Source organism: Xyrauchen texanus, chromosome 20 (genome assembly GCF_025860055.1).
Source record: "Xyrauchen texanus isolate HMW12.3.18 chromosome 20, RBS_HiC_50CHRs, whole genome shotgun sequence".
NCBI lineage: Eukaryota > Metazoa > Chordata > Actinopteri > Cypriniformes > Catostomidae > Xyrauchen > Xyrauchen texanus.
Window position 1 is genome coordinate 32,689,956 of NC_068295.1, and position 56,318 is coordinate 32,746,273.

Consider the following 56,318-nt stretch of genomic DNA (forward strand, 5'->3'; position numbering starts at 1 on the left):
ACAACAAAATCAACAGCTTTCCAGCATTTAGCTCTAGTCAGGTTGTGAGTGTGTGACTCGGACTCTCTCTCCGGATTCCGCTGGCCTTTTAATGCCCGTCTCCGGAGTCACTGAAATGAGACACAGGTATTTAGAGTCAGCAATCACAAGGTGATGGCTCTTACCACTTCCTCTCTCCCCACTGACAGATGACCACGTTCCCATCTTCACAACCAGCAATCCAGCTTATATTGGTTTATGCTGTTTTTCAGCAGGGAAAATGGAGTGACGCTGCTGGTTTTAATGTTTTTGTGCACGCTGACCTAAGCCTCACCCCCAATACTCACCGAAAGGCTTATAATGGAGTTCTCATGAAAGCTCTTTTCACAAACAATCACTGACTGACAGACACGTGACAAGCTCTTCATGATCCATATGTCACCTGAGCCAGACCTGCCATAATAGGTGACACAGTGAGCACATTAAGCACACAAATACACACACACACACACACACACACACACAAACAAACACACACACAGGGAAAAAACACAGAGAGGTGTGAAATAATCAGGGATGTGTAGGTTGTGAGGTCAGCAAATGGATGACATTAAGGAAATAGGTTGTACTGTAAAATTGTATATTAATATTAAAACACAATAAAGGTGTAATAATGGAAATCTTTGAATGTTTGTGGTGTGTGTGTGTGTGTGTGTGTGTGTGTGCATGCGTTTGTGTGTGTGTGTAGTTTCCCTTACTCTCAAATTACTTCACCCAATACTTATAATACATCATTAAGATTCGTACATGCAGATACATGCTGGGAAATGAAGAATTTCCCATAGTGTAAAAACATGGCAATTAGTCATTTGATTAGGTAACTGTACATTCTTGAATTAGAATTACTTAGAATAACACGACTGTTTTGGTTTATTAATTTTCTGACTGATTGAATGTATTTTCTGGTAAAGACCATATGCACTCTTTTTGTTTATCTTTTAAAAGAATGAATAAACCTATTTCTGAGCTATGTGTCTTTTAATTCTACAGATGTACTTATTATACACAAAAACTATAAACACATTTATACTCAATTAAAGAATTATGCACGTACATACACTGGTGGCCAAAAGTTTGGAATAATGTACAAATTTTGCTGGTTCAGAAGGAAATTGGTACTTTAATTCTCCAAAATGGCATTCAACTGATCACAAAGTATAGTCAGGACATTACTGATGTAAAAAACAGCACCATCACTATTTGAATAAAGATATTTTTGATCAGATCTAGACAGGACCAATTTCCAGCAGCCATCACTCCAACACCTTATCCTTGAGTAATCATGCTAAATTGATCCTTTTATACTAGAAAATCACTTGCCATTATATCAAACACAGTCGAAAACTATTTTGTTCCTTAAATGAAACTTAACATTGTCTTTGTGTTTGTGTTTGAGTTGCCACACTATGCAATAGACTGGCATGTCTTAAGGTCAATATTTGGTCAAAAATGGCAAAAAAGAAACATCTTTCTTTAGACGTTTAGATTTTTCTTCATCAGTCAATCATTGTTTTGAGGAGTGAAGGCTATTCAATGCTTGAAAGAGATTTCATACAAAGGTGTACATTATAGTCTTCAAAGACAAAGGACAACTGACTCTAACAAGGACAGAAAGAGATGTGTAAGGCCAGATGTACAACTAAACAAGAGTACAAGTACATCAGTCTCTAGTTTGAGAAATAGACATCTCACATGTCCTCGGCTGACAGCTTCATTGAATTCTACCCGCTCAACACCAGTTTCATGTACAAAAGTAAAGAGATGACTCAGGGGTGCAGGCCTTATGGGAAACATTGCAAAGAAAAAGCCTTTTGAAACATAAAACAAAAAGAAAAGGTTAGAATGGGCAAAGAAACACAGACATTGGACAACAGATAATTGGAAAAGAGTGTTATGATCTTAACCCTAATGAGCTTTTTTGGGAACAGCTAGACTGTAAGGTGCGTAAGAAGCACCTGACAAAACAGTCACATCTATGGCAAGTGCTACAGGAAGTGTGGGGTGAAATGTCACCTGAGTTTCTGGACAAACTGACAGCTAGAATGCCAAGAATCTGCAAAGATATCATTGTCTTTGAAGTAGTTTAAGAAGTTTTGAAAAATACATTCAAATTGTAATAGTAATTTTTCACGTTATTAATGTCCTGATTATACATTGTGATCAGTTGAATGCGTGGACACAGCATGTGTCTTCAATTAACGGATGGCTTTGTGGGAATGACATTGAACCAAGGACATAACCGTATTCAGGATTTTTGGGGGTGTCGTTTAAAAATCAAACATGGGAAAAATACATATCAGTTTTACCAGTTGCCACAGTTCAAAGCAATTTTAGCAAGCCTAGGTATTGTATAAATCGTGGACTTAAATGCATTGTGTACATTTGAGAAGGTTAAATCGGTAAAGTACTGTGACTTTGTGTAGAATGTTGTTGAATTAAGATGAAATGTGTTAGTATTTCAGTCGTGCAAATCTGATGGTCTTTTGGAAACCTTTCAAGGAAAAGTCTGCATTAACTCTGTGTGGAAGTTCAGAAGGTCATGCTGAGGGGCATTTCTGACCAATGACTCCTTTTGCTTTAAATTAGGTTGTTTAGAGTGTCTTGACTATTTTATTGTCCAAAGACAGGCCTTCAGTAGGAAGTTGATGCTTGATCCATTAATTTATGATGTTGAGGAATTCCAGGATTAAAAAGGTTGGGGTTTTCCTAGATTCAAATCATGTTGTTTTAATTCTTCTGCATGTATAATACTACACCCTTGTGAAAGATGGTAAGAACACAGTCTTGTACCTTTGTCTTTTTGTTTGATTTTCAAATAATTTTTAGCCTCAAAATGAAGTTTGTAATGTTGTGATTTAACTCTGAGCTGTTTGCTTAGGTTCATGTCTTACAACTCTTTTATGGAGGATTTTATTAAAAGTCCATGCAAGAAATGAATGGGACAAATACTTCCAGAACCCAGTAGGCTAAAAAAGTTGACGGGCACTGTTGCCAATGTTGCTATGTAAGGCCACTCAAACAAACGGAGCAAAAAAGCAACTTAGTGCTTATTTATAGTTGCCTCTACACGTTAAGGGGATAGTTCACCCCAAAATGAAAATTCTCTCATCATTTACTCACCCTCATGCCATCCCAGATGTGTGACTTTCTTTCTTCTGCTGAACACAACAAATATTTTTTTCATACAATGCAAGTGAATGGTGACCAAAATGTTGAAGCTCAAAATCAAATGAAGACAGCATAAAAATAATCAATAAGTCTCAAGTGGTTTAATTAATGTCTTTCAGAAGTGACTTTCTTTCACTTTCAGATGTGAAAGAATGTGAAAGTAAAAGTGATATTGGAGATTTGTAGTAAAGAAAGGACTTAAATATTGACCTGTTTCTCACCCACACTTACCGCATATCACTCTGAAGATATAGATTTAACTACCGGAGTCGTTTGGATTACTTTTATGTGGCCCTTATTTGCTTTTTGGAGCTTCCAAGTTCTGGTTACCATTCATTTGCATTGTATGGACCTACAGAGCTGAAATTTTCAGAACTGAGATATATAAAAATCTTTGCTTGTTTCAGCAGAATAAAGAAAGTCACACACATCTGGGATGGCATGAGGGTGAACTATCCCATTTAAGCTTTGACATTTACCTACTTCTACTACTTAATTACCTAATTCTCCTTTAAATAAAATCACAATACAGTAATGTGCATTGAAATTAACAGTGCTATTAAACACTCGTGTGAGGTATTAAACATAAACTGAACAAAGAGATAATAATGGTGCTTGTTGTAGAGTGACACCAAAAATGAAAAAATGCTAGATCTGACTGGTTTTATTTTTAGTGCTAAAAGCATCACATTGACCTATTAAATGTTTGCATCAATGCTGTTAGCAGAGGATATCATTGTGTGTGTAGATGGAGGTGTTTAAGCTTCACCATCTCACCTTGCTGTATTTGAAACTAGACGTTTGAAGCCATCAGAAGGCAGGAGAAGATACAAGCCATGACTGAAAAGAAAATATCTTTCTTTAAATAAAGAGAGAGACTTTACCAGAGCACTTTTCTGTATGGCAGACTGTTCAATGGGAGGCACACCTCCAAGCAGAGATTTGATGCATTTTTGCCCTTGATATATTACAAAAGAGTAAAATAGACTAAATCTCACCAAATGTCACGAGCAAACAAAGATGTAAGATTGGGACATTGCCTCTGATGATAATGACAATGGTAATGATGATGGTGATGAGCATTATGCAGCAGATAGCTGTGTTACTAATCAGGCTCCTGCTGAACTGGGTCAAGTGCCACTATCCATGTCTGATGTAACCAAACCCCTATATTGAACCATCACCATAGTTACCCAGCATGGAGGGGTTTCGACTGAAGTAGAATGAGATAAAAGGAAAACAATGACATTAACTGAGGATGGCCAATGTGAATCTGGAAATGTTCGACTTTTGTGTCAGTTAGAGTGTAGGCTTATATATTTTAAAGGAATAGTTCACTCAAAATAATTCCATGTCTTCTGAAAGCAAACGGTGGGTTTTGTTGTGAAACATTCTGAAGTGTACAGAGGGTAATTTTTCAGTGAAAATGTGTATGTCTGTTGTGCGTTTATGAGCGCTGTGGGAGAAGTTTTTTCACAGTGGCCTGCGTGTTCACGAGGGAACTTCAGATATTTAAAATGGCATAAGAGTTGCTTACATTTTGGACAGGGACATTAAAACTAGAGAGCCAGGTCAAATCAATCTAAGTATGATGTCATGGTAGTCAGGGGGTTTCTGGATCAGTGGGTAGGCAAATGCCCTGTCAAATGCTGCAGACAGAACTGGAGTCATCATGGTCATGATAATCACAGAGAGGTCATCGAGCTCCACGGAACACTTAATCTCTTCATGCCCCCTTCCTCTTAAGGTCCCAGTGCTCTTCAAACACAAGGGCACTCAAGGCATTTTAAACTCATCTTATTCATAATAATCTCAGTTTCTTGAATGACTGTGATTGAACTCAAAATGCTTGTGTTGTCTTAAGTGCACCACTTTTTCACACCTTGTCTGTCTTTTGCATTTTGTACAAGCCATATTCGGAACTCTTATCCCATTAAACCTGTTTTTTTTTCTTCTTCTGTTTCTTTCCTTTCGTTTGCAATTATCTCAGTGTCTGTCAACATAAACGCCAGGGGTACTAAACCTCTTGAGTCCGAGCAATTGATTTTTGTCCTCTGTGGAGGACTTTTTTTTACATGCCACAGTTAAGTGCCTGGTATATCTTAAAAAGGACATCCTGTGATTTTTAGAGATAGCAAATGTTTAAGGGATTTGACCAATGACAGCTTCTTGGTTTTAAAATGGTCTTATATCACAAATTGACGCATCACTGACAATCACAATTAATGCACTATTTTCTTTTTCTAACTTATTAGACCCTTGAAATTTACTTTTTTTTTATGGAACTTAAGGTTGATTCAGTCTTATCAAAAAATATTTTTGTATCAAAAAATAATTTTGACTTAAATCAGTTAATTTAGATGTCACCACATGAATTGCATCTTTTAGGTTACTAACAAAATTATTTAGCCTGATCTCATGAACATTATGTGCCTGTGGCAAAATGTTTGCAAAACGATATTGCACGGTTCATTACATGTATCGCAGCAGTTCTGAAGTTAAATATCCATTGTGTGGAGCTAAACGTGGGTTTAATGTTCTCACAAAGAGATGAGAATTTTAAAACTATATTGAGTTTTAAATCATCAAAACAATGATCTGCACCTGGGTAGTGCTGCATGAACTGCGCTCTGCCTCCAACCTCGCTCTCAGACCTACGAAGGTCACAGCGTAGGCACTCGGGCGGGCGATGGCCACCCTCGTGGTCCAGGAGTGCAACCTCTGGCTGAACATGGTCGAGATGCGCAATGTTGACAAGTCACGGTTTCTCAACGCTCCCGGGGGCTGCGCAAGTACGCATTTCCCCCAGTGAGCCTCCTTGCACTGGTGCTGTGCAAGATCAGGGAGGACTAGAAACAGGTCATCCTGGTGGCCCCTTACTGGCCCACCCGGACCTGGTTCTCGGATCTTATGCTCCTCGCAACAGCACCTCCCTGGAAAATTCCCCTGAGGAAGGACCTTCAGGGATGGGGCACCCTCCACCAGGCAACTTTACGCCCTAAAGTGGCGCTTGTTCGCGAATTGGTGTTCTTCCCGAGCCGAAGAACAGCAGAGGTGAAGGTTTTCTTCCCTTGCTCCCTATTTAGTGAATGACTTAACTTCCAGTGTGCTGTCTGTATGCACTGGTCTCAGAAAAGTTTGAAATGCAACTTATTTTCATCCTAACTCCATATAAATCCTCTGAAAGCAAAACTTTTCAGCTTTTGGATGAACCCATTTATTCTCAATGTGAAAATGCACAGTAAATATAGGAATGCGTTTACTAATGTTAATGAACAGAATCGTATTGCACATTGATAACAAAATTAATCATAATCATCATTATGATTCATTTTAAAATGAAGCAAAAGGACACACAGATGTGTTAGAGTTGAAAGTTATTCAAAATAACTAGCATTTTTTTGGTGATTGACAGTATTAGATGCTCCTCAAGAACTTTGAAATTGTTTCCCAGTTTGGGAATGCCAGAAAAAGTCACCGGAAAACATCATAACATCTGACAGGGTTGGGAAGTATATGAATACATGTAACTGTAACATGTAACATTAATTACATGTAATGTAATTTAAAATACAAAATGTAAGTAATTGTATTCCACTACAGTTACATGTTTAAATCATTGGTAATTAGAATACAGTTACATTCAAAATGTATTTTGATTACTGAAGAGATTACTTTGCATTTTATTATCATTTGTTTAATTTAATATTTAGTCCTTTCAGATGGAAAACATTTATACATATAAATGATGCGATCCAACGTGCATTTGAACAGCGGTGATGCGGTGAATGTATTTTTAACATGTGTATTTTGTCTTACAGTACTGGCAGAGTTTTTATAGTCAAAACAAGTGAAAAAATCTACTAGTGCTGAAGAAGTAATCCAAAGTATTTAGAATACATTACTGACCTTGAGTAATCTAACAGAATACGTTATAAATTATATTTTAGAGCATGTATTCTGTAATCTGTAGTGGAATACATTTCAAAAGTAAACCTCCCAACCCTGACATCTGACAAGATGACATCTTGTTGTATGAGCTTAAAAATACTTAACAGTGCACATAATCCAAACCCAATAACATTTTCAAAGAAAAAAAGCTAAATGCTGTAAATATAATACGCTATTGCATGATGCAGATCAGTTCTTAATCTTAATGGATGAAGAACACAAACACAAACTCAGCTGTTATCTAATATTAATCTTTATTAACTAAACTGAAGAAAAAAATCTGATCAACAACATATACATATTAGGAACAACTGTCCTGTTTAAAAACTTCAATTATTATTATTATTATATTTTTTTAACTGAAAGAGGGCAATAAAATGAAATAAAAGAAACATTTGTACATGGTCTGATCAGGATTAACCTAAAAGCTTTCCAGAAGATGCATCTGCTGGTTAATTTTATAAATTAAAAACAAGGACCAAGAGACATTTTCAATGCATGCAAACCAGAACAATAATAAAAGGAGATGGCGTCTCCTCTGATAGTGATGATGTGTGTTAAAGCAAACACAAGCCTCTAGTTACAGTAGTATAACAATGTTACAGTAAACAAAATGATTTTAAAATATAGACTCTATACAATATACACACACATCAAGCCAGTTTCACCATGGGGATTTATATATTAAAGGTGCACTCAGTATTCTTTTCCTCATTAAAATGTTTTTACCCCTAAAGAAATGAAGAATACTTTTGAAATATGTTTAAAATCATGTATAGGATGAAGACTCCAGTCATAACCTAATAAAAGCTTTTTTATTCTACATGAAGCATGTTGAGATGACAAGCTGAATACTACTCTCTTTCTTATCATATAATTTAGCTTTTAATAAATAGATCAAAGCTGACTGTAAATAGCACATTTGTAGAATGGCAAAAGTAAGCTCACCTACTGTCTGTCTGTATAGGTTTATAAGTAAGAAAGAGTTTAAAAATAACTATCAATGGGGTAAATTAAACACATTATATTTAACTTTTTTATTCCAGAACCAGACCGTTGCACTCTGTAGTGATAGTGATGGTTGCCTTAATAAACAACACTAATTAATGGCAGATATTTAAGCTGAACCCAGCATATAAAAAAGGCAGTCTCTGTCCAGTGGGGGATTCCAGCTCCAGCTATAGTGCATGTTTAGCACAGCTTTGAAAGACTCTAATATTTGTAATCTGCAGAGAGTCATACAGAGCTTGGAGAGATATTTAAGTCCTTGTCCTCGTAATGATTGACATGTCTGAAGTTCTGTTGCAACTCTTCCTCACAAGCTTCAGCCAGATGGTGCAGAGAATGTTTTCAACCATTGAGAGTGTAATGAATAATGTTCACATGAATGTGAGATTCAAAGTGGTCACTGCAATAGTCTGATTATAGAGAGTGAACAGGGTTTTTGGGATACATCAAATTGAAAGGCATAATAGACCTTTTTCACAGTCCTGGTTTGGAACGCGAAAGTAAAACTTTGCAGGGTAAACTTCGACAGCAGTGAATGGGAGATCACAGCAAATATTATTTTCACTTACCCATTTGCTCCGAAACAACTATTACATTTGAATGATTTTCCAGAAGATGAAAAATAGAGAGTGGTGGGTTAAGACAGTCAGATGGGAGATGATGCCTAATTTACTGTCACGCTTTCTCAGCAGCTGTAATGGAAACCCCCTCACAGCTGTAGTAATTCAGTTTTTAAAACTAGTTCCAGGATAATGTAACAATAAGCATAATGTTATAAATTTACACTCAATATTTAAAACATTTATAATATAATTTTTGAGAGATTTACGCTGCTAAATAAGCACGTCATCACAGTCTGTGAAAAAGATCTATACCAAATCAATACATCTATTTAGATGTAAAGCTTCCCAAACCAGAAGTGGTTATAGAGAGGTCAAACAACGCATTTGATTTAGAATTAATAATGTAATATCTTACACTTGGTTAAGTCATGTTTAAGGCCATGCTATCTTGTTTGTTTAAAGACCCCATTTTGTGGCTTCTAGTCCATGTCAGTTTGCTTCAAGGCAATATATACAGTATGCTAGTGTACTCCTAAGCTTTGGCAAAATTCACTATTAGCATACATAAAAAAAGTTAACATTTATAGGTTTTCTCTTTCTGGAGTACAGAGAAAGACATATTGATGACTCCCACTGCACTATCCCACTTTGGTTGTGTCCAATCAAATGCTTTTTAGAATGTGAATGTCCCGCCCCTAATACCACCGACTTATGACTAGCAATAGCATAGCTATTAGCAATAGCAAGCAGAGAATCATTGCTGTGATGTAAACTAAACTGTATTTTTTTGTTTTGTTTTTGTAAAGCCAGTACTGTCCTATTACAAACTCAGTAGTCCTTATTAAATTAGTTTGATCTTGAAAACCAGAAAAGATTTTTAAAAAGTGTTGAAAAGGAGTCTCTTTAAAGCCATGAATGTGTTGTAAAAGGTGCTCAGATATGGCATTGTGATCTTATTTACACCTGCCTGCCAAACTGGCTGCTCATGTCGTTGTAAGTGTGTATGTGTTTCTAAGTGTGAATTTTCAGAGTGTGAACTGAGACTTGTGATAAGAAAAGACTTGCGATAACGTCTTTATTACATTTCAGTTACGCTCGGCAGCTGCTGAATTTTCCACACTGCTGCACATGGCTTCATCTGAGAGGAGAAATAAAATGCATACATATTTATGAAATGCATGCGTAATAATAACATTGCACAATTCCAACTTCTTGGGAACATCCTTACAACAGGACACATTTTCTTGAGAAGCAAAATTGCCAAAGATGTAGAGACTTGTTTTTTGAATGACAATATTTTGAATTAAGTTAATTCAAAATTACATTTAGTGTGGCTTGTGGTTAAAACAAGAACAATTTGACAATGGGATATACAAATGTACAAATAAAGATATGTTCTCTAAAGAAAAGTCTTAATATAAGTAAATGTATCATGTTTTAAGGATGTTTAGATATTTTTACTGGAAAACAAGACAAAATGATTAATTGCAATGATTCATTGTGAATGAGAGATAAATGTGGCTTATTCTCTCAGTACTCTCACACACCTGCACTCTTGCTGTTAGTTATCTGGGTCGGTGAATCCGACATCTGTGTGATCTCTTGGGAGGGTGTGTGCTTATGGCTGGAAGAGTTTGTACTTCTCAGGTCATCTGGGGGCCACCGTAACTCTCCGCTCTCCACCTCTCCCTCTGTGGGCTCCACCACGATGGAGGGCAGCCGTTTGGATAACTTGGGGTTGCGCTCCTGTGTGTCTGGGAAAATCTAAACAGAGATATTTTATCTGTGTGATTGATCAGTTGTTTAAAATTTTGCTTAAATGTGCACTCAACGATTCCAGAGAAACACTGTTGATTTTCGAACTCAACTGCCAAAACAAACACACCCCTTCCTTCAGTGCTCCTTTGGAAGCTCTGCCCCCCCCCAAATTCATGCACGCTGAAAAGCCTTGCCAAGGTTAACGCTCCTAGCCCTCGACTTATCATAATCCTTCTTTTTTAGTTTATATTTGTCTGACCTTTTTCTCAGCCATTTGTCCTCCTTGGCGTTTAGAAAGTTCACATCAGCCAGATTTGTCGTCGCTCTTCTAATGAATTTCCCTCTTGCTCTGCCCCCACCCCCCATCCTGTGCACGTGCAAGAACCTCTCCCTGTTGCTGACTGGCTGGAGTAGTGTTGTGTGGATCGGTCTGATCCACTTTGTTTTTATCCCATTTACAGAGCCAGGGCTGGATACAAATACTAGATTTTTTTTCAGCCCACCCACAGAACTGAGAGCTAGCAGACAGTGAGGAGATATTTGCAGAATTTGACAAAAAGTGTATTGGATTAGAATTACTGAGTGCACCTTTAAAGTTACTGACACAAAAATTCTGTCTCATTTACTCACCCAGATGTTGTTCAAAACCGTATGTCCGATAAAAAAAACACTAATGGTTCATTTCTTAAGAATGATCTTTGCAACTAATGAAAATAAGTGGACTGCAGATGTCAAGGTCCAAAATGGCAAAAAAAAAAAAAAAAAAAGGCAGCATAATTATCCTAATATATTGATCGGTGAAGAACAGACTGAAATTTAAGTCATTATTCAATGGAAATCTTGTCTTGTGCCGTAGCTCTCAAACCAAACATGGCGGCATTAGACGCATTGCATCAGGTTTGATGTCATGACACATGGAAGATCCAATAACATTTGATGTCACTGACATATTTGATGTGGATTAAGGGCTACAGCGAAGATATTCAGTGAATAATGAAAAATTACACAAAACTATTGTATAGCTTCAGAAGAATTGGAATGTAGTGCATGAGACTTCTTTAATTAAAATATTTTGTAATTTTTTGTCAATTTTGTCAAGCTTGAGAGCCCCAGTCCCTTTTTAATTTCATTATATTGAGAGAAAAAAAAAAAAAACAGACGATATTCTTCAAAAATTCACCATTTGTGTTCCATGGAGAAAGGAAGTTTTCAGTTTTGTAACAACATAATGGTGAGTTAATGTTGATTTTTGGGTTAATTTTTGATAAATTGACAGTTCCACTCATATGAGATATACATTTCTGTTATAAATAGGGCTTCTCTTTGCCGAATAATCTTTGCCTTTTCAAAGGTATTTCTCAACACAACTTTGGTAAACTGGATGATATATTGTGTATAAGTATTTTTCATTGAGCCTACACAATGTATTTTCAGTAACAAGTATGTCTTTTCATGGTTTCACAGCTTGACATACAGAGAAATTGGATAATAAATGTTGTCATTTCTAATCGCTCCATTTGCGCAGTTTCACTAACCTGCAAACTCATCAACGTCACTTTGTTCATTCTTGAAAAAGTACAAAAACCTTCATAACTTTGGACTGCCATCTGCGCCGCTTCAGCTCGACCTGTGTCTGTGTTAGTGTGTTTGATCCTGACCGCGACCGGCTTCAGTAAATGGTATATCGCCCTCTTGTGGTCTCCCAACACTATTACTCCAGACTGTTAAACAGAGGCCAACTGAGTGAATTGGAAAGCATGCAAATCGGGCTTCTAATTTAAATGTCGACTAATTTTAATATATCGATGCCTCAAAAATATATCGATAAAATAACGTGCTGATCAATAATCAAAATATTGATATTTTATGACATCCCTACTAAATATTTAAAAAGAGAAGGCAGGTGTCAGTGGATGAAATGACCAATGAATAGACTTGGATTATACACCAACCTGAAAGGAAACGCCTTGCTCTTCTGAATCACTCACAGTGAATTCTCCTCGACTGTGTTCTGGGTTGTTCATTATATCTGTCATTCTGTTAAGAAAATGAAATGTACATTAGCCTATAATTCACGCAAACCATACAATGTTCACCATAATTATTAAATCAGTTTCACTTCTGTTTTATTTGAACAAGTAAAGGTCTGCAGATGGATGTATCTACTGAATGAAATCAGGAAGTTTATGTATTTATAAAGTATCACATTTTTGTCATCATTTAACAAACATAAAGGAAATAGATAGATATGAAAGAGACATATGTAATTCTGAACTGTGTATATTGTAATGAGAACATCAATTTAGATTATAACGCTCCAATCCACAAATAAATTACCTTTGGTGACCTTTTATGAAAGAGTATTTCAATATTAAAAGAATAGCCCTCCCTAAAATGAAAATGTTGTCATCATTTCATAACCCCCTTTTAATTCCAACATTGTTTCATTTTCTTTCTTCCGTGAAACACAAAAGGAAATCTTGTAAAGAAAGTCTTCTGATTTTCATTCAAGGAAACTGGATTGTGATTTATACTGATAAACACCCATCAATATGTCATAAAATTACTTCATAGGACTTGTGCGCTACATTCAGAAGGTGCGCACTACTGCACTATTCTATGGCATTTTTTAGTGACACTGAAAATGCAACAAAAAGAAGTGTACTATGAGTACCCGGATGACACGTCATACATTTGTACATTATTTTAGATGTAAGTGTTGAACTGAGCGGCAACACATCACTTGCGTGTGAAACGTCACTTCCATCAGATGTTAAACGTTAATTGCTTCCGTGTAGTGAAAAAAATTAAATATTGCATCTGGGATGATACTACACTTTGAAAATGTGTACACTACATGGCTGAATGCATAGTGTACTCTGTAAGTGCATAGTGTATAGTGCATCATTTGGGCCAGAGTCTTCTAAAGCCATGCAATTGCATAGTTGGAGCATTGGAGGCCACATTTTTCAAACTTGCCGCATCGCAAACGGGTACGTGACACACAAGAACAAATTCTGTTTTGCATTAACCCCAATGGGCAGCCATCCACAATTTTTCACACTCAAATTTAAAAGATCACCATTCACACATACTGTGGACTAATTACAAAAAAAAATTCAGAGAACCACCCAAATAAATAAATAAATTAAAAAAGACTCAAATTATTCATAAATAATATTGTATGTGTTTATAATCTTATGATAAACAGAATATAAATAGTATAATTTGATTCTACTAGGTTGCAGAAAGCACTAAAAAAAAAATTGTATTCTCTTTCACAATCCATCACAATATACAGATCTGAAATGTAGGTGGCGCTCTAACGAATTTCAGCCCTCACAGATGTGCTCGTCCATAGACATTCAGTCTAATTTTCAGTTCAAGCACTACCCTTGTTGTTTCATTGATTATAATAGCCTCTGAGTGGACTAGAACTCAGTCTAGGTGTCATTAGAAAGCTGAGATCCACCCATTTGCGATGATCAATAGTTGAAAATATATTTTCTGATGAATTGTTTTGCAAGCTTTTCCTTCTGGATGGCATATTTTGTTCTTGACATATAAGATATAACATTGTATTATTCAGCCAAGCAAGCTCACGGACAAGTAAACAACAGCTAATTTTTAGAGAACTTCCTAAGGTAAAAGCAGATTTTCGCTATTGGGGGCATACAGCAGTAGTTATTAGAGCATAAAAGAAACTATTCTATTTTTCACTTTGTGATTCTTTTGAAAATCTTTCGAACTCTGGCATTAGTGTACAGTCACATTTCTGAGAGCGATACATTTCATTTGATATTTGACTTGTCCATATTTGTGCTATGTGAAGGACTTTTATTTTCATACTAATATTTCTACTCCATTAACTCTAGAGGGCATCAGTTTTCAATGCGAATATTTTGAGGCCTTGTTTTGTTGTTATTTTAAGTAACATAAATGCAGAAGTGATGGGTATATCTGAAAAGTTTAGAGTCTAAGCTTTCAAATGATACCTCATATGACTTGCTTATGTATATGGAGACTTTAAAGTTTTAAGCATAAACTTTTTAGTTTATGCTTTAAGCATAACCCTTTGGAACCGCCGGCGGGTCCTGGAATATCGCATAAAAACTGATGGATGGAAACACCAAGATATTAAAAAAGGCTATTAAAGAATAAGTGAGCTCTGCATGCTCTAAACTGCAAGTCTTTTAATAAATGTAACGGAAACTCGTCTTTGCGTGCAAAAAAACTGTTTTGCTATATTATTTTTCCCAAAATACTTACATAGCTACAGATGTCAAACCTGGTATTACACGTCTGAATCTGCCGTTTTTTAAGTTTCAGCCAAGGGGAAGATTATCAGTGAATAATAACTTAAGCTTAGGCCTGTTCCTCACACAAAGCAATTGTATAGCTTGTATAGAGTCATATGGACTACTTTTATTGTGCTTTTGGTTCTTTATTTAGACTTTTGTAGAAAAGAAGAAAGAAAATAGTAAAAGATGACAAAATCTAAATTTCTGGGTCAACTATTCCTTTAACATACTTTGATCTATATTAATGCTCCAACGTGTCTGTTGCTGCATTTGCATACTCGTTCCATCAGTGATCCCAAACAATCACTTCCTGCCTCTTTGTCTAACTGAAAATGTTTCTGCCTAAATCCGATTACCAGAAGTGTGCTTTTAACAAGTAACATGCACACAACCAAACACGCCACTAAAATTTTGCTTCGACCACATTGTGACATGGACAACACTGCTGTCCTGCTGAGGGTGGGTATGCAAATGCAGAAGCGTGCTTTAAAACAGGCCACTGTAATTCTCACTCAGGCTGATGTTGCTCCGCAGGACTCTTTCCTGTTTACAGCCTGTTCTAAATAGACAGAAGTCATAGTCGAATACTGAAGATAATAAAACTGTGAACACATATGCCAACAAACAAGCACTCCAATCTACACGCACACTCTCAAATCCTGTTCAATTATTCAGGAGATGAAATCTGGATAGCACAAAGACCTATAAAAACTATCCATGTTATATCGACATCAGCGACCCATATTAATCAAATACTGAATTCACATTTGGTATTTTTCCTGTTTGCAGTATTTTTCTTTTTCCACGGAAGGATTCACTGGCCACAGCCATTAACTATAAAGAAAAAGGGAAACTTTACTAGTGGTAATAATATAAGTTTATGGAAAAAGGAAGAGAATGAAAGGGCAAAAGTGTAAATTAAACAGACCTGTAGTTATTTCTCTATGTTGCCAGGGAACCAGTAGCTATAAGGAACATGCTGGATGTAATTGTTTAAGTGGTGCTCTTCATAGAATGGTGAGGCTGTTAAATTCAGTGCTTTTAAGTCCACATTATAGTGAACTTAGAATGACTTGTGGGTTTGCTCCAAGAAACACTGAGGTAACACAACTCATGGCCATTTACCACAAACAAACATCCCATAACATCCCAAAATGTTTATTACAATGTTGTTTGAACAGTTCAACTTTAGGTAGCCTACAATATCCAACAAGTCTATCTTTTACTTTATGCTGGACTGATAATTGATCAAAACTAACTAAATAAATTGCTCTCACTGAATTGAACTCACACCAAAGATCTAAACATGACTTTGCATGCGTGAAGTCTGTGCTTGAAATCCAAAAATCTTCTGGCAGCCAGAACCCTTTGGCAATGAGTTAAAATGATATTAAACTGATTTCTTTCAAATTCCACCCATGCTTATGGGCATTGGTGCACGCATACACACATATGCAGATGCACACATAAACACACTCATAGACCTCAAAGGAGGTGCATCAATGTAAGATAGACTAGACTGAAAATATAATGGCTGAAAAGTGTGGAGATTGTTGAGTTGAATATGAAATATTCTACTATTCTACTAGCTTTCCTAAGTTGAATGAACTTTGAACTATTCTTTTTTATTATTATTTTCTTTTGCAGTGACATGAATCTAATCACAGCAATGATCAACCACAGTTTAGTTTTTAACACACAAACCTTCAAATGTATTCTGATTTAACAGCCTTAAAGGGATAGTTTTACTCACCCTCATGCCATCCAAGATATATATGACTTTCTTTCTTCTGCAGAAAATAAAAACATACAAAACTGTATGTACAAAATTGTGAAGTTTTAAAAAGCACATAAATCAGCATAAATGTAGCTTAATCCATACTCCAGTGGTTTAATTCATGTCTTCTAAAGCTATCCATTTGGTTTTGGGGAGAACAGGCATGTAACTCCCTTTTCATTTGACGTCTTGTCATTGCAGTCTCTTGGTACAATCATGATTTCAAGCTCGATGACTTTACCTACTGCTTGATGCGTGCGCAAAGTGTTAGATTGCGCTAGGAAAAGTAATCGAGCTTGAAGTCTTTCATGATCGCCAAGGAGACAGATGTCAAGATATACTATGAAAATGGAGTCACATTTTGATCAGTTCTCACCCAAAACCAATTAAATCACTTCAGAAGACATGGATTAAACCACTGGAGTCGTATGGATTACTTTTATGCTGCCTTTATGTGCTTTTTGGTGCTTCAAAGTTTTGGACCACATTCACTTGGATTGTGTGGACCAACAGAGCTGAAATATTCTTCTAAAAATCTTTGTTTGTGTTCAGCAGAAGAAAGAAAGTTATACACATCTGGGAAGGCATGAGGGTGAGTAAATGATGAGAGACGTTTTAGTATTTTTGGGTGAACTATTCCTTTAACACAAATGTACAGTAAACATAATCAATATAAAACCCCATCTAGAGGCAATTACTGTCGTTCAAACACACACACACACACACACACACACACACACACACACACACACACACACACACACACACACACAATAACAACAACAACAAAAGGGACCGACTTAAGTTAGTCAAAGTTGTTATACATCAAACCAAGAGACATTTATAATCAACTCTAATACCAAAGAGACACGAAATACCTGAACTAAACTTACACAACTAATCAAACACTGCAAAATAGACACTGCAGTGAATCTAAATCTTTATTTTCCAGCAATATAGTTTGAACTGGTTCTCTGAGATTTACGCTGTTTAATAACATTTCCAATAGTTCTTTTTAAAGCTTTAAATGTGCAATGGACTAACATATCAAAACATTGTAGATGCCTACCTTTCTTTTCTCCCGTTTCTTTTCTTGAAGCTTGTTCTATGTTCTTCTATGTTATTATTCTCGGTATATTCTCCCGTTAAACCGCAAAACACCGAGTGAAACTCACACAACTTCCGTTTACATGAGTCCAACCACCTGACTTACAGTTCTGACCTGCAGCGGAAAGTTACTGTCGAGTGCTGTCAGTTTTTGTGGTGATCCAGCCAACGTCATTCATTTACATGTTGAGAGCTGAACGCTTGCAGCATGAATCGTCGTATGATTGGTTATGAGAAGCACGCACTGAGATCGTCATCGCAGCCTGTTTGTTCAAGTCAAGCATCTCTCTGCTGTCCTCTCTGATTTCAGAAGAGGATGATTACGCAAAGGTTCGGGTAAGTTCAGAAGTCTCTTGAATGGCCCTTTGAGTGGCAAACTTGTCAAAGTCTTTAAATATAGGGGGGAAAAAATAATAAAGAAAAAATAATATGCTGTACCAGAATATATAAGCAAGAAGGTACAGAGAAATGCATAAAAAAATTAATGAGAAATAGGAAGAAAAAAAGATTAAAGAATACCCTCAATTAGAAAGAGGGTTAAATATACATTATGTTACTGAAAAGTGTTTGAGTGAAGTTATAACGTGTTATAATGAATTGTGTGACTGTTGTCTGATTATTTAGACTAGACCACTGATTCCCCCTGCTGACATAAATTCACACAACAACAACAACAACAACATAACATTTTCATCCATGGTATTACAAGGGTCATTGTATATACATATATATATATAAAACATTTTTTTTTAATCATTTTATTTACGGGTTCACAAAGTAATCTGCACTGAAATATGCAGTGCACAAACTGTTGAGGTAAGACTGAAAACTAGACATATTCAGAAATTCAGAGTGGTAAACTGCACACAGCCAAAAACAGAAGTTCATCCAAAAATGAAAATTCTCTCATCACTTTCTCACCCTCATGTCATCCCAGATGTGTATGACTTTCTTTCATCTGCAGAACACAAGCTAAGATATTTAGAAGAATAACTCAGATCTGTAGGTCCATACAATGCAAGTGAATGATGACCAAAAATGTAAAGCTCCAAAAAGCACATAAAGGGAGCTTAAAAGTAATCCATGAGACCCCAGTGGTTAAAGCTATGTCTTCTGAAGAGATCCAAGTGGTTTTTGGTGAGAACTTAAAAAAAAAATATAACTCCTTTTTCTCTGTACATCTTGCAGTTGCATTATTTATGCATGATTTCAAGCTCGATTACAATTCCTTGACATGTGCAGAGCAATAGATGCCACTAGGAAGTGTAATTAAAATTATGATCGCCAAGAAGACTGTTGACTGCTGAAGATTTAAGTTGAAAAGTTGTTATAATTTTCAAAACTTCTAGAGATTAAACTTCTAGAGTTGTATGGATTACTTTTATGCTGCTTTTATTTGCTTTTTGGAGCTTCAAAGCTCTAAAAATCTTTCTTTGTGTTCAGCTGAAGAAAGGAAGTCACTCACATCTGGAATAATAATGAGAGTATATTATTGAGTTATTTATTATTCATTTTTGAGTGAATTATTCATTTAAGTTCAATCGACAGCATTTGTGACAATGTTCATTACCACAAAAAAATATATATTTGACTTTTACCTCCAAATTACCATCTCTGAGATTAATCACAACATTACAAACTTTGACTAAAAGATAAAAATAGAATATATATATATATATATTACGAGGGAATTAACTAAAAAACATTTATGATAGACTATACAAAGATTGACTTAAAGTCATTATTAAGTATAAAACAATATACAGAATTTAAGGACATTGCAAAAATATTCAGATATATGGCATACAAATATATAAGTAGTTTAAGAGAGACTGATTATATCGACTGATTACTGATTATGCCATTCACAATGCTTCATGGGAATTGGAGATTATTGCTAAACTGTTTTGCTGCAATTCACGGTATGTATCCTGTAGTAACAGCGACTTATATGATTGCTGAATATTTCTTCATGTTTATGGGTATTGTAGATTTTTACTGGGAATTTGGCTATTTAACACAAATATTTAAAAATTTGGTCAAGCTGAGATCAAAAGGATACTGGAGTTCACCCCAAAAAATCTGTCTTCATTTACTCATCATCATTTTGTTCCTAACCCATGTGTCTTTCTGTGCTTGGCAACATGTAAGGAACTGCCAGCCTCAGTCACCATTGACTTTTGTTGATTTTTGCAAATAATGAAAGTGAAAGTTGTCCTGAGTTCTATGGAGGAAGGAAATTCATTAAGTCATAGTAGCCTGTCTTGAAATGTTTATTCATTCCTGTTTAAAAAAAAATTCTAAGGAGAAAATGTATGGAATTTACTTTCGGAATCCTGGCATTACTCTATGTATTATGTAAGCATTGTGCTGGATAGTTTTTAATTATTATTTTTTTTGCAGCAGAATTTCTCTTTTTTTTTATTATTTAATAATTTTTATGTAATTATGTAATTATTGTCAGTGACAGGTGTTCAATTACCAGTAAGAATGTCAACACATACTAAATATTTAGTAAATATGCATGTTTGATAAGGTTCAAGACAACAATGCAAAATATTTTCATGTGTTCTGTTATATTAACAAGGTAAAAATAATAAAAAAAAAAAAAATAAATAAAATAGAACTTCTTGTTCACAGAGTGAACAAAATCTTTACTCTTTTTGCAGTTATCGTTGCTATAAGAACTTTTGGTAATAATATTTCTGAGACTACATGTCATACTTTACACAAATGATCACAAATGGCATTTATTTACACAAACCTGGGCTCTCATAAACACAGATTCACTACATTATACTAGATTAGTCTAAAATAGGGTGAGAAAACACATTCTAATCCCCACCACATGGTGTCTCTATTTGTCAAAGAGAAAAAATACCCAAATTCCCTTCACACAATTTATAATTATCCTAGATAATCATCACAATAATAACATGTTCTCATCATAACTTTGAATTCAGTAGTATTTTTAAAGTTGTAGTTTTATTTAAATGCTAGTTCTTTTGTTACACTAAAGTACTAGTTCCTTCCACTTCCACTGGTCAAAGGTTCCTAAACTAAGTCAATTTAACCAAACATTCTTAGAAAATACACATACCTGTATATTCCAATCCATAAAAGTGACTTTGGGTATTTCAAAGTAGAATGTGATATTATGAACTGAAGCCACAGTGCCGTGACCAAGAAACAATCAAATATATACAGTAGATACAAACTGGAAGATTTCAGGAATTATTATTTTTGTTTTACATTTTTCTCTCCATCTGCTCAAATTGTGATTTGAATAAACATCCAGTAGTGAAGAATGTGTACTCAGTTGATGGACATTTCAAAAAGAACTTTATTGAGTGCACAAAATGCTACTGACTGTATTGTTTAACTTTTTTTGTGTAATTGTTCACAAACAAAGTCAGACACCGAGGATAATTTACAGTAATGTTTTACTTCATTTGCAGTGACCAGATGATGTGTTCTTACAACATTTAATTGATTTATTTGACTATATATGTTAAAAGATAAGTCATTGCTTATTAAGAAACTAAAAATATCCATTGAATACATACATTTAAAAAAAGACACACATAAATTCCATCAGGTGCAAATGCTTTGTTAATAGCAAACAGAGATGACAGAGAGAGACTTTTTAACTGAATAAAATATGTCGGCTACATGATTGTTTGCATTTAAAAAAAAAATCTAAGGCTGCTGAAACACAGATTTTATATGCATTTATATTTGTCAAAATAGATGAGCTCAAAGAAATAAATGCTTTAATATGTGATACTATCAACATCAAATATATAATGTTTGTGAATATATCTATTTATATGGTGTTTGCTTGAATATTACAGAGTTCCCACCGTAAACAATATTCCCATAATAGTTTTATTATTTAGCACACTGACAACCTTTTCCTATTTTTCCTTGCACATATATATATATATATATATATATATATATATATATAATCCAGTGGATTTCCTTTTTAAAAAATATCTCATTTAGCTAAACAAACATCTTTGCAATATATTAATAAATAAGTATCAGTGCTGGCCCAACTTTGCTTTTTAGCAATACAATTTAGCTGGCATATATGGTTATACAAGAGAACACTGAAACATACATTCAAAAGCATAAAATCAGCTGATTCGATTTACAACTGCTGTTCGGCATATCATGTTCAATTCCCCTCATTGTCATCGGTAGAGGAATCCATATATCGTATAGATATTTCAGCGCTCTTATCATTGACCTCTTCAGTTGTCCCTACACTGTCAAAAAACTTCATTTTCTCAGTGTGCACTGTATCACGCAGCCTACGAATAGAGGAAGCTGTCTCATCAGAAATGGGTTCTACAGATTCTCCTTCAAATACACGTGTTCTCTGGGTCACAAGTACAGTCTCTTCATTTAACGTCTCTTTCACAACATGCCTTTCCACTAAAGTGTGCTCCCCATGATGCATTCTGGTTTCCACCACTGTCAACACCGAGTCCGATCCGAGTTTTACTTGTAAAGGTGAGGTGTGAATTCCATGGACATCTAAATTAGTGAGGGTTGCTGCTTGCTGTGTGTCTGGTATAGCTTGTATGTTCGACGTGATAACATGAATTTCCCCTGACATCTGTTTAAGAGTGTCCACTGAGGGTGAGGACATATCTGATGAAAATGGGATATTCACTTTTTCTGGCTGGTGAGGCTCCATTGATATCAGTTCACATCTGGCTGTGGAAGTCACAACATCCCTATTTACTTCACTGATGCCAACAGTGGCAGTAGGGTCAGCATATTTTACTTTTACTTTAGTAGGCGAGGTCTGTGACAGGCCAATCTGCTCAGTGGTTTGTGTGGAACTTATATCAGCAAAGGCTTCAGATGACCTCAGTGACAATGTTGGGCTGATATTCTCCTCCACAATCTCACTCAGGGGGCTCTTCTCAGGTTCCTCATTTGCCTTGATGGATTCTTTCTCTACATCGTCTTTCACGGATATTTTCTCAGCCTCCTCGGGTGGTTGAATTACTTCTTTCTCATTGGTCTTTGCCGTTTTGGTAGGAGAAGAATGTTTGGAAAACTTGAACCAGCTCCCCTTCTCAGTTTTTGCTTGTTCTTTGTTAACCTCTGCTTTCTGATCTGCTGAAGCTTCATTATTCTTTTCAATTTCCTCAACCTTAGAGTCCACCAACTTATCACTTTCATCTGAGGACTGGCTGAATCCTAATTTTGGAAATTTAAATTTAAATTTGGATTTTTCTGGAGTTCCTTTGTCCTTATTTTCTGTTGATACCTCAACTTTGACTTCAGCCTCATTAACTTGCTTAGCAGAATGCGTGTCCTTTTTTGTTTCAATTTCTTCTAATGTTGGAACATTAAATTCTACATCAAAGCCCTTGATAACATCCCCAAGGGAAGGCATTGTAAATGTGTGGGATTTTTCAGGCCCTTGTATATCATCTTTGGGGTCTGTTTTAGCATCTGGAGCACTGGCCTTTATGGTTGTGTCATCTTGTCCATCTTGAGATTTTGTTCTTGAAATGCTCATCTTTGGCATTTTTATGGTAGGAAGTTTGAACTTACTCGGTGAGCCTTTGTCCCCATCCACTTTTTTAGCAGCAGCCTGTTCAGTGGTTCCTTTAATTTCACCCTCTCTGTGTATTGCTTTAGAATCTTGTACATGTATAGTCTTGTCTTCAATATTTAGGTCAGTGTTAGGGTCTGGTACACTGACCCCTGCCGCTTCTGCTTTTATGTCAGATGTCTTTTGAGCTGAAATTCCAAATTTGGGCATTTTGAAAGCAGGTAATTTGAATTTACTTGGAGAACCTGTAACAATTTTATCATCTTTTAGCTCTGTCTCTACCTCTATTTTCTGAATGCTGGCACTTTCCCCTGGTAAAGCTATGTCTACTGTTGGTAGACTTACTCCTGCTTGGATCTTCATTTCTGGTTCTGTGATCCCAACTTCAGGTACTCCTGTTTTTACCTCTACTGCCGCAACTTCCAGCTCAGGGCCTTTTACTTTGGGTAACGAAATCCCAAACTTTGGAAGTTTAAATTTATTGTCCTGTCCTTCTTTGTAAATTCCTTTTTCTTTTCTTTTAGTATGAACAGATGTGGCCTCCACCTCTGCAACATCTGACTGATCCACCTTGGATGTCTCTACCTCATTATCCACTAAACTAACTTTAGATTCCTTGATGTCAGCATCATCCTTTGGTGCTTCCCCAATGACCTTTGAAGTGGAAACTCCAAATGTGGGTAATTTTATTGATGGGAGTTTAAATTTCGTTGGTGAACCAAATTGTGGACTTGTTATTTCTATTTCGTCCTTAGGTGGCTTAATATCTTTCTCAATCCCCTGTATTTCTGTAGAGCCCTCTGGCAAGGATACATCTGCTGTTGTTTTACTGGCTTGAATATCTTGGGACTTGCCATCTGATTTTGAAAATCCGAATTTTGGTAGTTTGAATTTACTTTTGTCTACTTCAAGTTCAGTACCTTTAGCCTCCATATCCACTTCCACTGACACTTTGGATACATTTGGCTCTCTATTTTTTATGGATAGTACAACCCCTGGAATCTTCCCTTCTATTTCACGAAGGGTTTCCTCATTCCCCAGGTCATTGTCTGGGCATTTTATTTTAGGTAGAGCAATTCCAAATTTTGGAATCTCAAATTTGCCATCTTGTTGCTGTTTGTCGATTACTTCACCCTTGAATTTGACCTCAATGGAAGCATCATTAATATTTACTGTTGGCCCTTTCATGTCACAACATGATACTTCTCCTGACATTTTAAAGTCCTCTTTAGGAAGACTGACTTCAGGCCTTTGGGTGTCCACGTTTGCTGTTGGGATGTCCACTGTGCCCTTTGATGCTTTCATTCCAAATTTTGGGAAATTGATTGATGGAAGATTAAATCTTGTTGGAGAGTTAACAATTTCTTTTTTTGGAGATTTAATATCTGTAGATTGTTCTGAAACCTCAGTAATTCCCATTGATATGTCCAAATCTGTCTTGGGCAGACTCACATCAACTTCAGGAGCCTTAAGATCTGGTTTTGAAAATCCCAATTTTGGAAGTTTCACTTTCAGCCCTTTGAAATCATTGTCAGCTTTATCTACTTTTCCCTCAGTGGTAACATCTTCAATTGCAACAACAGGCTGCTGTACATTTACCTGTTCTTCAGATAGAAGGCCAGTCTCTGCTTTTGTTTCTTTGCCCTCCATTTCTGTCTCCTCTAACTTTGGCATGCCAATTCCAAATTTTGGTAGCTTGAACTTGCTATCCTGCCCATCAATGCCAGTCCCTTTGCCCTTAATGTCCACATCAGCAGAGTGCCCCTTAATGTCCACATATGTTTTCTCCTCTCCTGTTTCAGGAAAACTGATTTCAAGTTCTTCGATATCTACTGTTGGAATATCAGATTTTTCCTTTGGATATTTCATACCAAATCTTGGAAGGTTGATTGAGGGCATTTTATATTTTGTCTGAGATACAGTTGTTGGATCTTTTTGTTTGTTCATTTCATCTGGGAAGGTAATTTCTGCATCTTGTTCTTTAACAAGTATGTGGCCCTCTGTGATTGACATATCAGTCTTTGGTTGACTTGCAACAGCTTCTTGGACCTTAATATCTGGCTTTGAAAAACCAAATTTGGGAAAGGAAAAGCTTGGTTTCTTCAGTTTCTCATCCAGCCCTTTCGTGTCAACCACAGGTATGTCTACGTGGCCTTCAATGGATAAATCCTGTACGTCAACATCAGGTAAGGGTAGTATTAACTTCCCCTCTGCTAGATGAAAATCAGTTTCTCTTTTTGTGGGACTCAGATCAATCTCTTTTTTTATTTCTTCTGTGTCAATTTTTGGTATTTTTCCTGACACTTTGATATCTGGTACATGAACACAAATTTCTGTTCCTTTGATGTCTTCTTCTGCTGATGATAGATTTACTGTGCCTTTTGAGGTCTTGACTCCAAATTTTGGCAGGTTAAATGCTGGCAGTTTAAATTTAGTTGGGGAAACAACAATTGTTAGATCTTTCTGTTCAGCCTCTTCCTCTACCTCTGGAAGTGTAATTTCTGCTGTTTGTTCTATTACATGCACTGTGCCTTCAGTTATAGGTACAGACATCTTTTGTACACTGACATCAAGTTGTGGAGTTGTGGTGTCTGGTTTAGAAAACCCAAACTTGGGAAATGAAAAACTTGGTCTCTTCACTTTTACTTTTCCTTTGGAATCAACCTCAGGTATGTTTGCTCTCTTCTCAGTGTCATCATCTTGAACATCATTTTTTAGTGGTTGTACTTCTAATTTCACCACAGATTGAGAGATTTTTGTGTTTGTGGCCTCCAGTTCTGAATCTATAACATTAATGTCTAATGCTGTATTTTGTGATTTAACTCCAAATTTTGGGAAGTTTATTGACGGGAGTTTATGCTTTGTTGGAGAGCCAAACATTTTTGAATCCTTTTGGTCTGACTCCACCTTTGACACTTTGATATCTACATTTGTTTCTATGTCCACACTGCATTCTGGTATTGGGACATCCATTTTTTGAACACTTACATCAACCCCAGAGGTTTTTAATTCTGGTTTTGTAAACCCTAATTTGGGTAATACCATCTTCACATCTAGGCCTTTAGAATCGTGTTCTGATGTGTAAGCTTTCCCCTCAGTTTTTATCTTTGGTTCTTTGATATCAGTTTCCTGTACTTCAGCAGCTATATCCCCTGCCTTTGATGTACTTAAAACAGACCCATTTGCTTTATGAAGGTCAATACCAAACTTTGGCAGCTTAAACTTACCCCCTTGTCCTTCAAGTTCAACATCTTCAACCTTTAAGTTCACATTAACAAATTGACCCTCTGTGACCAGATGAGGTTCCTTTATTTCAGCAGATAGGGCTTCATCTGTTGTTTTTATTTGTGTATCTGGACCTCTTACAGCTATATCTAAAACTGGCATACTTTTCTCTTCCTTGGTACCTTTTCCTCCAACCTCTGGCAAGTTGATTGAGGGGAGTTTAAACTTGTTTTGGGCATTATCAATTGTTACTTCTTTTTGTTCAGCCTCAACCTTTGACACTGGGATATTTGTACTTTGTTCTATTATTTCCATGTCAACCTCTGGTTTAGAGGCATCAACTTGTCCAAGACTGACATCAGTCTCTGGGGCCTCTGAAGGTAACACATCACCTCTCAATTCTGTTATTTCAGGTTTGGTTTTTGAAGATGAACTCCCAAATTTGGGTAGTTTGAATGTGGGAAGTTTGAATTTGATCGGTGAACCTCCTTTGGTTGTACCATCTTTTAACATCTCAGTCGTTTGAATTTTCATGTCAGATTCAGGTTGTTTCACATCCACCTCTGCTGTTGCATATGTATCACCCATCTCAATGTTATTCTCTGGAGATTTAATGACTTGTATAGAAAATTCATGTTCTGAGCTCTGCACTTTTGGCGTCTTCATCTTGACCCCAGTTTCCTTAGCAGCCCCAGGCATGTCTTCTTTTCCCTCAACAGACATACTTTCCATTTTCATGTCATGTGTTAGTGTATACTCAGTTTTCTCTATATTATCCTCCATTCTTGATGTACCCTTTTTACCCTCTGGTCCTTTTAGCTTTGGAAATGAAAATTCAAATTTGGGCATCATAAATCTTCTTCCTTGACTTCCAGGATCAATATATTTGGTCTTTATTTCAGCATCCGTTGGTTGACTTTCAAAATGTAGTTTTGATGGTTCTGTATCATGAGTTGCTGTTTCTTTTGAGATATCAAATTTGGTTTTATTTTGTGACAAAGCTTCTGATTCGTCCTTTATTTCTGACTGTGTTACATCACCCGCATTTGCAGTAGATTCCTCAACAGTCTTTGAAATGGAAATTTCAAATTTAGGGAGAGAAATTGTTGGAAGCTTGAATTTAGATGGAGAACCAGTAGTAATTTTATCTTTTACCTGGACTTCAACCTCTGGAGCAAGGATTGTCACATCAATCTCTTTGATCTCAGTGTCTGGAACAGCTATTCCTTCTTTTTGGAGACTGGTGTCAGCATCAGGGGTCTTAGTCTCAGATTTGGAATATCCAAATTTTGGAAATGACATCTTCCGTTTCTTTAATTTAATATCACTCTCTTTTTCTGTAGCTTTTGGGATGACTGCATCTACTTTAAGTGAAGGAAGTTTGATTTCAGTGTAAGGTTTCTTGGCTTGAACATCCATACCTGATATTGAATCTTCTTTAGCTGGCTCCTCATCAAGACTATGGCCTATGAGACTCATCTTAACATCTGCTTTAGAAAATGCAAGTTCTGGAGATAATATAATTTCTTTTTTCATTTCACAATGAACATCCTCAAACATTTCTGCCTCTGGTGTAGAGACATCAATGTCAGGTTTAGATAGACTTTTCATTTCAGGTAATGATGGCAATTCCCTGCACACATCAGACTCTGGCAATTTAATGTCCATGGTAGGTTCGTCTTTGGTGACCCCAGGCATTTGCTTGTCAAGGTCAGAACCTGTAGCCTTTGGAAATGTGACTCCAAATTTTGAAAATTGAATTGTAGGAAATTTAAATTTTGATGGAGATCCTCTTGAAACTTTTTCAGTCTGGTCAGCCTCAGTGTTTGACTCTTTCATGTCTACAACTGATTCTTCTCTGTCTATACTACCTTCTAGTTTGGAGGCATCATCTTTTGGAAGGCTCAAATCTGCCTCAGAACACTTAATGTCTGGTTTTGAAAACCCGAATTTTGGAAGTGAAAAGCTTGGTCTTTTCATCTTTACAGGTACATCTGGTCCTTTAGAATCATCTTCTGGTTTGTCAAATGTTTCTGTGGGCACTTCATCATAAGATGACTGCACCTCAGTTTTTGCATCCACTGAAGTAAGATCTCTCCCTTTCTTTGATGTACTAAATTCAGTGTCTGTAGCTTTTACTTTTGGAAGGTTAATGACAAATTTGGGCAGATTAGCCATATCTTCTTGTCCTTTGGGCTTTGCATCTTCAACCTTTCGTCCTACACTAACACCTTTAACAATCACATAAGATTCCTTGATCTCACCTGATGGTGCATTACCTTTTAGTTTCATGCTTATTTGTTCTTCTGAAAGTCTTTCATCAGGTTCTTCAGCATCTATATCCACAGTTGGCAAATCTTTGTCTACCTTTGTTGCTTTACCTCCAAACTTTGGCAAGTTGATAGAGGGGAGTTTAAACTTTACTGGTGAACCAACAATTGTTAAGTCTTTTTGTTCAGCCTCACCCTTTGAAATGGTGAAATTCACATTGGGCTCTTTAATTTCCACATTGCCTCCTGGTATGGATAGATCAATCTGTGGAAGACTGACATCAACCTCTGCAGCTTTGATGTCTGGTTTTGAAAGCTTATCATATAGAAATTCTCCATCAACTTCATTGTCTGGTTTAGAAAATGAATGTTCTGGAGATGATATTATTTCTATTTTCTGTTCGCAATCTACTTTTGGAATGTTAATATCTGTCATTTGTAATCTTCTGTCTGGCACAGACAGTTCAACATTAGGCTTGGATACACTGAGAATAGTCTCTGGGTCTTTCATGTCAGGTAGTGCTGTAGGTTCTCCAGAAAGCTTAGCCTCAGGCATTTGAATATCACTCCCATCATCGGTTGCCTTTGGAAACGAGACACCAAATTTTGGAAGTTTAATTGTGGGAAGTTTAAATTTTGTTGGAGAATCTGTTGAATCCTTTAACTCAGCCTCTGCCTCGGTGGACTTACTTTGAACATCTAGTTCTGTTATATCAGCACCTCCCTTTTGAAAAGAGCTGTGTACTGTTGGAAGAGATATGTGAGCATCAGATTTTTCAGATTTAGAGAATCCAAATTTGGGAAATGATAGTTTCCTTTTCTTCATTTTAGACTCAGTTTCTTTGAATTCTGCTTGTGGAAGTTCAGATGACTCTAACTCAGTTTTTCCATCAACCTTGAGGATAGTTCTTTCAGATGAGATAGTTTCCTCTGGTAGAAGACTGCTTTCTTCTGTCTTCTCTGTTGGCAATGAGATACCAAACTTGATTAGTCTAAACCCACTATCCTCTTGTGCATCTTCTAAAGCCTCAACCTCAATTTCAACTTTCCCAACCCTTTCTTTAGTGTCTCCTGGTGTCTCACTGGGGATACAAACCTTGTTAAATTCAACATCTGCATCAATTTCAGGCTTTGAGAGTCCAGTTTCATCCTGCTCTTTTTCCTCTGTCTTTGGGATTTTTACTTTTGGAAGAGAAATATCTATACTAGGCATTTTTATTTTGCTCAAATTTATTTCGAAATGTTGTGCTTTGGTATCAGTCTCAGATGTTCTCTTCTCAGAATCTAATTCAACCTCTATTTTGTCATTTTCTTGCATCGTAATGTCCTCTTTTATGGTTGTTTCTTTTATAGATTTCCCTCCGAATTTTGGCATTTTGAATTTTGGAAGTTTCATTTTTTGTGGAGAGGAGTCAGTTTTTGTGTCTTTGCTTTGGATTTCAGCCTTTGCTATAGATGGTTCACATGCAGAAACTTTCATTTCTTTATCATTAGCAGATGTCACCTGCTCAGTTACCTCTTGTGTTGGGGTTTCCATAACTGTGCTATCGTCATGATGTAGCATTTGATCACCCTTTACATCTCCTCCATGGGATTTTTCAAACGCTGTCCTTTCAGCAGATTGTTTGATGACTACATGTTCTTCACGAGAAATCTTTTTTTGTTTTGATTCATCAAGTGATATTTTTGCTTTCGTCTCCTTCATTTTATCACTTTTCGATGAGGTGGTCATTTTTGGTAACTCAAACCCAATATCTGGGAAGCGAATGTCAGGTGTCATGATTCCAATACTTGGCATAGATACCTTTGATTTCTTTGATTTCTTTGCATGTTCTTTTTTGACCACTTTAATATTTGAACATTCAGTTACATCTGCATCAGTATACACTTTTACAGCATCATCTTGAATATCTTTGGCAACTTTGATTTTTTGCACCTGAACTGATTGCACAATGGCTTCCATTCCAGGTATTTCAATGTCTTCACGTTTCGGAAGTTTGAATTTGACATCTGAGGAAGTACTTCTCTTATCATCCCTTGCCAAAATTTTACCAGTTTTAGATTGTTGGGCTTCAAACTTTACTTTTGATCTGTCTATTTTTTTCTCAGTTATACTGGTTTCATCATGAAGATGCAGTTGTTCAGTTTTTGGTAATATGAAGGCTTCATCTTTTGTAACAAAAGAAGAACTTATCAGTTTTTCTTTATCCATTGTGTTTTCAAGCAATTTACTGCTTATATCTGTGCTCATGCTTGAAATTTTACAAGGGGATCCTCTAGGTGACACACCAGTCTTGATTTCTCTGTGTACAAGGACACCTGTGATGTCTCTTTCGGGTAATTTAAATGCTGGGAATTTTGATACTGCTTCCTTTACATCCTCAACATTAAACTCTTCAACTTCCCCCTGAGCTTTTGAGATTTTTATTATCCTCTCAACTTTTTGTTCTTTAACTCTTGGTGTGTGAAAGTTGGCTTTTGATCCTTTGTCCTCCATCCCAGGAATCTCAATTTCCTCTCGTTTTAGAAGAGGGGCTTTGGTTGAGTCTCTCTGTCTCATAATTATTGATTCTTGGTGGTCAAATTCAGAGATATCCACCTTTGGAAGTTTGAAGTTTGACTCTTTTCTTTTACCAAGGTCAGTTAGAATGGAATCAATATTTGCTTTTTCTGTTAACTCAGAGGTGTTGATTACTTCAGCACTACTACCAGTACTCTTGCCACTTCTATCCACATCCAGAGCATTTGGTTTTGGCTGGAATATAACAGGTGTTGGAGTGCCTGAATTCTTCATGTCAGTGACAGTTGAGGACACATCCTGCCTCGTTTTAATATCAAAAGTGATAGAGTCTGATGATGTAAACTCTAGTCTATTTACTGTTTTTGTAAAATGACAATTAGATGCGGCTCCCAGTGGACCTCTGGTTCGAATCCCATAGCTTTCTGTTTCAAGAATGTTTCTTTCTTTCTTTTCCTTGTCACTGCCAATTCTTGGTGACTTTTGCATCAGTCCTACATCTGACATGTCCAGGGAAACATCAGCTTTAGGCACGCTCATGTCAATGTCTTCTGGCCCTTGGGTCTTCTGTAAAATCTCTTGAATTTTCAGCTTGCTATCAGAATCAACTTGATGTTTCACTTCCTCTCTTTGTGATATTAAGCTGGGGCTGCCCACAATATTGTCATATGTCAATGGATCTGAAGATCTCATTCCACTTGATGTAGACTTTAATTGGCTCTCTGATCCTATTTCAGATTTATTCACTCCTTGAATGCTAACCATTAATTCCGATGTTTCTCTCCTTTCTTTGCTATCCTGCCCTAGAGCAACTGTAATATCAGTAGTATTTAATGTATTGTCCAAGCTAATGAGCTCAACCTTATGCAATGATTCAGTCATTGGCAAAGTTGGGAATGTATTCTCATTTCTAGTTTTAGTAGGCTCAGTATTATCAGCTTCATTCAATAGTTTAGGACTCTCTACCAAATTAATCACTGGCTCCTGAAAGCTGTGTTCTTCAGCAATATTCACAAATGTTTGGTTTTCCAAGACCTCCATATTGTCTGTTGTAAGCTCCTTTCCATTTTCTGGGGTCTCTTCAACTGACTTGCTCCTGCGACCTGTCATTCTCATCTTAAGCTTCATTTTGTGGATCTTTTTCTTATCTTTTCCATCTGGAGATTTTAATGGAGATTTAAGAGGTGAATCTGTGTCACTTGTCGGTGGACTTATCTCTAATTTCCTCTGTTCGTCTGCTTCTGATGTGCTGTGAGATCTCTTAAAATTTGCCCTACAACCCTTGCTAAAAGAAGGGAATTTTGGCCAAGAGATGCGTTCATGTTGCTTTTTTGTCTTTCCTCTGCCTCTCATTTCTGCTTCACCAACTTCCTCTCCCTCAGCCTCCTCGCCCTGTGAAACATTAAAGATACATATATCAAGTGATTGAACTCTAAGAGGCTTTAAAGTATTCTGTAATTGACAATAAGTGCTATAATTACAATGGTTACATCTGGCCTCATTGTCTCAACATCTTCTTGTGTTCTTGTTGGAACTGGTTTGCGTTTTAGACAGAACTCCACTTTATATGGTTGCGCATGTTCAAGAATCTGGAGGGCATCTTCATAAGACACATTATCAAAGTATACTGTAGCACTAATTATCTGATCACCTGAAAGGTAAGATGGAAGGACACCAATGAGGATGCAAGTAACAAGTTGGATCAGAACAAGTTTTGCTATATTGATTCTAAAAATAAGCATTTCAACACACCTTCTTTCACATTTAGATGTTTTGAGGCAGGCGACTCAGGTTTTACTTCCTTGATAAAGATGCCATCCTTTCCCCCTCCACTTACAACCAAACCCTCAGCACAGACTTCCTTTGCAGTCTTCACTAGCATTTCAGACTGACCATTTTGCATATCCTGAAACAAAATGCAGACAGGATTTATTAGCCACTTCAGAATTTCCACTATTCACATTTCCGATCATTTATTATCTTTCATGGGACATCTTTAGAGAAGACTTTAATGAGTGAATTTACTAACAGTTGTGCCACTTTTGAGCTAATGAGGAAGAAGGGTATTATAAACAGACTCGGCTTATAGTCAAGTACACTTTCGATCTCTGAACCAGCTTGTAAGATGGAGAATTTCACAGAAAAGATGGCATTTAACACAAATTTTTGGGGTGTTTCACCTGATTTGTAAAACTCCTTTAGTGAATTGGGAGCTAAAAGAATGCAGACTATGTGTCCTTCATCCTTAAGCCCAAAGTATACTTCTGGCACGGTGTGTGTCCGTGTATTGGACATGTGACGCAAATCTCATCATCAGCAGAGTGCGCAAGCCCTATATTTCTAACTGCGCGTCTTTGAGTTATTAGCACTAATTAGTGGGTCCACAAGGTGGCAACACTCACATTTGAGCCATTGCTGTCATGAAGAAGAGCTCATAGAAGATGTAATTGATGCTAAACTTCAGGAGATGAAGGTAAAAACAACAACAGTGGATGTGCAAGTCAAGTGCGTTTGTGAGGAGGTCTGGAGACACCTGCATTTCTATAACTCGAGTCTGAAGGAATATAAAGTCATCTTTATGGGACTAAACTTCTCTGTGACTTTCTGAAGAGAAATGCAGATGTTTCATAGCAGCCGTAGCGCATATGTGCCAACCGCCTGTGAATGCACGTACAGTCTAATGCTGCATACTTTGACAGGCTTGTGTTCGACAGTACGTTGACGCTGAGCCAGGTGTGTCTTACCTCTGTTTGATTCATTTTGGCAGAGGAGCGCTTGTCAAACAGTGACCCAAAACCAGTCGTTTTGCCTTTTTTGGAACTCTTGGTGGTTGGGTCATAGAAGTCACCCTCAGCCTAGAAAATATTTAGCGAATATACATTATAATAAAACTTGATTTGCTCAATCACATCTAATAAAAACTAAAGAGAAGATTTATTGATGCGTAATGTTGAGATCACCTGTTTTACATATTTTTCTGTGGTAGGGAATTCCTCAACAGGGGAAGAACCCTGAGGACGAGGTCTTTCCTCCTCTAAAACCTCTGGATCCTTACATACCTATTACATTAAATACAATGAAAGATAGTGTTAATCATAACAGAGAGTCATTATATCTATAATAATTGTATATTTGCTGGATATGCTCTACTGGAGTGCAACTCACTAAATCATCATCCGTGTCTTGCTCTGGTCCTTTCAGCCTTCGCACATCACCTGTTGTGAGGAAAAATACAAAATAAACACTTGAAAATGTTATCTAGGATGCAATTACAGACTTGCATAAGCTTCAGAATATATTGTTTTACAGAATTTACTGATTGGAGAGTCAGTGTACATATACTATATTTTGTCAGACCAGAACTGTTGTATTTGCAAATATGCAGGAGACTAAGGCAAGAATTCTGTGCACAAGTATTCTCACAGGATCCAGACAGTCTACCTCCTTCTGTTGTTTCCGGTAAAGTGAGGCACTCTATTGATCCAAAGGTGTTGGCTTACACTGCCAGCAAATAGACCAACATGGAATCTTGGGCTTTGATAGAGCAGGAGAAGAAGGCCCAGGAGCAGTGAAACTAATATGGTTGCTATTATTAGCAGCAGATGTTTTATTATAAAAATTAAAAATAAAACTACAGTTCAATTCCATGGCATGAGTGAATGATTCCATTGCACACTATTTTTTTTTATCAATAATTATTCTGTTGTTAATAATATTGTACAATAGACAAAAAAGCTTAAATTCTGATATCAGCAGCAATAATACTTTCATGCTGTAGTCTCCTTTCTTCTCAGAAAGGCCTACATTGCCTATTACCCATAATGGTAATATGTTAATGACTGTAACGAACCCCGCTCCTCTAGTTCTCCCCGCTTCATCGAGCTCACAGGCTCGCTCCCCGAGCTCACACGCTCACTCCCAATCACCCCCCTCTGGCTCTCATGCACGCTCCCAATCACCAGAGTATTAGTTTCACCTGTACTCGTCCCAATCACCTGGTTATTCGTTTCACCTGCACCACTCGTTTTCTCCCCTATATATATCACAACCCTTTCGTTTCACTCTTGTTGGTTATTGTTTAGTTTACCCCTTCGCTTTGCCAGCTCTAGTGTTCCCCTAGCTCCCCTGTCTATTCAACTCGCTTGTTTACCCGTTCTGCTATTCTGACTTCCCCGGCTTCGACGTTACGCTTTCCTCGACCACTCTTTTGTAGTTTTGCCCCGTTGCCATATCCTGATTCCCCGGCTTCGACCTTACGCTCCCCTCGTCCACTCTCTTCTGGATTTGCCCTATTTGTACTTTTGGTTTGCCTGCAATAAACGCAGTTTGACTATACATTGTGACTGTCTCTTCTTGCGCGGGTTACAATGACGTCATTGCTGTGTGTTACATTTTGAATGCTGAGCTGAAAGGAAATTTTCAACATTTTGTCTTACATTTCTGTACTTAAAGAAAATTACATAGATAGCCCCCCTTAGAGTAAAATTATCTACAAAACCACATTTGAATGGAGTCTATATGTTAACCATTCCGGGCTCAACAAATTGCAGAATTTTAATTGCAAAGACAGCACTTATAGTATTAGGGGTAAAACAAACCCTAATCAGAATGTTTGAGGAATATCAATACAGTGTTGCCTTGCGAGCACTGTTATTATTACACTTAAGAAATTGTTCTCAAATATTTTCCCCATTTCTAATGATCAGACTTAACTTGGGAATGCACCACTGTTGCCACCGTTGCCCCAAATGACCCGGTTTTAATGATTTGCAGTACATAGTTTAAGTAACCTTGAGGACCTTGTGTCCTTCAGAAGTGGTATGTTTCCATTTTAGGGCTGAAATGCAGGTAACACTTTACAATAAGGCTCCATTCGTTAACATTAGTTAATGCATTAGGTATCATGAACAAACAATGAACTATATATTGTTTTACAGCATTTATTAATCTTTGTTAATGGTAGTTAATAAAAAATAGAATAGTTCATTGTTAGTTCATGTTATATATTGAAATTAATTTAAGATTGTTCAAGATTAATGCTTAAAAGTTTAATGCTGATTAATACTGTAAAAGTACTGTTCATTGTTAGTTCATGTTAACTTATGTTGTTAACTAATATTAACAAATGGAGCCTTATTGTAGTCTTACTGAGAATCCAATTAGGTTGTTTAAGATAGTGATTTAAGGTTCTGGTAACATATTGCCTTGAAAATACTGTTTGCTTTTGTATGTTATTAATGTTACTTACTAAATACATGTGCCAATATGGAAATAATTCAACAGTGTTGTATAAATCTAAAAATGTGACTAATATTGATTTTTTTTTAACTGCTAAAAAAAAAATAACAACAAATAAATCACAGATAACATTGTTACACAAGTTTAACATTTTAGGTCAGCACCTACCTCCACTATGAGCTACCTGGGGAACTATGTTTTATTCCAGACTGTTAGGCACTTAATCCACACCTTGCATTTGGAGAACTGTTTGTTGGTAACTATTGCTTGTTTTAGGAGATGTGGAGATGGAGGGCCCTGCCCTTTTTCTAGACTTAAAAGCTATGACACAACCCATTTTCAGGGCCCTGGTTCTAGCTGCTGCTTGAGCAATTATGCTAAAAAACAAAAACAAACAAAGATTTTAGTGATTTTGTGAGCAAAGCTGTCAGGGATAAGATTTTGATACAAGGGTGTGTATGTCCTTCTATTCTCCAACAAATATTGTCATTGTTGTTTGTTTAGTTTGAAATTGAGTTGAAGGAAACAGTCATGCCATTGATGTACAGTGGGATTTGAATGGCAATTGAAAATAAGATGTCATGCAGTTGTGGGAATTGTTTATTGTGTTTTCAGTGACCCAAAAGAATAACCAAGCCAGAAAAGTTTAAAGAATATAGCAGTTCACTCAGTCTAAAGCAAATGTCAATCTCTTACAAACACAGTATGTGCATGGTTGTTTGTGTATTTGCCAATTTCTACACTGACTATCAAATCAAAGAATTCCTTCTCTATCTGTTATTAAATTACCATGCAACAAATTTTGCAGCCACAAACCACATAAAAAACTAAACAAAAAAAACGTAACTAAAAGGCTTATCGAAAGTTTGTCTTATTTTATCTATTTTGATTATTATTTAACTTGAGTTGGACAATGAATGACATTTGCATGGTCTTAGAAATTATATGTTGTCAAATTCACAACATAGTAACTCCCTGATCAAACATTTGAGGAAAGGGTGCTGCTCTAAAAGTGATACGAATGTGTTTTATTTAAGTGACCAGGCTAATCTAGGGTACTGAAGTATAATTAATATGACCAGGAAAGCAAAATCTGTATTCACTACTTTTGTAAGTTTAGTACAAAATATAAATGCATACATACAGTCTGTTTATAATATAAAGGATTACACTGCATTTGAAATGATCACTATGTAGTTTTATTGTAATGTATGTGTGGTAGGGCGGAGGGCGGGGCCGGGTCATGATCCTACGCACCTGGTCCCGTATTAGGTTTACTATTTTACTATTAGTTTACTATTAAAACATGATTTACATCGTCAAGCCTGTTCTCGCCTCCTCCTTTCCACTGATCCCTTTACACTAGTGCCGAGAACTAGAGGCGAGAACCGGCTTGACGATGTAAATCATATTTTAATAGTAAACTTAAAAGACAACATAAACATGACGATCTCTCTCTCCCGCACGAACCCCTGCAGTCAGCCTTTAACCCTAATGGAGGCTTAATTAGCCTAATACGGGACCGGGTGCATAGGATCACGACCCGGCCCGCCCTCCGCCCTCCGCCCTCCACCCTCCGCCCTGCCACAGTATGCTATTGAGATCTTTACTACTAAAACAAAAAGTGTACATTGTGACAAATTTGTGCACATGGGTCTTTCACATGTATTATGATAATCAAATTGAAGTTTTGGAAGTTGAACTCTCTCTAAGCGGTTGCTGGGATAGTAGACATTCATGAAGCTTGTGAAGCACTGCAAAGCAATTTGAATTAGATGGTTGTGTGAGTGTTGCAATTTTCATTCTCCCTATACATGTAATCCTGTTGATTAAACAAATTATGACATGTCTTAATAAATTGGTATGACTCATAGGCCTATTTGGACAATGAACCATTGGAATATGTCATTATTCTGAGGTGCGGTCACGCTTAGTGCTCTATAAGACCATTTGAAGACTCAACATGATCACATGGGAAATCGACATGTTGCTTACGAATGTTCATGTGCCTTGAAATCAACTCCATTCTGCTGAATTTAAGACAAGCACCATCCTCCAATCAGACATTTTTGCATCAATTCACATTTGATCACCCTCAACTCCCTCTATAACATAAACAATGATGAGCACGATTCATACATTGTATTTTCGCTCTAAAATTAAATGATTACTCCATCGAAGGTTAGGTTAAGTGTTGCTGTTTGAGTTAGGGGGTACAGTTAATAACATATGGACTACTGTTGACAGTATTACATCATTTACAACAAAAATAATAATTTTGGCACCACTCTGTAGACATTTCACATGGAAACTGTAGCTCACATGTGCCCATTAGGTTTTGCTTGAAAACTGATTTTTAATATTCGACTAGTCGAACCCATTAGTCAAGTCGAATTCAAGTAGTTGTGATGTCATTCCACCCCCAAAACCACCACCTATTTAGATTGGCCTGGACTACGTGTAGCTGAAGGCGATTCCCTGTCCTTGTTCAGATAGTCTCAGGTGGCCACGGGATCTAGCGTGTAGATGACAATGGGGATGTGTTCCGTCAGGTTATCAGAATCCAATTTGAAGTGCTTTTCTAAACCGTCACTGAATCGCATTCTTGAAGGAGTGAAGAGCATCCAAGTCAGATGTCCCAACAGACAAAGTTGGAAATCGGGATGTATTCCATCAGGTTAAAGGACTCCAACATGAAGCGCTTTTCTAACTAGTTATGTTTCCATCCAACTATTTTTATGCAGATTTTTAAATTGCGCATAAGTATTCCTGAATACAAACGCTCGACGCATGAATAAACAATTTCCTTAAAATGTAATGCACTAAGAGGATTTTATAGTTTTGCATTAGTTAAAATGAGCATTAAGGTGATTGAAACAGTTTATCCGCAAAACTTTGACATGTTTTGACCATTCGTGCATGTGTTATGAGTGTGCGATAGCTTGATGTGACTGGCCTAACCAATAGTCCGACCTTGACACACAATTCTTTGAACATAGCCTTTGACATTCGGAAGTGTTTAACCCACAGCTGGTATTTAAAGTGGGTCCTAACTCACAATCTGCCAGAACAGTTTTGAGAGTCTTATTTGTAGGATTGGAGCAACTGTACCTCGTTTTAAGAAATGCTGCCAGGAGACACCACAGAATAAAGGTAATATCTGATTTAACGAGGGCTTAAATGGCTGAGATGCCCACATGCCGCCAGCCTTGGCATACATGGGAACGACAAAGCAAGGAGGTCGTTCAGCTGCTCAATCGTGACAAAGCGACTCCTTCAGGATAATGTGCATGACATAGTGGATGAAAACACGCAACGATTAATGTTTTCTTTAGTCAAATTTTTAGAAACGTTCTTAAAAAATGCAAAACATTTAGATGCGAGCTACTGTCACTAAATCATGTTCTTGAAGGAGCGAACAGCATCCAGGTCAGCATAATACTAGTATTTTGGTTATATTTGTAGGCCAATTTGCATATATTGCAGGTTACAGTAGCATGTGTGTCTTCTTTATCAGAGTTGCCTGTAGAATGTTCTGAAAATGATCAGTGTTGACACACTGTGCAACAGATACAGAGAATGCGTAAGATTGTTGTTGACATGTTGGCGTGTTGCATTGTTTAGCAGAGCGACACTGTAACCAAACACCAGTTCTGAAGTGCGTTCTGTGTGTGCGTCTTTTATTGTGAGTCTAACAGAACATCTAAGCCTATATTTGACCCACTCAGCCTTTGCAGTGCAGAGCCACCGGACTTCACACCTGCTGTATTTCCTACAGATGTGTTTTATAAATCAGGTGGTGTGTGACAAGGCAGGCGAGGAATAAGGATCTAAACTCAGCATGTATTGTTTATGCTCTGTGCTTGGTTCCCTGTGTTTTGGTTTTCTTTTTATTCTGAGTTAGCTTGTTTATTTTACTGTTAAATAAAGCTGCGTTTAGATCCTCATTCCTCGCCTGCCTCGTTACAGGTTGTGAGCAACTAGTCGACTACGTTAGCTGTTGTCGACTAGTGCACAACCCCTAGTGCCCATACATTTAACACTTCCGGCTTTGGCCACTGTGGGGCAGTGGATCAAATTTCAGTAAGCTCTGACCGATTCTTTAATGAGGATCAAAGGTTTAAATGCATGAAGGAATCTTATGTGCGTTGAATACATTACATCACATCATGTTGTACTGTTGTGCCCTAAATAAAGTAATAAAGCATACTTAATCTGACATAGTACAAGTACGTACGTTATTTAATATTTAAGGGGTCATATAATTTTTAACAAACATTTTAACTGAAACAATTAAGTACGGCCAATTTTGCGGCATGGAATATTTGATTTTCAAAACCAGTCAGGAGAAAAATTCTGTAAATTCAGAGTCAAGTAGGGGAGACTTGTTTGTATTCAAATTATAATTGAATTTCATGGTTCCTATTTTGAAAACAAAATAGGATTTCCCTCCATATTAAGAACATGGGACCAAGTTTCCTCGTGTTTCCAATCAATCATGAACATTGATTGATACATTTATGTGCCAAGAAGATAATCAAACCTTTAGAATTTGTTAGTTCAATGACTCAAACTGTTACCAATGCAATAAAACAATTTGGTGTGACAGCATCATTATTGCAGATGTTTGGATGAAGGCTGGGGACATAGTGGCATGATGGCAGTTCAGAAAATGTTAAGGTACAGCATCTCAACACACAAAACCTTTTGTCCAGTTTTCTATTATTCAGGAATGATACATCCTAGTCAACCACACAAACACTCTAAACATCATACTTTATTCATTAGCAGGGGGAGGCAGAGAATTATGACTGATTTTTAGGAATGGACTCTAAGTGGGTATTTTCAGTGAGGATTGGATGGCCTTGTACAGCTGATGCACTAATATTTTAAGAGCTTCTCTCTCTTTCTCTCCCACTCTGTGTTCTAAGGACAAGAGTGTTTTTCTTAAATGTCAAATCAGGCGAGTTCAAATGTGTTTGAATGTTATACATTTATACGATTTATGAATTACAATATTTGTGGGACGAAACAAGGGTTTGACTGATGGTTTTGTTTACTCAAAGTACGTTTTTTGTATGGTTTTTTGTAGAAATGACCTTGAGGTATATGCCTATACATAAATTGACTTTCAAAAATAAACCTACTCTGAGAAATATTGACTAGGGCTTAAATTGTGACAATTAGCCTCGATCTCCCCTGCAGACAGTGTTGAGACAAAACACCATCATGGTAAAACACATGCCAGTAAAATAATGTAATAAACACTACCTAAACAACATAACATGTACATAATCACCCCAGTGTACATATCTGATTACTAAAATAATAGGAAACCTAACTATTCAAATAAAATCAAATGTGATGTGTCATGCAGGTACTTCTGGGAACATGTTTTTACTCATTTTAGTCAATTTTAATGTGACTTTTAACAAGGTCGATGTAAAACTGGATTTGAGGCGGTATCTCGGCAACAGTTTGTCCTATCAAAACGAAACTTGGTATACTTCATCAGGACCATGATTTGAGGGAACATGCACAGTTTGGAGACAGCACCACCTATGGGTCTAAAATATCTATTTTTTTATCTGTAACTTTTGAATCACATTACCTAAATTCATGGGTGTCTTTGGACTGCTTGGGTCATGATGATTTTAACAATGCCAATTTTTACCCATATCAGTCATACTGTCCCTCCACCATATTTCATTTTATTATAAAGTGATATATCTTTTAAAAGCATTGTCAGATATAAAAGAAAATGTAAAAGCATCATCTACATCATGTCCGGAGGATACCTGAACAGATTTGAGACAGCGCCACCTATAGTGATAATTCACACTTTTGTGCTGACTCTAACCTTGCAAGTCTCTTTGCCACTCATTGAACTTGTCAGCTGAGTAGCTCAGTGTGTTAATGTACTGGACAGCAATTCAAAAGATCCTGGGTTTTCGAATTCCAACTTGAGCAAGTTGTTTGAATAGATTTCTGTTGTACTAGAGCTTTTTGTAATTTGCTTACTGAATAATCTCAGGGTCATCTCTGGTCATTTCTGCTTGCAGGAAGTCTTTTTATTCTTATTTTTATTTCTCTTCTGATGTATATGTTTTGTTTAAAATATATATATTTATATGTATATATATTATATATATACACTTCTGGTCAAAAGTTTTGAAACACTTGACTGAAATGTTTCTCATGATCTTAAAAATCTTTTGATCTGAAGGTGTATGCTTACATTTTTGAAATAAGTTTTGTAGATAAAAATATAATTGTTATACAAAAATATAACCATATTAATTTATTTCATTATACAACTAAAATGTAATAATAAAACAAAAAAGGTTAGATGGGAACTCCTTCAATACTGTTTAAAAAGCATCCCAGGGCGATTCCTCAAGAAGTTGGTTGAGAAAATGTCAAGAGTACATGTGTGCATATTCTAGGCAAAGGGTGACTACTTGCTAAAATATAACACAGTTTTCCCATAGTTCCATTTATGTTATTCCATAGTTTTGATGACTTTACTATTATTCTAAAAGGTGACCTGTAGTGTATATATACAGGGGAGTAAACTAACGAATTACAAAAACTACTTTTTCCCAAGATTGTACTTTTTTATGTAGTTTTCATTTTTTATAATTTTACTTGAGTACATTTTAAGTGCTGTAACTGTACTTTTACTGTGCTATTTTCTCACCGTCTGTGTTCACTACTTCCCTGTCCTGATTTAGTTTTTATCTATCAACGTGATTGGCTAGGGAGAGTCTCGGTAGAGTCTCGTGACTCCCATCCAATCCAATCAAATCACACATAAAAAACTTGAACGGAAGTTGCAGATCTGGCGCCAACTGTGGAGAATGCCTCAAGCATAGTTCAACAGCTGAACATAACCGGCTGCTCCTGAAAGGGCTTTTCGCAGTGAAAAAGGCCAATTTCTTGATCATGTCATGTGAGTTTATCTTGCTTAAGCCAGATATCAGCATTAATCCTGCCTCTAATTTGAAGAAACATATCAAGGTAAATTTCATATTTCTGATTACTAGATTCTGTGTATATAATGTAACCTGTAATTTAACTATCTATCACTGAGATTATCAGGCCGCTGTAAGAGATTATGGCAATGTTATCAATAGGGCTGGGCAATAAAACAATCTTGACGTTTATCTGAACAAAAAGGTGAGATGTCCGCGATATCGATGAAAAACTTTTGAGTGGTTTTCTATATTTAGCCTATATTCTACATCTAGAACAGGGGTGTTCATTATATCAATCACAATAGCAAGAGCACCACTGGTTGGTTGATCTGGATAAAATATAAAAGATTGACGTTTTATTTCCTGACGTTTATCGCTGTGTGCTGTTTCATTGACAGGCGCTAATGTTTGAGCACTAATGCGGATGATCAAATACACTTTATATACTTTATTAATGTAATTTAACTTATGTTGTTAGACATATCAAATGTTGAACTTCAAGTGTACATGTAACCGAACTGATCACTGTCTAGTAAGCTATGTCATATAAAGGCTAAAATTATATGTGATATGATAGGTGTGGGTGAGAAACAGACCAATATTTAAGTCCTTTTTTGCTAGAAATTCTTCTCCCTGCCCAGTAGATGGCGATATGCATGAATAATGTGAATCACCAAAAACAAAAGAAGAAGAAAGTGAAAGTTAAAATGGAGATTGACTGTGCAGGGAGGAGAATTTCTAGCAAAAATTGACTTAAATATTGATCTGTTTCTCACCCAACCTATCATATCTCTTCAGAAGACATGGATTTAACCACTGGAGTCACATGGATTAGGCTAGTTTTATGCTGACTAATGTGAGTTTTGGAGCTTCAAAATGTTGGCACCCATTCACTTGCATTGTATGGACCAAAAGAGCTGAAATATTCTTCTAAAAATCTTAAATTTTGTTCTGCTGATGAAAGAAAGTCATACACATCCGGGATGGCATACGTGTGACTAAATAAAGGGAATTTTCATTTTTGTGTGAATTATTCCTTTAAAGCCCAAAATGGCCCCTGTACCAAATAACTGCTCTACTGCCTCTATTGTGCCAAGTGACCCTGCTTTTTTAGTGTTGTTTTTTTTTTCTTGCATTGTTTTGAACATGTTTTATGTGCAACAATAACTCTTTAGGCCCTGCACATAAACTGATTTTAATGTAATTGTTTCATACATTACGATAAACTTTTTTTATCTTTTCATTTCTGTGATCATATCACCCTTTTATTTATTTTTTAAAATCAGATTCATGTAGTGTTTACATTATCACAGATAAGTGATGTATTTTAAAAGTTGTCAGACACAAACACCTATAAAATACCTATCTTTTGAATGCATTGTTGAATGTAAAATAAAATTGTTATGCATCTTCAACATTATGTCCTGAGGATACCTTGAATGTTTGGAGACAGTGCCACCTATTGTTAAAAAAAATAACCCACACTTGTGTGCTGACTCTAAAATCTGCATTTTGTGTAAGGTTCATGACTATACTTTCTTGGTTCTATCCCCACCTCAGGAAGTCATGCATTAGAAATGTGTGTAGTTCTGGAGATTTTTGTATTTTGATTACTGAATGAATACTGGGCTTTTCCCCAATCAAATGTTAATTTTCATCTTTGTTGAAAAGTTACATGAATATAAAGTTGATCATGGTAACAGCTGTGTAGCATGCAAAACTATAGAGCGGAAAGTTGTGGATTCAAATCTGTCCCGAAGCAATGTGATCTGTGCTTGTACTGTGAGATCTTTTGGTTGGGCTTGGTCTGATTGAAATGTTGGTACACAACATTGTTGATGCTTGCAGCAATGTTTACATTTGTTTCCATTTCTGTGCAAATAAAAGCTGACCAGTCTATTAATCCAGTGTAGTTTTTTTTACACAACTTACATTATGCTCTTCATGCTCACTTATTGTTTTCTAGCAATAATCCAAGTCTCTCAAGCTTATGTCCCTCACAAAGACATTGAACCGGGCCCACACACAGAATTTATTGCAGAATATTGCTTTTAAGTTCATTCTGCTGATATTCATGACATTATTAAACTGTACTAATCTTAATTTAGTCATAATTTAATAATTTTATACAAATTTGATTTTAATACAATAATACAAACATACAACTACATGGAAAAGCTGCCGCAATCTATGAACTTGAGACATTGCGTGCTCAGATCTGTATAAAACAGGAGCGTATAATCACATATGATTTAATTAAATCTTATGTATGCCGTTCTTAGTTACCTCTAGTAATTAAGCTGTCATGCAACTGTTGTATTTTGAGATATATTGTTTTCTCCTGTAACAAACTTTAAATTTGTGCAAAATAGTGAGCATTTTGACTTGCATGTTGTACTGCTTATTCATTCTTATATTAACAAAGGAAAGGCTCTAATACATGATTTATCAGCTAAATAGATTCATATTAATATTATTATTAAAGTGAGATTAATGAGGAATTGTGTCACTTTGCTTCAATCCACTTTGTTAATATTAATCACTGTAATGTCTTGACTCACTTGTGTTGTCACTTTCCTTGTCATGTTAATGTCAAAAGAATGGTGCCACTCAAAGTGGTGTCCCAACTTTTCTAGTCCTAGTTACCTAAAGTTCTCATTCACTGCATATATCAGATAATAATCCTGTTGACCATTTAACCATAATGATTTTATAAATCCATAATGTTGGCATAATGTTTTTTTTTTTCTTTATATGTTTCTACTTTACAATAAGGTACATTTTCAGAGGTTACTAATGTTGATTAAGTGTAATAAAGCAATTATAACAATTGAGGTAAAATTGTCCACCAGTTGGCAGGTATTGCATGAAAGTAACCTTTAATGCAGGTTGTTATAACCACATATAAATGATTTATAATACGTATTAATTATGTATAAATTACTTATTAACCATTAATTAACCATTTATAAACCCTTAACAAAGAATGTTAATGTAAAATGTCACAAATATTTATTTCACATAAACCAACTTAAACCAACTTCTATCTAAGTAGAGATTTTATTTATTTTTATCAGATTATTTATGGAACAAATGTCACTTAAGTGACGTAGATCATTAGAAAAGTATAGCACTTTGTAAAAAATATAGTCTGATGTGTGGGAAAAAAATCTAAATGTAAAAATAGTTAAACAATAAAATTAAACTCGATACTGTAAATACATACTTCAGACTGCAGATGCTGTTGATAAAATACTGCATAACTCTGTTGACACACCCACAATAACATAGCCACGCCCACTTTACTGCAGACACACCCAGATCACCCACAGTGCAGCACTATCTCAGCAGAGAATTGCAGTGATGCTTTTCAACAAGCTCAGCACCAGTCTCCCACTAACACACGCATTCTTTGCCTTACTGCAACATCATATGATCCTGCCAGTGATGCTGAATGCAGAGATAAAAATAGCAAGCACAGAGCATGCAGAGTGAGACAGAGAGGTGGGGGGTTTGACTGAAAAGCTAGAGAGACAGAAACAGCGCAAAATAAAGAGAGATGCCCACCCGTGGCTGATGCATGCCAGTTCGGAAATGCCAGGTGAAAACAGTCACACATGGTAGCTGTCTTGTAGAGCTCTTTTGCTAGTGATGTCCTGCGCAAATGTTACTGCTCAGTTCGGGCAGCCTCTCTTCCCGTCCTCCAAGGCTAAAGAGCTAATGCTTCCTTGCTCCTCTCAGTCAGACAGTCCAGATGCAGAGAAAAGACAAAATAAAGTCAGAAAATGAAAGAGGCAGGACAAAGTCAGCCTCTACAAATAAGAGAAAGACTGTGTGCGTCTTACTGCATCCACACTAGCTCGTAATAGTCAGGAGTGAGGCTGCACTCTCTTCTCTTGCAGGATAAACAGTCTCCAAAACAATTAAGAGGGTATGGCTGTCTTCGGGATGGGGGGCTGTCCTGAACGATGCAAATCCCTCCTTTTAGCCACCCCACTCCACCTCTTCTGATCACTTTGGCCAGTCAATCCGAGGACACTCTGGACAGTAAAACAGCCGATTGGTCGAGGTTACCAGAAAAACATTCCACATTTTATAGGCATGCAGCAGAGATGCGTAATTGGATTTGATACCACACAGGGCATGTTTTCATGTCTTCTGGGTGAGAAAAGGGGAATTGAGGATGCTGTCTGTCAGGTGACTAGACTTGAGAGAAGCAACTAATGCGTTTAAAAGAAGCTATCTCCCTGATCTGTCAGAGATCTCAAAACTTCTATGGTGTGTTGTAGTTTTAGCAGAAAGAGAGATAATTATTTATGGGAATGGCCTTGTTTTTCTCGTTCTTTCTGAGAGTGGCCTGAGACAGCCACTAAGAGCTCAGCTAAATGAGATTTCAAAGCATGCCTAAGAAAAAAGTTCTCTCAGAGAGGTACCGGACTATGACGTCAACCTTAGCCCACTTCAGTGCCCACACTCAGACTACAGCATTTATATTTTATGGCCTCTCTGGACCAAACAAATAGCAGACACTCAAATAATGAGAATGGCATTGTTTGACAGTCTGATCTTCTGTCGTACAGGTCTAAAAAAAAAACATTTTAAAAGACAAGCTTTTTCTTAAAGAGGAAGTTCATCTAAAAATGAAAATTGACGACACATTCTCATGGAGCAAACATACTGATTCGAACGAGTTGGCAAAATCATATGAACTCGAGTTGGGTCGTACGATGAAATCGACTCTCCCTCCTCTCCTTCTAAAGCACGACAACTACTTTCTTCCATCATACAATTTATACTCTTTGTGCTTCAAATCACCCTTACAGACTCTACTCTATGGTTAGGTTCAGAAATGGGGTTTGGGTAAGGGCATTACATTTATAAGCACTTACACAATGTTGGAAACGTAGAACTTTTGCTTACTTCTGCATTACACATACAGGGATTTGCATGTCTAGAATTCATACTAATTCAAATGAAATTTAACATTTAATTAACAGTTAAGTATAATTTTAATTACAGAGCTGCTTCTGAGTCAAAACACGGCAGCATCAAATCTGTATTAATGCATCATATCTAACAATAATTCAATGAAGAGGACTGATAAAAGTACTTTTTACCTCTAATAATGTTTTCCTTGTATCTGGAGCCATGCATGTATATGTGGTATTTATACATACTGTAGTTGTTAGAAAGGTCTTCACTCACAGAATGCGGGGAATACAGATATGTGTGATGCTTTCCTTCAGGTTTAAAGCATGTTTAATTTTTTCGGGCAACATGATGTTGTGTAGTTCCATGTACCATGAAATGTACTGTGATAATAAACCCTTTGGCCTTGAGTTTCATTAAAAAATTATCAGAACAAAATTAACCATATGAATTTTAAATATATATATATTATTTTTTTTGTTTTATGTATGCTGCTCTTTTTATGTATTGTCTTGTTTTTTAATTGGACCCTGAGTCTGTAATAAAGTTTTTAATTGAATTCACCGGTTAAAACTGGTTTCCAGAATTTAAAAATAATTAGGGCTGTTGATTTAACACATTAATTCAATGCGATTCATTTTACAAAAATAACGCTTTAAAAAAAATTACGCAATTAATCGTAATGCCCACGGACCATAATAAGGAAGATTCAAGCTTGTAGTACCACTTGTTTACTCCAGAGGGCAGTAAGTGAAATTTCAGTTGTATGAGCAACACGCAGTTTATACAATGAAGAAAACACTTCAGTAAGCAGAACAACACAAACATGCGTTACGTTCTTGCATTCAAAACACTCGAAGGAGCGCAAATGCGATCTAAGGGATCTCAAGATGTGTTTAAAGATTGAGTATTAAACTATATTTAACTTGACACAGTGACCTAAACATTTTATGTTTATGACGCAACACACCCGAGACGTCTGACGTAGGTGTAAATTGACGGGCCCTTAAACAAGCCCTCATAATAAATCTCCAACTGATTGACAAATTCACTTGGATTGTTGTGAACTGTATGCCAATGATTGACTTATGATCAATAATATGGTAGTAAACAATACATTGTATTCTAAAGTCGCTTTTTGTATTGACTTATTAATGATTGACTATTCTGCTACAGGAATGTAATGCATTTTAATAATTATCTGAATATTTATATATATATATATATATATATATATATATATACAGTGAGGAAAATAAGTATTTGAACACCCTGCTATTTTGCAAGTTCTCCCACTTGGAAATCATGGAGGGGTCTGAAATTGTCATCATGAGGTGCATGTCCACTGTGAGAGACATAATCTTAAAAAAAAATCCAGAAATCACAATGTATGATTTTTTAACTATTTATTTGTATGATACAGCTGCAAATAAGTATTTGAACACCTGAGAAGATCAGTGTTAATATTTGGTACAGTAGCCTTTGTTTGCAATTACAGAGGTCAAACGTTTCCTGTAGTTTTTCACCAGGTTTGCACACACTGCAGGAGGGATTTTGGCCCACTCCTCCACACAGATCTTCTCTAGATCAGTCAGGTTTCTGGGCTGTCGCTGAGAAACACGGAGTTTGAGCTCCCTCCAAAGATTCTCTATTGGGTTTAGGTCTGGAGACTGGCTAGGCCACGCCAGAACCTTGATATGCTTCTTATAGAGCCACTCCTTGGTTATCCTGGCTGTGTGCTTCGGGTCATTGTCATGTTGGAAGACCCAGCCTCGACCCATCTTCAATGCTCTAACTGAGGGAAGGAGGTTGTTCCCCAAAATCTCATAATACATGGCCCCGGTCATCCTCTCCTTAATACAGTGCAGTCAGCCCTGTCCCATGTGCAGAAAAACACCCCCAAAGCATGATGCTACCACCCCCATGCGTCACAGTAGGGATGGTGTTCTTGGGATGGTACTCATCATTCTTCTTCCTCCAAACACGGTTAGTGGAATTATGACCAAAAAGTTATATTTTGGTCTCATCTGACCACATGACTTTCACCCATGACTCCTCTGGATCATCCAAATGGTCATTGGCAAACTTAAGACGGGCCTTGACATGTGCTGGTTTAAGCAGGGGAACCTTCCGTGCCATGCATGATTTCAAACCATGACGTCTTAGTGTATTACCAACAGTAACCTTGGAAGCGGTGGTCCCAGCTCTTTTCAGGTCATTGACCAGCTCCTCCCGTGTAGTTCTGGGCTGATTTCTCACCTTTCTTAGGATCATTGAGACCCCACGAGGTGAGATCTTGCATGAAGCCCCAGTCCGAGGGAGATTGACAGTCATGTTTAGCTTCTTCCATTTTCTAATGATTGCTCCAACAGTGGACCTTTTTTCACCAAGCTGCTTGGCAATTTCCCGTAGCCCTTTCCAGCCTTGTGGAGGTGTACAATTTTGTCTCTAGTGTCTTTGGACAGCTCTTTGGTCTTGGCCATGTTAGTAGTTGGATTCTTACTGATTGTATGGGGTGGACAGGTGTCTTTATGCAGCTAACGACCTCAAACAGGTGCATCTAATTTAGGATAATAAATGGAGTGGAGGTGGACATTTTAAAGGCAGACTAACAGGTCTTTGAGGGTCAGAATTCTAGCTGATAGACAGGTGTTCAAATACTTATTTGCAGCTGTATCATACAAATAAATAGTTAAAAAATCATACATTGTGATTTCTGGATTTTTTTTTTTAGATTATGTCTCTCACAGTGGACATGCACCTACGATGACATTTTCAGACCCCTCCATGATTTCCAAGTGGGAGAATTGCAAAATAGCAGGGTGTTCAAATACTTATTTTCCTCACTGTATATATATATAAAATATTGAGATAATTATTAAAATGCTTTACATTCCTGTGGCAGAAGAATTGTTTTTAAATATTTAAAGATAACTATGTATAATTATATATTGATATTAATATATAAAATCATTATATATTGAGTTATTGTTATATGAGGGGCTTTCTCAGCAAATATTTGTAAATGCAATTAATCAGGATTAATTAATCGGGACACCATGTAATTAATTCGATTAAAAATTGTAATCGATTGACAGCCCTAAAAATAATGTTTTCAATCTGGAAACATTGAATATCACTTTGTTCCACTTTGTTTTGTTACATTCTGCTAAAAATTCCATTCGTTTTTGTTCCTTGAGCCATTTTTTGTCAAATGACCCTGAAAATACCAACTCTGGTCCAGTGGTTTAGTGCTGTTCTAGCTGGTGGACTGGCGTAACCATTATTTTAACTAGCAAGAAATGCTGGTCAGCTGTGGTTTTTCTGGAGAAGCCCAAGGGAGACTTTCTGGTCATGCAAGTTAAATAGCCTGGTCAGGACACCAGCATCCCATGCTGAAGACCAACATCCAAAACACAACATGTATGCTGAAGACCATTTGTGCTTGTCTTTTCAACAGGGTAAATCTATAAAAGGTTTTGAAGTATTTATGCAAGCATAAATATACATACAGTCCCTATACATCTATACACTCTAAAGCTTGATTGTTTTGTATTAATGCCTTGTAAACAGAACCATCTCTCTGTTTGAAATTGCACTGCATTTGAGAAAGGGAGTGGCAGGATGATACTGCATTAGCCCCTGGCTGCTGCCCAAGAAACCTCACACCAAAATCAATTTAGGTACTTGAGAAAAACAGAACTTGCCCTGCCACCATATTTACCTTCACTGCTTCTGTGAAACAGGTCATTCATTCCCCATATGATTTATTTATACGTTTATAAGCTTATTATATTACTTGCCAAAACATTAGTGCCATATGATAACCATCAGTTCATAGAGTAGAAAGTTTGAAAACAATAGGAGTATACAGAATATGCTACATGTCTATATCTATAGGGATAGTGAAATATGAAATACAGACTATTTTAGGTTTTCTGCTGTTTAGCAGATATTTTTAATCCAAAGTTAATTACACCTAATCATTCAAAGGTGCAGTCCTGTTCGAGCAACCTGTTGGCCACAGCCACATAGGGTTTTAGTGAGGGTACAGTAGATACCATATTTCATTTGAATTAAAACAATGCTCTGAGGGATAGAAGAACAGTCCATTCAATAGATTGTACTGTTGAGTACCTTGGAGTCAATTGTTCAGCCCAAAAAACATTATAAAGATGTATTTCCCAAGAACTATTTTATTGCAATTTTTTGTATGTCTCGACCTCTTAGCATCACCACTCCAAAAGGGAAGCATACTGATTCTATTAAAGCTCCACTTCCTGGGCCATCTCTCTTTAAGGAGCATGTCTTCAATATTTATGTTAGAAGCTTAGGTCCTTGACTGTAGACTGCCACTTTACACCATTAAGAGGCCTTGAGCTGCCACAGAGTGTTTTTGTACAATTCAACTTTCTACCCACTGCAACATTCAAAACCTTTTGAATTCTTATCCAAATTTAAGCATTTCTGTAGTTTGCAGATTTTTGCTTTTGCATATAATTTTCCCCATTCAGACATTCTCATGCAGTTCTCTTCATGTCCAATGCCTCTTCTAGCAGCTCTGTTCCTGTACCCTCTGCTGTTGATAAATGAAACTGACTCTCTATTATTTGTTTGATGCTGCGTGTTTTTGTCGATTCTGCAACTCCTGTATGAGACACTAAAAGGATCAGCACTGATGCGCTGGATGAAACCAAACACAAGAGACCATAGTTGCAGGAAAACAATTGGTAAGATCCTTTGTGACCAAGAGTGCTCAACCGTTTTGTATTGAACTACATCTGATATCTTACAGTTTTTAGCACTTTACCTGGTAATCTAAATACTCACCTTTGCAAACCAGTAGAGCTTGCAGACAAGCATTTGAGAATTGGGAATGAGCACTTTTGTTCTAACATCAGCGTAATAACACACCAGACTGATCTCAAAATGTTCAAAGTTCAAATAGTTTTTTTCTGCTAAAATCGATCTATTGCTGTGCCTCGTTTCAAAGGCTGGGTCCTCCGGAGGTCGCATTTGTTGACCGCATACATCATCGAGGCTGTCTCATTTTAGAAAAGAGAGTAGGACACTCCAAATGCAGCCTTTGAATGTAACCTTACGAAATGCAACATGAGGCGTATCCTTCGTGGGGCTCACAACTCACAATTCTTTGCTTAAAGGGAAATTAACATAATTTTTCTGAAAATGACATAATTTGCCCAAAAATATGATGTTCAAATGCAAGTAATTTTAATTCCCAAGTTGAAGTACCTCAGTAGACAGGTGCAGAATATATAATATGTATAATTATATTAATATATAATACAAATACATTATTATAGTCTAATTGTACTCCTGTAACATTTATTTTATTTTCTCTCTACATCATTATAACTCTCCTAATATGTGTCTGAAACACTCCCCTCCAAAGGGACTTTCCCTTCTCACTCAAAGTGCTCGTGCTTGTTAAAGAGTGGCGTGCTGTCATAACAACCATGATAAGTTCTGTTACTGTTTGTCCTAAGAAAGCCGTCTCGTTTAAACAAGGCTTGTTTAAAGGAGGATGCTCAGTATCCTACCTTGGACGCAGCCTTCGAAATGAGACACAGCTTATGTTTTTAGAATTCATGAACATCCAGAAGATGGTGTCAAAGTAATAGCTTTGAAATTAATCCTGAAAAGTTTCTGACTGCTTTAAACTGTTTGTGAAAAGTTTAATATACAGAATTCTGTAAAAGTTTTAGGCATTTCTGAAAAATGCTGTAAAGTGTGGAGTTTAAAAAAAATTATGAAATAAATAGCTTTATTTATCAGTTAAATTCCTACATAGTGCCGTAAATATAAAAAGGTTAAATCAATATTTGGTGTGACCATCATTTGCCTTTAAAACCACACAAATTCTCCTAGGTACACCTGTACAATTTGTTGGCATTTAGGTTGTTCCAAGATTAACGAAGGACTTGAAAAAGTCCTTCTGTGGATTTAGGTTACCTTAATTGCTTCATTCTCTTCATATAATCTCATACTTATAGTATGGCTTCTTGTTCTTCTTCTATTCAATTTTATGTGCTAAAGATGTTAAAATCTAAAATGTATATTTCCTATTGACACACTAAAGCAAAAGACAGAAAATAACCATCATAAAGGGTTAGCTCACCCAAAAATGAAAATGATGCCATAATTCAATCACACTCAAGCCATCCTGGATGTATATGACTTTCTTATTTCAGCCAAACAGATCAGAGTTATATTAAAAAATATGCTGGCTCTTCCAAGTTTTATAATGGGAGTGAATGGTACCTTAGATGGAGATGGAGGAGGCTGCAGCAGCGGCACAAACAAAAGAATCTGGTTGACGAAGAGTACTGGAGATGTGGTGGTGCTCATGCAGGAAATGGGAGGTAATGCCAAAAGAATGTTTGCTGCCATGAAAGGATGATTAATGGATAGATGCACAAACGCAACATTTTAATACTTAATACAAATCTACAGTATAGCTAAAACAACTCACTTCTTTTCACCGTTTTCCTTTGCTGTAAAAAACACGCTCTTCTGCGTACGTCACTTCTCACTGGCTCTAGAACATTGGGAGCCGGCTCGCATATCAGAAGAGCCGAATATATTTATAAAAATATAAATAAATTAAGATATAATTAATCAAAAGATTTAAATGAATAGAATTAACGAATTCAAAGAATGAAAAAATGAAAATAAAATAATACTGGCCTATATTCTCAAGTGCACATACATTCATACTGACTGTCTGCTCAGACTAACAGCCTCACCTGTTGTTCCTGCCAATCAGACACGCAGTGTCAACCAATGAACCAAAGATGCGTGAGGGAGGGCGGAGCCAAATCACAGACACAGTCACACACTTATGCCTCCTGCACTCTACACGACTTTCAAAGACATCAGATTGTGGTACTGTTCATATTACACAACTGTCTGTCTTGTTATGGAAGTCGTAGGGTTTTCAAATTACACGACGAATTGGTGACAGGGGTGAACACATTACAAAACATTTCACTATTGACGAATCGCCGACGACTCTGCCTGGACTCCAAATTACGTTTCACAACAGAGTAAACGCGAGAAGTGATGCGAGATACGAAAACAAATGCATGATAATATGTTATACAGTTCAGAATGTGATGTGTATGTTTTTAATCACCTAATGACATCACATATTTTATTGGTGACAATATGAAAAAGTACCTCCTACTGAAAAATCTACCTGACTGCCCAAGAGAATTGGCAATTTCTCTCCAACTCCTCTCTTTCTCCACCTGCAGGGCTGGACTGGGAATGTGCTTTTTTGGGCTTCAAAATCTAAGGAACCATTCACTCTCATTATAAAGCTTGGAAGAGCCAGGATATATTTTAATATAACTCTGATCTGTTTGGCTGAAAGATGGCTTGAGGGTGAGTAAATTATGGGATTATTTTTGGGTGAACTAACCATTTAAGACAAATGTTTTGTGAACCATCTAATGTGCCTGAAAGTTTTGCACAGTACTGAAAATAGAACATCAGCAGCTTCTTATGTTAACTCACTCTACTACCGGCCCAAGAATCAGCAGGGGGAAAATAGCAGAAGGCAGGACATGAAGTGATGGTAAAAATTAGCAGAGTTTGAGTAATCTTAATTGCATCTTTCTCAATGCTCAATTTGACCATGTCTGACCAGCACAAATTCAACAAGTGTTAAAATCATGCAAAGCCAATGGACAATTACTTCTTCACAACATCTTCCCATGACATTGAAGACCTTGAAATTGGAACTCTTTATCTCTAACTTGTAAGACAATATAACACACAACATAAAATAAAACAATTTGACAAATAACAATATGAACAATTATTTAAAAATTAGTATATAAAATTATAAATGTGTGAATAATAACAATTATTAATGAATTAATT

The 56,318-nt window shown here is 36.6% G+C and overlaps 2 protein-coding genes across 3 annotated transcripts; both read right to left on the minus strand.

Annotated features, from left to right (window-relative positions):
- Positions 1-7,403: 7,403 nt before the first annotated feature.
- Positions 7,404-17,834, minus strand: LOC127660732 (protein LBH-like). Of its 2 annotated transcripts, XM_052151117.1 has the most exons (5): positions 17,635-17,834; positions 12,440-12,524; positions 12,023-12,208; positions 10,277-10,493; positions 7,404-9,867 (listed from the first exon to the last, which is right to left on the minus strand). In XM_052151117.1, the coding sequence occupies exons 2-5, from the start codon at positions 12,521-12,523 to the stop codon at positions 9,815-9,817; spliced, it is 540 nt and encodes a 179-aa protein (XP_052007077.1). In that variant the 5' UTR covers position 12,524; positions 17,635-17,834; the 3' UTR covers positions 7,404-9,814. The 2 variants fall into 2 exon arrangements, with proteins under 2 accessions (XP_052007077.1, XP_052007078.1); XM_052151118.1 differs by lacking the exon at positions 12,023-12,208.
- A 3,163-nt stretch (positions 17,835-20,997) lies between these two features.
- On the minus strand, positions 20,998-34,025 carry LOC127660583 (neuroblast differentiation-associated protein AHNAK). Its single transcript, XM_052150905.1, has 4 exons — positions 34,011-34,025; positions 33,019-33,172; positions 32,748-32,917; positions 20,998-32,658 (listed from the first exon to the last, which is right to left on the minus strand). The coding sequence occupies exons 1-4, from the start codon at positions 34,023-34,025 to the stop codon at positions 21,856-21,858; spliced, it is 11,142 nt and encodes a 3,713-aa protein (XP_052006865.1). The 3' UTR covers positions 20,998-21,855.
- Positions 34,026-56,318: the final 22,293 nt, after the last annotated feature.

Coding starts and splice junctions, on each gene's coding strand:
- LOC127660732 (XM_052151117.1), bottom strand. CDS start 12,523: ATGACAGATATAATGAACAACCCAGAACACAGTCGAGGAGAATTCACT. Junction 10,494..12,022: donor TGACGTTGATGAGTTTGCAG/GTTAGTGAAACT, acceptor ATCTCTGTTTAG/ATTTTCCCAGACACACAGGA. Junction 9,868..10,276: donor AACTAACAGCAAGAGTGCAG/GTGTGTGAGAGT, acceptor TTCTCCTCTCAG/ATGAAGCCATGTGCAGCAGT.
- LOC127660583 (XM_052150905.1), bottom strand. Junction 32,918..33,018: donor ACATCTAAATGTGAAAGAAG/GTGTGTTGAAAT, acceptor CTTACCTTTCAG/GTGATCAGATAATTAGTGCT. Junction 32,659..32,747: donor TGAGGCCAGATGTAACCATT/GTAATTATAGCA, acceptor AATGTTTCACAG/GGCGAGGAGGCTGAGGGAGA.